The sequence below is a fragment of the Rattus rattus genome, chromosome 6 (assembly GCF_011064425.1).
Source record: "Rattus rattus isolate New Zealand chromosome 6, Rrattus_CSIRO_v1, whole genome shotgun sequence".
In the NCBI taxonomy this organism is placed as follows: Eukaryota; Metazoa; Chordata; class Mammalia; order Rodentia; family Muridae; genus Rattus; species Rattus rattus.
In genome coordinates, this window is record NC_046159.1 from 156,715,711 (window position 1) to 156,787,799 (window position 72,089).

Consider the following 72,089-nt stretch of genomic DNA (forward strand, 5'->3'; position numbering starts at 1 on the left):
GAAAATATTTTATTCTTCGTGTATGTATTTGTTTTTATAAGTTTATGAAGTACTAAACAATAAATTGTTTTATTATATTCAGTTGTCATGGGATTTGATTGATTCCTCCTTTCTGTCCATCTCTGTCCCATCTACCTACTTGAAGCCCTTTTTGCCATTCTTTTCCAACCACAGTATTTTCTGTTATGTCACAGGTGTTCCCTTGCCTTCTCAGCTCTGCTGTAAGTCTATTCTTTTTTTTTTTTTTTTTTTTTTTTTTTTTTTTATTAACTTGAGTATTTTCTTATATACATTTTGAAGTGTTATTCCCTTTCCGGTTTCCGGCAACATCCCCTTCCCCCCCCCTTCCTTATGGGTGTTCCCTCCCCACCCTCCCCCATTGCCGCCCTCCCCTGACAGTCTAGTTCACTGTGGGTTCAGTCTTAGCAGGACCCAGGGCTTCCCTTCCACTGGTGCTCTTACTAGGATATTCATTGCTACCTATGAGGTCAGAGTCCAGGGTCAGTCCATGTATAGTCTTTAGGTAGTGGCTTAGTCCCTGGAAGCTCTGGTTGCTTGGCATTGTTGTACATATGGGGTCTCAAGCCCCTTCAAGCTCTTCCAGTTCTTTTCTCTGATTCCTTCAACGGGGGTCCTTCTCAGTTCAGTGGTTTGCTGCTGGCATTCGCCTCTGTATTTGCTGTATTCTGGCTGTGTCTCTCAGGATCGATCTACATCCGGCTCCTGTTGGTCTGCACTTCTTTGTTTCATCCATCTTGTCTAATTGGGTGGCTCTATATGTATGGGCCACATGTGGGGCAGGCTCTGAATGGGTGTTCCTTCAGTCTCTGTTTTAATCTTTTGCCTCTCTCTTCCCTGCTAAGGGTATTCTTGTTCCCCTTTTAAAGAAGGAGTGAAGCCTTCACATTTTGATCATCCGTCTTGAGTTTCATTTGTTCTAGGCATCTAGGGTAATTCAAGCATTTGGGCTAATAGCCACTTATCGTGAGTGCATACCATGTATGTCTTTCTGTGATTGGGTTAGCTCACTCAGGATGATATTTTCCAGTTCCAACCATTTGCCTACGAATTTCATAAACTCGTTGTTTTTGATAGCTGAGTAATATTCCATTGTGTAGATGTACCACATTTTCTGTATCCATTCCTCTGTTGAAGGGCATCTGGGTTCTTTCCAGCTTCTGGCTATTATAAATAAGGCTGCGATGAACATAGTGGAGCACGTGTCTTTTTTATATGTTGGGGCATCCTTTGGGTATATGCCCAAGAGAGGTATAGCTGGATCCTCAGGCAGTTCAATGTCCAATTTTCTGAGGAACCTCCAGACTGATTTCCAGAATGGTTGTACCAGTCTGCAACCCCACCAACAATGGAGGAGTGTTCCTCTTTCTCCGCATCCTCGCCAGCATTTGCTGTCACCTGAGTTTTTGATCTTAGCCATTCTGACTGGTGTGAGGTGAAATCTCAGGGTTGTTTTGATTTGCATTTCCCTGATAACTAAAGATGTTGAACATTTCTTTAGGTGTTTCTCAGCCATTCGGCATTCCTCAGCTGTGAATTCTTTGTTTAGCTCTGAACCCCATTTTTAATAGGGTTATTTGTCTCCCTGCGGTCTAACTTTTTGAGTTCTTTGTATATTTTGGATATAAGGCCTCTATCTGTTGTAGGATTGGTAAAGATCTTTTCCCAATCTGTTGGTTGCCGTTTTGTCCTAACCACAGTGTCCTTTGCCTTACAGAAGCTTTGTAGTTTTATGAGATCCCATTTGTCGATTCTTGATCTTAGAGCATAAGCCATTGGTGTTTTGTTCAGGAAATTTTTTCCAGTGCCCATGTGTTCCAGATGCTTCCCTAGTTTTTCTTCTATTAGTTTGAGTGATTTGGTTTGATGTGGAGGTCCTTGATCCATTTGGACTTAAGCTTTGTACAGGGTGATAAGCATGGATCGATCTGCATTCTTCTACATGTTGACCTCCAGTTGAACCAGCACCATTTGCTGAAAATGCTATCTTTTTTCCATTGGATGGATTTGGCTCCTTTGTCGTAAAAAAATCAAGTGACCATAGGTGTGTGGGTTCATTTCTGGGTCTTCAATTCTATTCCATTGGTCTATCTGTCTGTCTCTGTACCAATACCATGCAGTTTTTATCACTATTGCTCTGTAATACTGCTTGAGTTCAGGGATAGTGATTCCCCCTGAAGTCCTTTTATTGTTGAGGATAGTTTTAGCTATCCTGGGTTTTTTGTTATTCCAGATGAATTTGCAAATTGTTCTGTCTAACTCTTTGAAGAATTGGATTGGTATTTTGATGGGGATTGCATTGAATCTGTAGATCGCTTTTGGTAGAATGGCCATTTTACTATATTAATCCTGCCAATCCATGAGCATGGGAGATCTTTCCATCTTCTGAGGTCTTCTTCAATTTCTTTCTTCAGAGTCTTGAAGTTCTTGTTGTACAAATCTTTTACTTGCTTGGTTAAAGTCACAACCGAGGTATTTTATATTATTTGGGTCTATTATGAAGGGTGTCGTTTCCCTAATTTCTTTCTCGGCTTGTTTCTCTTTTTTGTAGAGGAAGGCTACTGATTTATTTGAGTTAATTTTATACCCAGCCACTTTGCTGAAGTTGTTTATCAGCTTTAGTAGTTCTCTGGTTGAACTTTTGGGATCACTTAAATATACTATCATATCATCTGCAAATAGTGATATTTTGACTTTTCTTTTTTCCGATCTGTATCCCTTGACCTCCTTTTTTGTTGTCTGATTGCTCTGGCTAGAACTTCAAGAACTATATTGAATAAGTAGGGAGAGAGGCAGCCTTGTCTAGTCCCTGATTTTAGTGGGATTGCTTCAAGTTTCTCTCCATTTAGTTTAATGTTAGCCACTGGTTTGCTGTATATGGCTTTTACTATATTTAGGTATGGGCCTTGGATTCCTATTCTTTCCAGGACTTTTATCATGAAGGGGTGTTGAATTTTGTCAAATGCTTTTCAGCATCTAATGAAATGATCATGTGGTTTTGTTCTTTCAGTTTGTTTATATAATGGATCACGTTGATGGTTTTCCAGATATTAAACCATCCCTGCATGCCTGGGATGAAGCCTACTTGATCATGGTGGATGATTGTTTTGATGTGCTCTTGGATTCGGTTTGCCAGAATTTTGTTGAGTATTTTGTCCGTCGATGTTCATAAGGGAAATTGGTCTGAAGTTCTCTTTCTTTTGTTGGTCTTTGTGTGGTTTAGGTATAAGAGTAATTGTGGCTTCATAGAAGGAGTTCGTAGTGCTCCATCTGTTTCAATTTTGTGGAATAGTTTGGATAATATTGGTATGAGGTCTTCTATGAAGGTCTGATAGAATTCTGCACTAAACCCATCTGGACCTGGGCTCTTTTTGGTTGGGAGACCTTAATGACTGCTTTCTATTTCCTTAGGAGTTATGGGGTTGTTTAACTGGTTTATCTGTTCCTGATTTAACTTCGTATTTGGTATCTGTCTAGGGAAATTGTCCATTTCCTGCAGATTTTCAAGTTTTGTTGAATATAGGCTTTTATAGTAAGATCTGATGATTTTTTGAATTTCCTCTGAATCTGTAGTTATGTCTCCCTTTTCATTTCTGATTTTGTTAATTTGGACACACCTCTGTGTCCTCTCGTTAGTCTGGCTAAGGGTTTATCTATCTTGTTGATTTTCTCAAAGAACCAACTTTTGGTTCTGTTGATTCTTTTCTATGGTCCTTTTTGTTTCTACTTGGTTGATTTCAGCTCTGAGTTTGATTATTTCCTGCCTTCTACTCCTCCTGGGTGTATTTGCTTCTTTTTGTTCTAGAGCTTTTAGGTGTGCTGTCAAGCTGCTGACATATGCTCTTTCCTGTTTCTTTCTGCAGGCACTCAGCGCTATGAGTTTTCCTCTTAGCACAGCTTTCATTGTGTCCCATAAGTTTGGGTATGTTGTACCTTCATTTTCATTAAATTCTAAAAAGTTTTTAATTTCTTTCTTTATTTCTTCCTTGACCAGGTTATCATTGAGTAGAGCATTGTTCAATTTCCACGTATATGTGGGCATTCTTCCTTATTGTTATTGAAGACCAGCTTTTAGGTCGTGGTGGTCCGATAGCACGCATGGGATTATTTCTATCTTTCTGTACCTGTTGAGGCCTTTTTGACCAATTATATGGTCAATTTTGGAGAAAGTACCATGAGGAGCTGAGAAGAAGGTATATCCTTTTTGCATTAGGGTAGAACGTTTCTATAAATATCCGTTAAGTCCATTTGGCTCATGACTTCTCTTAGTCTGTCTACGCCTCTGTTTAATTTCTGTTTCATGATCTGTCCATTGATGAGAGTGGGGTGTTGAAATCTCCTACTATTATTGTGTGAGGTGCAATGTGTTTTGAGCTTTAGTAAGGTTTCTTTTATGTATGTAGGTGCCCTTGTATTTGGGGCATAGATATTTAGGATTGAGAGTTCATCTTGGTGGATTTTTCCTTTGATGAATATGAAGTGTCCTTCCTTATCTTTTTTGATGACTTTTAGTTGAGAAATTGATTTTATTTGATATTAGATGGCTACTCCAGCTTGCTTCTTCCGACCATTTGCTTGGAAAGTTGTTTTCCAGCCTTTCACTCTGAGGTAGTGTCTGTCTTTGTCTCTGAGGTGTGTTTCCTGTAGGCAGCAGAATGCAGGGTCCTCGTTGCATATCCAGTTTGTTAATCTATGACTTTTTATTGGAGAGTTGAGGCCATTGATGTTGAGAGATATTAAGGAATAGTGATTATTGCTTCCTGTTATATTCATATTTGGATGTGAGGTTATGTTTGTGTGCTTTTCTTCTCTTTGTTTTGTTGCCAAGACGATTAGTTTCTTGCCTCTTCTAGGGTATAGCTTGCCTCCTTATGTTGGGCTTTACCATTTATTATCCTTTTGTAGTGCTGGATTTGTAGAAAGATATTTGTAAATTTGGTTTTGTCATGGAATATCTTGGTTTCTCCCATCTATGTTAATTGAGAGTTTTGCAGGATACAGTAGCCTGGGCTGGCATTTGTGTTCTCTTAGGGTCTGTATGACATCAGTCCAGGATCTTCTGGCCTTCATAGTTTCTGCTTAAAAGTCTGGTGTGATTCTGATAGGTCTGCTTTTATATGTTACTTGACCTTTTTCCCTTACTGCTTTTTAATATTCTTTTCTTTATTTTGTGTTTGGTGTTTTGACTATTATGTGATGGGAGGTGTTTTTTTCTGGTCCAATCTATTTGGAGTTCTGTAGGCTTTTTTTTTTTTTTTTTGTATGCCTATGGGCATTCTTTTTTAGGTTAGGGAAGTTTTCTTCTATGATTTTGTTGAAGATATTTACTGGTCCTTTGAGCTGGGAGTCTTCACTCTCTTCTATACCTATTATCCTTTTAGGTTTGATCTTCTCATTGAGTCCTGGATTTCCTGTATGTTTTGGACCAGTAGCTTTTTCCGCTTTTACATTATCTTTGACAGTTGAGTCAATGATTTCTATGGAATCTTCTGCTCCTGAGATCTCTCTTCCATCTCTTTGTATTCTGTTGGTGAAGCTTGTATCTACAGCCCTTGTCTCTTCTTTTGGTTTTCTATATCCAGGTTGTTTCCATGTGTTTTTTCTTGATTGCTTTATTTCCATTTTTAATTCCTTCCACTGTTTGATTGTGTTTTCCTGGAATTCTTTTCAGGGATTTTGTGTCTCCTCTCTATGGGCTTCTACTTGTTTATTTATGTTTTCCTGAATTTTTCAGGCATTTTTTACATTCCTCTCTGTAGGCTTCTACTTGTTCTCTAAGGGAGTCTCATCATGTCTTTCTTGAAGTCCTCCAGCATCATGGTCAAATATGATTTTGAATCTAGATCTTGCTTTTTCTGGTGTGTTTGGATATTCCATGTTTGTTTTGATGGGAGAATTGGGTCTGGATGGTGCCATGTAGTCTTGGTTTCTGTTGCTTGGGTTCCTGCGCTTGCCTCTCGCCATCAAATTATCTCTAGTGTTACTTTGTTCTGCTATTTCTGACAGTGGCTAAACTGTCCTATAGGCCTGTGTGTCAGGAGTGTTGTAGACCTGTTTTCCTCTCTTTCAGTCAGTTATGGGGACAGAGAGTTCTGCTTTCGGGCGTGTAATTTTTCCTCCCTACAGGTCTTCAGCTGTTCCTGTGGACCTGTGCCTTGAGTTCACCAGGCAGGTCACTTGCAGCAGAAAAGTTGGTCTTACCTGTGGTCCCGAGGCTCAAGTTCGCTGGGGTGCTGCCCAGGGGCTCTCCTGTGGTGGCAGCAACCAGGAAGATCTGGCGCCACCCCTTCCGGGAGCCCCGTGCACCAGGGTTCCAGATGGCCTCCGGTGTTTTCCTCTGGAATCAGCAATGTGTGCAGCGAGCAGTCTCTTCTGGTTTCGCAGCCGTGTCTGCCTCTCTGAAGGGTTAGCTCCCCCTCCCACGGGATTTGGGTGCAGAGAACTGTTTATCCGGTCTGTTTCCTTCAGGTTCCGGCGGTGTCTCAGACAGGGCTCCTGCCGCTTCTGGGCCCTCCCCCACAGGAACCCAGAGGCCTTGTACAGTTTCCTCTTGGGCCAGGGATGTGGGCAGGGGTGGGCAGTGTTGGTGGTCTCTTCCGCTCTGCAGCCTCAGGAGTGCCCACCTGACCAGGCGGTAAGGTCTGTCTCCCACGGGCTCTGGGAGCAGAGAGCTGCTGCGGCCGGGAGGAGGGGGGTGGGACTTCCGTAAACACAGGACGGGCCCGGGTCCTAGAGGAATTCTGCCTCTGTTTGTCCCGATTCCACCAGGCAAGTCACTTGCAGCAGATAAGTTAGTCTTACCTGTGGTCCCGAGGCTCAAGTTCGCTCGCGGGGTGCTGCCCATGGGCTCTCCGCGGCGGCAGCGGCCAAGTCTATTCTTTAAATCTCGTGGATTTCGTTGTAATTGTGGTGGATTGAATACAGTTGGCCCATGGGAAGAGGCAGTGTTAGGAAGTGTGACCCTCTTTGAGGAGCCGAAGCCTTATTAGAGGAAGTGGGACACTGTCAAGTTCTCATATATATATGCTCAAGTTTGGCCGCTGTGATCCAGACCCTCTTCCTGGCTGCCAGTAGACGAGTCATCACCTTGCTGTCTTGGATTAAGATGTACAAATCTCAGCTCCTCCAGCACCATGTCTGCCTGTAGGATGTGGTGCTTCCCACCATGATGATAATGGACGGAACCTCTGAAACTGCAAGCCAGCCCCAATTAAATGTTTGTCTTTTTCAGAGTTCCCTTGGTCACTGGGACTCTTCACAGCAATCAGACTCAAACTAAGACCCACCCAGCAGCTCACTCAGTTGCAGACACCCACAGACAAACCATGGATGGAGCTAAGGGACTCTTATGGAAGAATATGAGGAAGGGTTTTGGCTCCTAGGGTGGTAGGAACTCCACAGGAAAACCAACAGAATCAACTAACCTGGACCCTTTGTGTTCTCAAACACTGAACCACCAACCAAAAGAGATACTTGAGGGCACCTCTTAGTACTACCATGTCCTGTGATTAAATTCAATAGGAATCTACAACAGCCTAATCTAAGCAGGATGACAAAAGACATAGACCCATTATGAATAAAGATATGGGTCACTCCTCCAGGAAAGGATCCTGGACCTGCTGACATACAAAATGAACTATAATGAGAAGTAGATATAAATATCATCCTAAGGCCACATGACCAGTTTCAGAAGTGAGGATTATAATTGACATGAGTATTTCAATTTCTTTAGCATCAATTAAAAGAATTTTTATGGTTATCATATTTAAGTTTGAGATACTAAAAGGATATTTTCCAAGAGACACTGACCTATTCAATTTTCAATGCATTTGAGGTTGTATAAATAAGCTTTATCATATTGGATATTATTGTGACCTGATTATTGTTTATGCATTTTTAGTTGTATGAGGGATGATTATATCATGTTTGATGTATGTATAACCTGGGTTTTGTTTTCATTTGCACATGAGATACAATTTGGGTTAAATTGGTAAGGGGTGAGTTCCGATGGCTATTCTTGATTTTCAACTCTATTATATCTAAAATGAACTGCAATCCAGAAAAGGAAGAAACACCTGTGACCCAGATCTTTAGGCTGGAAAAAACAAGCTTTTGATTCACATCTTGACGTGGTATGATGCACACTCTTAATCCAGACTGATATTCAATAAATCCAGATCTTGGGGCACACCCTTAGTCTGGACCATACCTTCTGTTGGAGGTCTATACAAGGACAATGGAAGAATGAGGGCTTTGTTCTTTACCCGCAGCACATTTATAAAAGAAACATTACCAAAGCTTAAATCACACATCCAACCCTATACCTTAATAGTGGGAGACCTCAATACCCCATTCTCACCTAAGGACAGGTCATTGAAAAAGAAACTAGACAGAGAAATAATGAAACTAACAGAGGTTATGGTTCAATTGGATGTTGTTGTAAAAATATAAAAAATAAAATTCTGTCTTTTATCTCCCACTAGGTCCAGCACCATAGTGCCCCAAGAAATCTGACAGATATCTAATCTCAGTCAGCAAAGCGTCTCACCCACTCTGCTCCATCCCATATCACACTGCCGAAGGCCTCTCTCTGAGACTGGCAACAATTTCTCTACCCAACCAGTTCCCAAGGCAGGCTGCCACCATGCCAGACAAGTACATCCTAATTCCATGGTGGCTCGGTGTCCCTAGCCGCCGCACACTTTCTTACACTTAAATCACTACATGAAAGAACACACAACACAATAACCTCTGATCCAATTGATAAGATATAATTGCCCACCTAAACATACAAAGCCCTGCACACATCCATCCCTTAAGAACATTCATAACAACCTGTAAAGATACAGCATGGAATCTTAACATCAGCTTCCGTGCTGTCCCATGGCTACTCTGTTGTCTCTTCCCTTCTCCGTTCCCATCTCCTCCTCTTCCTTCAAACTTTTCTTCCATACATCCTTCCTTCTCATACAATGACAGGCTTCATTCTATCCTGTACCTGCCTCACCTGTGCCATCATCCCACAATTGGACCTAACAGAACATTTCACTCAAACACAAGAGTATACTGTCTTCTCAGCACCTCACAGAATTTCTCCGAAGTAGAACATATAATCGGTCACAAAGCAAGCCTCAACAGATACAAGGTTTAAATAACTCCATGCCTGTCATCATATCACCAAGGATCAGAGTTGGATTTCAACAACAATAGAAGCAACAGGAAGCCTACACACTCATGGAAACTGAACAACTCTATTCAATGATCACTGCATCAGGGAAGAAAGAAAGAAAGACACACACACAGAGAGAGAGAGAGAGAGAGAGAGAGAGAGAGAGAGAAGAAAGGAAGAAATTAAAGACCTTCCAGAATGTCATGAAAATACGGATATAACATATCCAAACTTATGGGAAACTATGAAAACAGTGCTAAGAAGGAAGCTCATAGCACTAAGTACTCTCATAAAGAAATTGGAGAGGTCTCATACTGGCAAATTAAAAACATATCTGAGCAAGCCCCGTGGGAGAGAGACCTCACCGCCTGGTCAGGTTGGCACTCCTGAGGCTGCAGAGCACAAGAGACCACCAACACTGCCCACCCCGCCCACATCCCTGGCCCAAGAGGAAACTGTATAAGGCCTCTGGGCTCCCGTGGGAGAGGGCCCAGGAGCGGCAGGACCCCTGCCTGAGACACCGCCGGAACCTGAAGGAAACAGACCGGATAAACAGTTCTCTGCACCCAAATCCCGTGAGAGGGAGAGCTAAACCTACAGAGACTACATGGCATCATCAGAGCCCAATTCTCCCACCAAAGCAAACACGGAATATCCAAACACACCAGAAAAGCAAGATCTAGTTTCAAAATCATATTTGATCATGATGCTGGAGGACTACAAGAAAGACGTGAAGAACTCCCTTAGAGAACAAGTAGAAGCCTACAGAGAGGAATTGCAAAATCCCTAAAAGAATTCCAGGAAAACATAAATAAACAAGTAGAAGCCCATAGAGAGGAGACACAAAAATCCCTGAAAGAATTCCAGGAAAACACAATCAAACAGTGGAAGGAATTAAAAATGGAAATAGAAGCAATCAAGAAAGAACACATGGAAATAACCCTGGATATAGAAAACCAAAAGAAGAGACAAGGAGCTGTAGATACAAGCTTCACCAACAGAATACAAGAGATGGAAGAGAGAATCTCAGGAGCAGAAGATTCCATAGAAATCATTGACTCAACTGTCAAAGATAATGTAAAGCGGAAGAAGCTACTGGTCCAAAACATACAGGAAATCCAGGACTCAATGAGAAGATCAAACCTAAGGATAATAGGTATAGAAGAGAGTGAAGACTCCCAGCTCAAAGGACCAGTACATATCTTCAACAAAATCATAGAAGAAAACTTCCCTAACCTAAAAAAAGAGATACCCATAGGCATACAAGAAGCCTACAGAACTCCAAATAGATTGGACCAGAAAAGAAACACCTCCCGTCACATAATAGTCAAAACACCAAACGCACAAAACAAAGAAAGAATATTAAAAGCAGTAAGGGAAAAAGGTCAAGTAATATATAAAGGCAGACCTATCAGAATCACACCAGACTTTTCGCCAGAAACTATGAAAGCCAGAAGATCCTGGACAGATGTCATACAGACCCTAAGAGAACACAAATGCCAGCCCAGGTTACTGTTTCCTGCAAAACTCTCAATTAACATAGATGGAGAAACCAAGATATTCCATGACAAAACCAAATTTACACAATATCTTTCTACAAATCCAGCACTACAAAGGATGACAGATGGGAAACTACAACACAAAGATGGAAACTATACCCTAGAAGAAGCAAGAAACTGATCGTCTTGGCAACAAAACAAAGAGAAGAAAAGCACAAAAACATAACCTCACATCCAAATATGAATATAACAGGAAGCAATAATCACTATTCCTTAATATCTCTCAACATCAATGGCCTCAACTCCCCAATAAAAAGACATAGATTAACAAACTGGATATGCAACGAGGACCCTGCATTCTGCTGCCTACAGGAAACACACCTCAGAGACAAAGACAGACACTGCCTCAGAGTGAAAGGCTGGAAAACAACTTTCCAAGCAAATGGTCGGAAGAAGCAAGCTGGAGTAGCCATTCTAATATCAAATAAAATCAATTTCTAACTAAAAGTCATCAAAAACATAAGGAAGGACACTTCATATTCATCAAAGGAAAAATCCACCAAGATGAACTCTCAATCCTAAATATCTATGCCCCAAATACAAGGGCACCTACATACATAAAAGAAACCTTACTAAAGCTCAAAACACACATTGCACCTCACACAATAATAGTAGGAGACTTCAACACCCCACTCTCATCAATGGACAGATCATGGAAACAGAAATTAAACAGAGACGAGACAGCAAACACAGAGGCGATGCCAGCAGCAAACCACTGATTTGAGAATAGCAGGGAAGAGAGAGGCAAAAGATTAAAACAGAGACTGAAGGAACACCCATTCAGAGCCTGCCCCACATGTGGCCCATACATATAGAGCCACCCAATTAGACAAGATGGATGAAGCAAAGAAGTGCAGACCGACAGGAGCCGGATGTAGATCGATCCTGAGAGACACAGCCAGAATACAGCAAATACAGAGGCTAATGCCAGCAGCAAACCACTGAACTGAGAACGGGACCCCCTGAAGGAATCAGAGAAAGAACTGAAGAGCTTGAAGGGGCTTGAGACCCCATATGTACAACAATGCCAAGCAACCAGAGCTTCCAGGGACTAAGCCACTACCTAAAGACTATACATGGACTGACCCTGGACTCTGAACTCATAGGTAGCAATGAATATCCTAGTAAGAGCACCAGTGGAAGGGGAAGCCCTGGGTCCTGCTAAGACTGAACCCCAGTGAACTAGATTGTTGGGGGAGGGGCAAGGGGGGAGGATGGGGAGGGAATACCCATAAAGAAGGGGAGGGGGGGGATGTTTGCCTGGAAACCGGGAAAGGGAATAACACTCGAAATGTATATAAGAAATACTCCAGTTAATAAAAAAAAAAAAAAAACATATCTGAGGGTTCCAGGGGAAAAAAGAAGTAAATGCATGCAGTAGGAGTAGATGACGGACAAGAAATAGTCTCGGGACTGAAATCAATCAATTAGAACAAAGCGAGCTATACAAAGAGTCAATGAAACCAAGTCTTTGAAAAAGTCAACAAGATAAACAAACCCTTGGCCAAGCCAACTAAAAGGCAGAGAGACGGTACCGAAATGAACAAAATCAGAAATGAAAGGGAGACATAACAGACACTGAGGAAATTCAAAGAAATCTTAGGTCTTGTTTCTAAAGCCTGTACTCCACAAAAGTGGAAATTCTAAATGAAATGGAGATTTTCTAGAAAGACAACAATTAACAAACCTAATCAAGATCAGGTAAACTATCTGAATAGTCCTGTGTGGACTGCTGTCTATATGCAGGTGAGGGCGGGCACGAGGTAAGGTGAGAGCCTGTGATTGGGCAGTGGAAAAGGAAGGTGGGCACAGAGAGACAGAGAAGGAAGGAAGATGGAGGAAGAGAAAGAGATGGATAATTACAGGACAATTTGTCTTATGTCGGTGAGCAGTTTGTATCAATTGGCTCTGAGTTCATTGTATGGACATTTTGTGGGGTGAAAATTTAGTGATATAAATCTGATTGATAAATTACAAGCCTCTTGAGTTTTGGGTTTTACCGGATTACAGGAATTTGTGACCGCTAACCACAGGGGGCAGATGGCTGGGGATGTGAGCAGAATCTGCAGCAGGAGAGTCTCGAGATGGGCGGTTGCTGCACGGGGCTAGCCATGGGGCTAGCCATGGAGGCAGTGAGACTGCCAGTGCCACAGAGTAGCCGATGGTAGTGTGGGATGGTGCTTTTTCAATATTTCATGCAGCAAATGGTGCCTAATGTGGGGCAAGAATCCACTAGAAATGGATTTCTTAGCCTAGAGTTAGAAATTTAGTTACAAATTTGGAGGTTTGGTGAGCAGGGCAGAGCCGAGTCACATGATGATTAAGCAAGGGAACCTCGAAACAAAGAAAGATGGCTCTGAGGTCCCCTGCTGTGAAAAGAGACAAGATGGCCGCTCTGAGCCACCGAGCCAGAGAATGGAAGCTGCCTTCTTCTTGGGGCAGATATCGATTGAACTGTGAATTTTGTAAAATTAGGATTATTTGCTTTTACGATAGATTTATATATAGATTTTGTCCAAATCACATGGGGGATTTTGCCTGCAGTTCAGAACTAGGATAGGGAAAATTACTGGTTTCTAAGTAGAGAACAGTGATAATATCGTGCTGTGAACAGGTATTGACGAATGTCTGTGGCTCGAGGAAGAGAGCGTAACAGATAGATGGTATAACAGATATTAATAAAATAGACGTCTGTGGCTCTAGGCAGAGAGCGCAACAAATGGATAGTATGATACAGTCTGCAGGAAACTCATGTTCTTTGTTCGTGGGCTCCACGGGAATTTTGGGTTAATTTCCTGGCGTGACAAATTGGAAGAGGCCTAACGTAGGCTCATACAGTACTTGTTCAGTTTACTTCATTTGTTGTGCATTGTTTTTATAATCAAAATGAGTAGGATTATGAGTTCTTGGTTGTTTTATTATTCCTCTGGAAGAGAAGACAGGATACAAGCTTTCCTGGTTGCCAACTGAAGGATATGCAGATGTGGGAGAAAGGTTTCATCTTTGCATGTTTAGAAAAGGAGATTAGTGTCTACGTATCTTCCAGAGTTATACGGATCAGTTTGGTAGAGGCAGACTGCCTGAATATAAATTCAGTTGAATCAAACAAAAATATTCTTTGTGCCATCCCTCACATGGCACAAATGAAGACATGATTGGAGCAGAATTTCATCCTAACTAGTCTGAACGTCTTACACAGGCTAACACAATCCATATAGATATCTTGATGGGACTAAAATTTTGTTTTGAGATTTGAATATTACCGACTACTCAGTCTTTGTGAGTCTCATCATCAGACATGCTGAACTGACCTGTTTGAACACCTGATCTCGGAGACTTTCAGCCAGATCCAGCAGGACACAGACATCAGAGACTATAACAATTGTTTGTGTGGCCTTCTTAAGGCCAACCAACTCCCCATTTTCCCCATCCTCCAACCCCTTCCATGATATCTCAATGCCCATATACAGCTGGAGGAAGTTATGAAGAGTCATTGTCCCAGTTCCCTGTGCTTGGGGTCTAGAGGTGGTTATTCTAGGATTGTCTTTCTGGGGAGTTTGGAAATGGTCATAATTTGAACAGGGAGGAAAAAGCTAGAATTGATCATGCATAACCTCACTTGGTAGAAATCTGTATAATAGCTACTGAGTTGAAGTCATAATTTCTTACTTTGGTACAGAATTTATTTTGATACAAATTTAAGGTTTTCATTGGTATGAATTTTTTATTTATATAAAGTTGGGATTAATATTCTTACTCTCATATAGGCATTGTGCCTACCCAACACACTTAAGAATACAAGGCTTAGACCCAGTCCTGTCTTATAAACTGATCTGAGATGATTAAGCCTTTGAGTTAAAGGCCAGATAGCAAATTCTTGCTCTGAGTTAATTGCTAGGATGCTTGCAAGATATTTTATTTAGAAACACCTGAGTAGTTAATGGAAAACAGTCCAGATTACTTTACATAGATGGTTTTCCAAAATGTCAGAAATCCATGAACTATGACATTTAATGTTATTTATTCATTATTCGTCTGTTGTTGAGACAGACATGCTCCTAACAGCTCCCCACTTGTGGAATCGAAGAAGAAACTGAGTGTTAACACCTGCAGGTGAGGTTGTCCTTTGTGGCTAGGTAGTCACTGGGCAGAAATTGTGAGACCATGGGGTCAGAGAGTGGCCATCCCGCAGTAGTGTGGGATGGTGCTTTTTAAGTATTTCATGCAATAGTCCTGTAACCTCTAAAGCTGCCATTCTCTGCCTGTCTATTTACTATATCCTAAAACCATAGCTTTTTGTGGGACTTAAAGGCATGAATCTATTTCTATTGTTATACAGATACCTGTTAACTGACTTCCCTACCATATGGATTTCAATACAATGGTAACACTAATATATCTCTTTTTATATACCAAAAATTCATATAAATGTCTGGGAATCAAAGAAACCATAAAGCTTGGATCCATCTGTCCCAGGCCAAATGGACTCCTGATAAGTACAGTGCATGTTGTAAGTTTCTGCACCCATTCATTCCTGAGGATGGGATTTCCCTCTGGGTTTGGTATTCCTCCCCCTTTCTCAATTACTATGAGAGTTTAACTCCCATCTTCAGTCTTTATTTGTCTGAACAGATTCCAGGGAACATTCTTCAACTGCAACCTGCTAAGTCAATCTGCTGAGTTCTGGACCTGCTGAAATCTGATGAAAACCAGTCCAGCTGATATAATTGTTCCCTGTCCCTTCAGCTGGAACAACTAATCAGATGCTTCTGAAAGTGCCCCATTGCCCAGCTTTTGACCAGCAGGTTGAGGCTCCCTGACAACTGACACCACAATCTCAGCTGGAAGTAGTTAGAGAAAACAGTACAGTTGTCCCTGCCTCCTTAACAGGCTAGAGTGCTTAGGTCAAAAGTAAATTTCCTTTGAGAGAAACTTGTTTTTGTGCATCTGGGATAGTCCAAGAAACCTTACCAAAATAAAACAAAACCTGTTGGATAGGGAAGAACACGGAAGATGTACTGATAACTTTTCCAATTGGTCCTCTTGGCTAAATGCCTTACTCACTGCTTTAGCGGAACCGCTGGTCCCCCTTTTCCTCCTGCTTTTCATAGGGGCTTGCATTCTCAATGTTTTAATTAAATTTATTGAGTCTATTAACTCCATTAAGCTCAATGTTTTAAGAGCCCATTACAACTTATTTTTCCAAGAACCCTGAGACAAAGTCTCTTTAGGCACGAAACAAGGGTAGAAGGTGCCACACCCTGGGACCCACATCCCGGTGAGAGGAGATAACAGACGCCTTGAAGTTGTTCTTGACCTCCACTGGGATGCATGACCCCTCCCTCCCTGCCACACACATCACACACTGGGCATAGCACCACGTACTTTTAACCCCAGCACTCTGGAGGCAGAAGCAGGCAATTGGCAATTTAAGGCCAACCTAATCTACATAGTGAGCTCCAGGCCAAGCAGTGTGACCCTGTCAGAAATCAATCAATAAATCAATCAATCAATCAATAAATAAATAAATAACAAAAAACGAAATAAAGAAAAAAGCGTGTTTGCAGAAAATGCTATAAATTTCAAAACATGGGAGATAGAAACTGATTTGGGCATTAAGTGATTTTAAAATTCAGAATCTGAGGGAGTATTTTTGATATATATATATATATATATATATATATATATAAATTAAAACCAGGGTGGGTCTGAAAATGTATCTCCTAGGTTCAGTGTTTGCCTAGCATGTGAAGGTTCCTGGGTTTGGTTCCCATCATTGACACAAACAAACGAACGAATGTATTTTAAAAAGATTTCAGGACAAGCATTTCGGTCTTGGAAGTATGGTCAGTAGAGGGCTGCAGCCATATCACCTGGGCAGAGTGACTCACCTGAAATCAGCACTTCGAAGGGCAGTTGGATGAGCTGCTGGCCCTTTGAAAGTGAGACTCAGAGTGAGCAGGTCAGATGGCTGATCCTCCTCAATAAAGTCACTACAGGGATGAAAGGTGAGAGCCAAGGGGCTCTCAGATTAAAAAGAATAAAGAGACACACCAACCAGGCGTACATTGTGAACTTACCTGCATCCTGTATCATCCAAAGGAGCAGAGGTGAGGATTTCAGTAAAACAACTATAAAATGGATGGGATTGGACTGGGATGAATTGATAAACCTTTCAGGTATGGTTGTTTCTGTTTTGTTGTTTGTTTTGTTTTTTGAGACAGGGTTTCTTTGTGTAGCCCTGGCTGTTGTAGTTCCATAGACCGGGCTGGTCTGGAATTCACAGAGATCCACCTGGCTCTGCCTGCTGAGTATTGGGTTTAAAGTCTTTCTTTTTTCCATTTCCTTTCTTTTTTTCTTACTATTGTTTTGGTGGTTATGTGTTTTTAAGAGTTCTCATTTTGAACGTCTTTACAGTTTGCACATGTAGTACCCCCCTCCCACCACTGGCTTATGTTCTGCACATGGGTCCTGAGCTGCTGGTGGTTCTGCTTGAAAGACTGTGGACCCCTTAGGAAGTGGGACTGGCCAGTAGAAGTGGGCACAATAGCACACGTGTATCCGGCTCCACACTGTTTCTACTATGAGAAATTGCCGTGGTACAAATAACTCAATGGTTATAGATAGGGTTTATTTTAGCTAACAATTCCAGGTTACAGTCCATCAGAGTAGAGAGATCAAGGCAGCAGGAAGTTAAAATAGCTGGCCACATCTCACCCAGAGTCCAGAATGGTGAGAGTGGTAGCTTGAATATGCTGGTCATGCATAGTGCACTTTATGGAGGTGTGTCCTTGTTGGAGGAAGTGTGCCACTGTGTAGCTGGGCTTTGAGGTCTCCTATGTTCAAGCTCTGCTCAGTGTAGAACAGAGCCTCCTTCTGGCTGCCTGAAGAAGACAGTTTCCTTCTGGCTGCCTTTAGTTCAAGATGCAGTACATCTGTTTCTTCTCCAGCAGTATGCCTCCATACTTCCCACCTGATGCAAATGGACTGAACCTCTAAAACTGTAAGCCAACCCCAATTAAATGTTTGCCTTTATAAGAGTTGTCATGGTCATGGCATCGCTTCATGGCAATAAAAAACCCTGACTAAAACAGTCAATAACTCAGTAAAATAATGCCCATCTGCTGCCCAGCTTGCCCTTTTCACTTGTATTTCATCAAGGACCACCTGCCTAGGGAATGGTGCAACCCACATTGATGGGGTCCTCTCACATCACTTAATGTAATCAAGACAACCACCCTGAAATATGTCTGATGGGCCAACTATATCTAGGCAATCTCTAGTTGAGTTTCTCTTCCAAAGGTGATTTAAGATTGTATCAAATTAACAATTAAAACTAACCATCACGGGGCTGGGGATTTAGCTCAGTGGTAGAGCATTTGCCTAGCAAGCGCAAAGCCCTGAGTTCAGTCCCAAGCTCCGGAAAAACAAACAAACGAACAAACAAACAAACAAACAAACAAACCCAACAAAACTAACCATCACTCGTTGGTTTATTTACTTTAGTTTCTCTTTTGTTTGTTTATTTGTTTGTTGTGGTGGTCGTTGGTTTGTCTTTCAAGACAGGTTTCCTTTATAACAGCCCTGGGTGACCTGTAACTTGCTTTGTGAAACAGCTGGCCATGAACTTACAGAGATTCCCCTGCCTCTGCCTCCTAAATGCTGGAACTAATGGTGTGTGCCACCACATCTGGCTTCCTTTGGATTCTTGAGTATTTTTGTTTCATTTTTGTTTTTGTTACAGGTCTACTTATTGTAGCCCGGACTGGCATAGAATTATGTAGCCCAGTCTGGACTTGAACAGTAGGCAATCTTCTTACTTCTGCCTCCTAATTTCTGATATTATAGAACTGTACAATAAAGGGGGCTTTCTGTTGGGAAAAGAGGCTGAGAGAAAAGAAAACAATAAACAGAATCAGACCACCACCTCCACCACCACCACCACCCCTGGAGCTGAAATCATGCCTAGATAGAATGTACCTGTCAGACAAAAAATAAAATCCGTGTAACAGATCACTGGGGAAGAGAGATCTAAGAGACCCTTTAACCACAAGGTGCCAGATTGTCACAGGAACAAAATATGGAGCTACCCTGATGCAGGTGTCCTTTGACAGGATGCATGGTAGATGTGTGTGGAACTAGATATCAACTCACACTGCCATAGTGGTGTTTCAAAGCCTGCCCAACTTCCTGGACCTCCACACGTGCCTTTGGACCAAGGTTCAGTACTTTGTAAGAGATCCCCTGAAATGTGGTTACACATGTACCCTACATATACATCTCCCTACAGGCAGGCATGGTGGTGTATGCTTGAACACTTTGAATGATGAGGCCAGAGCATTTCCAAAAGTTCGAGGCCATTCTGAGTTAAATAACAAGTACTGGGATAGCTAGGACGACATAGGAGAATTGTTTTAAAACTCACTACCAAAATAAAACAAATGCCATCTTTCTCAGCCTTCATCCAGAGAGGCTACGACCCTTTGCCCATGTCTTAGTAATTTTTCTGTCTCTATGATAAAATACTGTGACAAAAGCAAATTATGAGAAGGTTATTTGGTGGTTTGAATAGCCTTGACCCATGGGAAATGACCCTGTTAGGAGGTGTGGCCTTGTTGGAGGGGCCGTCTCACTGTGGGAGTAGGTTTTGAGGTCCTATGCTCAAGCTTCACTCAGTGCACAGCAAATCCTCCTCTTGGCTGCCTTCGGATGAAGATGTAGAACTCTTGGCTCCTCCAGAACCAATGCCGTGCTTCCTGCCATGACGTGGTTATGGTCAAATTTGCAAGTGATGGATTGTGATGACTATTTTTGGTTGTCAGCTTGACAATATCTGGAATGAACCAAAATCCAAAGCTTGTAAAGATATTGTGAAAAGGTTAAAAAAAAAAGACTTAGGTGCAGGTGTGGCGGTACATTCCTTTAATGCTAACATTCAGGAGACATGCAGATCTCTGAGTTCACAGTTAGTCTACAGAGCAAGTTCCAGAGCAAGCTTACACAGTGAGAGTTGGAAAACAGAAAGCTGGTGGGATATGATTGAACAAGGAGGCCATGTTCCAGCCCCAGCAAGCAGGGGAACTTGGCAGCTTCAGCAATGTGCCTCTGGCGTTAGAGTCAAGAATAGAAGGGACTACTGGGGCAATTGATGCTGGTTATCTGGGGCTAAGAAATTAGCAGGGATTAAGAAGAAACCAACATCACGGAAGTAAAATCTTCTGGGAAGCATTTTCTGAGAAAACAGAGAAGCTGTGTTCCAGAGCTAACCAAGGTTGTACCCTGTGCTGCATCTGGAATGTGTAAGAATCACCCAGGTGGGCCGGTTTTGAAAGCATGAAGGGGTCATGAAGAGCAGCTGAGCCTTGGCACTGTGAGAGGCCAGGAAAGGCAATTTATGAAGGTGTATCTGCAGCTGCAGTTGACAGCCCAGGACTGAGGGGTGATTCAAAAATGTTGAGGCTTGGCACCATGGAGAGCGCCTATGAGAGGCTATTGGTGAATCCTAGTTGCCGCAGTGTATTGGAGATGCCAGTCTCATGGGACGGCCATCAAGAACAGCAGCAGCAGTGCAGTGGAGTAGAGTCAACCAGAGCCTAGAGTGCTAAGGGCAGAGTGAAGAAGTGATCCAAGCCCTTCAGGGGAGCCCAGAAGACCATGTGTGGATCCCAGACATTGGAACAAGACTCTGTGGACTTAAAGTTGCCTTAGAAACCCCAAGATGTTAAAGACTCAGAGCTGTGGGATATTCACTGAGGAAAGCTGCTTTCAAGGAGTGGAACCAGCCCAGGAAAAAAGTGTGTTGCAGTCATCAAAGGTGAAAAGAGTTGGACATCAGATGGTTTGGTGTTGATTTGGTCCAGTTACTTCCTCTCTATGATATTGTAGAATGGTAATGTGCTATGTTGAAAGTATGAGATATGCTTTTTGACTTTATAGGGGATTATAGTTTAGAGATTGCAGGAATTTCAACAAAAGTTTGAACTTTGAACTTTTAACATTGTTGAGACTTTATAGGCTATGAAGACTTTTGAACTTGGACTAAATATTTTTTTTCACTGTGCTGTGGCTAGGTGTTTCCCCCATAGACTCATGAGTTTGAACAAGGCTATGTGTGTCAGGGAGTAGAATGTGGTAGTTTGAATATGCTTGGCCATTGGGAAGTCACACTATTAGGTGGTATGGCCATGTTGGAGTAGATGTGGCATTGTTGGAGAGGGTGTGTTGCTGTGAGGATCCTAGGTTTAAGCTCTACCCAAAGCCTCCTCCTGGATACCTCTGGGATACAGTCCCCTTTGGAATAAACTCTCAGCTCTTCCAACCTCATGTCAGCCTGGGTGCTTTCAATAATGATAATAATGGACTATGAAACTGTAAGCCAACCTTTATAAGAGTTGCCTGGTCATAGTGTCTCTTACAGCAATGAAACCCTAACTAAGGCAGGTTTATTTTAGCTCATAGTTCAACGGTAGAGTCCATCGCAACAGAGAAATCAAGGAGGCAGGAATCTGAGGCAGTTGAATGTGTATAGTCATAAAGCAAGGAGAGATGAATGTTGGCTTTTCTATTTACTCTCACCCCACCCATTTTGTTCAAGTAAGAGTGTGTGTGTGTGTGTGTGTGTGTGTTTATTGATGGAGGAGTGGTGCACAGACACAGTGCACTGTGGAAGTTAGAGGACAAACTGCAGGAATTGTTACCATCCACTATCTGGGGTCTAAGTTTTGGCATTCTTACCCACTGAGCAACCCCCAGGCCTTGTCACTTCTCCCTTTCACGCAGCTCAGGACATCAATCCAGGGATGTGGTTGCCTGCACTTAGAGTGGGTCTTCCACCTCAGTTATCCTAATCAGTACAATTCCTTGGGAGTGTTTGGAAGCAAACTTAATCTACACAGTCCTTTATAGGTGTGCCTGGAGGCTTGTCGCCTAGGTTATTCTAGATCCAATCAAGTCAACCATCAATATCATCCACCACGGGGGCGGGGCAAAGGAAAGCATTTGACCTCATGAGAACCTCAGGTTTGGAGTGTCTGGAAGTTCTCCTTGGGATTGACTATAGCATTTAGTCTTGGCTTCTGCGGCAGCTGGGCTGGACAGCTCCCTGCAGTTTTGGAGGCTGCATGCACACTGTGGTTTCTGCACCCTTTTGTTCCTAGGTTCCCATTGACCACCCAGATATCACCTGTCTCTCCAAGGAAGATACTCTCTGGGTCTGAAATGCCCTCTGAATTCTCTAGCTTGAGGCACTGCACATCGGTCTTAGTATCTTCTCTGTTGTTATAACAAAACATCCAAGACTGATAATCTATGAAGAGAAGAGGGATGGTGGGCCAGCGCTTTCTTGCACAATACTTGGAGGGTAGCAGTTAATGAGAAAGAGCTGGGAAGTTCTTGTTTGTTGTGCTGGGGATTGAACCTAGGGCACTTGAACATTAGAGGCAAACTGCCGCTGTTGAGCGACATCCCCAAGTCGTCATCCTCCTCTTTAAAGAAGATTTCTTTTTAACGCATATGTCGTGTGTTTGCATGAGGGTTTGTACTCATAAGTGGAGGTTCCAGTGGGGGCCAAATGAGTGCATCAGATCCCCTGGAGCTGAAGCTATGTACAGTTTTGAGCCACCTGATATGGGTACTGAGAACCAAACTTGGGTCTTCTGTGAGAGCATCAAATGGCTTTAACCACTGAGCATCCAGCCCCTTTCTTCTCTGACACCTTTGCTCTCTAGAAGACCTCACCTTCATGAGCTCAGCTAAACCTAGTCATTTCCCATCGACCCCACATCCATGTGTCCTTAGCACAGAGTTAAGAGAACAAGTTTTCACCACGTCAACTTTTGGGACACAGTCAATCCACACACCACCCACCCCTCACTCTGTCTCTGGAGTCCTTCCTCTACCATCTGCAAAGATGGTGCAGGCTTTCCCCAGACTGCTTTACCAACACTTTCCATCGAGCTGGCCTCACTCGGGTCCTCTGGCTCCTTTGCCAAGGAGGTGAGTCCTGTGACCCGAGAGTGCCCAAGATCAATGGGCCATCCTTGTCTAGTTGTGTCTTCTAGAATCCTGCATTCATCTCATGAAAATCAAACCTTCAGAGTCCTCCCTCTACTCCTGCTGACATCTACTAGATAAACCATGTAGCGCTCCAGTTCATGGTTGGGTTTCCTCCTTTCCTTCAGCTAAGTGAGGCTGGGATCTGAGACTTTGCTGGGGGGTGGTGCAGGGACCCAAGAGCCTCACACACTAGGAGAACACTCCACCTATAGCTGCCTCTTCAGCCTCAAACTCTGGAGAGAAGCAACAGCAATGAAGGGATATTGGCAAGAGAACTCTGAGTCAGCTGCCATCCCGGAGGGAAATGCTGTGACCTCTGCTGCTGTTGGCTTCTGGGGCTCCTTGGGGCCCCATGTCTTGGCTATATTGAAGACCATGCTTCCATGGATGGTGACAGGAGAACAACACATTTGGACACTTGAGTTTAAGCTGTCCTCCAAAAACCACATGATTTAGTATCTGGAAACAGGTTTGAGGCTAGAGAAGGTCATGCTCACTATAGTCACACAAGAAACGTGCTATTTAAAAGCAGCCTTCTAGCAAGCCATGGGTATACAAACCTGTAATTCAACACTTGGATGGTGGAGGCCAGGAGAGCAAGGGTTCAATGGCAGTTTAGTTATAAACAAAGGGCCTGCCTGTCTTGATTCTCTCCCCCTGTACTGCCCTGAGCAGATGAAGTAGGGATGTCAGGAAATAGAAGAAAGTAAGGCTAATAGAAGCTCCTGTACCTGTTCTGGGAGGGAAAGACATTCGCACATTGGGGGACATAGTCCTTGTCCTTCATTAGCAGCCTTCCTTCCAAAATGATAATGTAATATTACAGATGCCACAACCATTTGAGGATTCATGTTTGTTCCCCCACACTCCAGAAAAATCCTCAAACCCAAACCAAAACCCATGAGAACTGCCCCGTACTTCTAACATGTCTGTGGAACAGTCTTTCCCCAGAATTCTATTGGAGTGACTTTGTCCAATAGAAGGTAACCTCGTGTTGGGATTGTTCTTTAGAAAATTAGCTACCGCCTGGGTTTTACACGTATTCCCACCCTAGTATGAGCATTCACCACATACTCTGGAGAAGGTTAGGCAGGATTTTAGTCCCCATCTTAATTTTTTACTGTAACATGTATTTTCATTTTGTTCAGGGAGCACAGTACATGCCATGGAGTGTGTGTATGTGTGTAGATCAGAGGACAACTTGGAGAAGTTAGTCCTCGAAGGTGGCCCAGGGTACTGAACTCAGGTCCATTAGCCTTGCTGGCAAGTGTCTTTACCCACCGAGCCATCTCAGCAACCTCTTTTTGTCATTTTGCAATACTGAACATTGAATGCAGGGCCTCGCATGTGAAAGCTGTAACCCAAGCCAGACCCACCTTCTAATAGCACCTTTTCCATAGAGGGGCTTTACTTGCTGCCTTAGATTGCATTCTCTGGGGCAGAGAAGCTTGTTGGAGCTATCCCACATTCAGGCAAAGGGGTTGGGGCACTGCAGAAGCTGGGCAGGCCACCCACTGGGGCAGCATACAGTTTGCTAGGGGGAAGCTCACGTCTCAAGAAAGAAGCCTGTGAATTCTCACCAGCTAAAGTCCTGTGTCTTCATTACTCTTTGTGTTGCTGTGATAAAACACTCTGAAAGAAAAAAAAAAAAAACTCAAGGAAGGAGAGATTTATTCTGCTCCACAGCTCAATAAACAGGGAGGTCCAGAGCCCAGCTCAAGGCAGGGAGGTCCAGAGCCCAGCTCAAGGCAGGGAGGTCCAGAGCACAGCTCAAGGCAGGGAGGTCCAGAGCCCAGCTCAAGGCAGGGAGGTCCAGAGCACAGCTCAAGGCAGGGAGGTCCAGAGCACAGCTCAAGGCAGGGAGGTCCAGAGCACAGCTCAAGGCAGGGAGGTCCAGAGCACAGCTCAAGGCAGGGAGGTCCAGAGCCCAGCTCAAGGCAGGGAGGCCAGAACAGCACGAGCTTGAAGCCAGTCGTGTCTCATCCTCAGCTTGGAAGAAGAGAGCCAGCGCTTACCTCGGACAATTCCGGCCCTTCATACAGTCCCTGCTCAGGAAATGGTCCCACCCACAATCAAGGCATCTCTCTACACCATTGGCAGAATCAGGGTAATCCTTCACCATTCTCAGCGTCTAACCTCGATGTAGATCGTCCTTTATGGGTGTGCCTCGAGGCCCGCCTCCTAAGTGCTTTGACCATTCATACTAACCCCCACACCTATCCTCTAGGAGAGGCCAGACGAGGCAGACAAAGGGGTCTGGAAGCTCCTCCATACACCCCAAACATACTGAAGCTTACAAGTGTTCTGCCCATCGAGGAGTATTGCCCCTCTGCCAGGAACACCCACTAGCATTACCCTGGCACCCACTGCCTACAAAGCATTCTCAAGTCAAAGCTGCTGCTCTGTTGTGCACTTAACTCTGGAGAGCCCAAAGAGCCCAGTGGATTATCTGGCCTTGAGCTCCTGATTCCCCCTGCCTCTGCCTCCTGAGTCTACAGGTCTACAGGTGTGTACTAGGCCTCAAGTGGGGGAATTCAGGACATATTTGCCTATTAATTTTTAAAAATAAAACAGCAACTCCATCAACATTTACATAAATGATGTGACTTTGTAAAAATTTTCTAAAACTTGAGATTGCATTGTTCAACATTTTTGTTGAATCCATCTGGTGTGAGGTGTAACTTTATTTAAAATTGAGGGAAGCCAATGCACCCTCATGCACAGATAAAAGCTGGAGGAGGAACTTAAGTAGTCTTTTCAGATAATTATGGGTGTTTTCTGTGATGCTATATCAAAGGTCAGCATGTGTTAATCTCTGAGCCGTTTGTGCATGGTGGACTCTGAAGTCTTACTGTGTACCTTTTTATACTGTTAGATAAAAACCCATCATTGGGCCAGAGAGAGGACTCAGCAGGAAAAGGTCCTAGCTGCAGACTTATCCTAGAAACCAAAAGGGGAAAGAAGAAACACAATTCCCAAAAGTTGTCCTCTGACCTTGACATCTGTGCTCACACACACACACACACACACACACACACACACACACACACACACACAAACCCTATTGTGTAGTTTGCCTTTTGAACTGGACCAAATCCCATTCAGGAATGTGTCATACCATGCCATAGTCATTTGGGTTTTGAATTGTTCAGACTTTCCAGATGGTGACACATTTATGACACAGTCTCATGGGACTGGGGTGATGGTTAAATGGCATTGCTCTTCTTAAGGACTGGACTGCAGTTCCCAGCACCTACATCAGGCATCTCGCAGACACCTGTAATCTCAGATCCAGGGCATCTGACGCCTTTACACATATGTGACCCTCGCCATATGTGTGTAATCTATAACAATTATGTCACGTGCCTTGGTCTGCATGTATTTCTGTGTGAGGGAGTCAGAGCCTCTGGAAGATGCAGACGGTTGTGAGCTGCCATGTGGGCGCTAGGAATTGAATCTGAGTCCTCTGGAAGAGCAGCCAGTGCTCTTAACCCCGGGCCATCTCTCCAGCCCCACATATACATAATTTAGAACAATCAAATCATTTATAAAGAGAATTGCATTCATTAACTTTAGCATCAATCCCAGCTCACAGGTCTCTAAGGACTTGTAAACTGCCAGATTCCCAAAGGTGGGTTTGAATGTTCTCAAATATTGGCAATTATTTTCCTTCAAGGCTTACCTCACTCCTTTGAAAGAAAATGCCTGCTATACATAAAAATGTGAGGCACGGTAGTTTATCCATCCATAATTCTTTCAAGAAAAACACTGTTACTCATTAAAAGTTACTTCCGGCCCAGCCAACACATATGTAAGTATGTAAATAGCATTTCTTAACGTAAACGTGGTCCTTCCTTACTAGAAAGGCCATGCAAATGCCCTGCATTTGCACCACCAACATCCGTATTAATGTCGTAAAAAGCAAATGCTACTTTAGTATTGTTGCAGAAAAATTTGACCCAAGGAAATCCAGTGAAAGGTGCTGGGGTTACTAAGGATCAATGCTAATTGTGCGTGTGTTCTTGTGTGTGAGAGAGAGGGGGGGAGGGGAGGGAGAGAGAGAGCAGGAGGGGCACAGACAACTTCTGTGATCATTTTGCTGGCCCTGTCTGTCCACCTTATTTTATGGGACAAGGTCTGTCGTTAGCCTGGAACTCTCCAGGTAGGCCAGGATAGACAGTACATCCGAGACCTGTCCACCTCGCCACAGTGCTGGGATGGAAATGTGCACTACTCTGTCTTCTTATTTATGTATCACTATTACTATCACACACACACACACACAAGCACCTGTATGGACTATGTATACTTGGATGTCATAAGCCATGGTGCACATGCAGGGGGAGAGCTTTCTGGAGCTGCTTCTTGACGGCCGGGGCTGTAGCTCAGTGGTAGTGTGCACAAAGCCCTGAACCTCAACCCTTATACTGAAAATGAAACAAAGAAAACTCCTAGGTCAGACCTCAGACCTTTTGATACTTTTACGTGTGTGTGTGTGTGTGTGTGTGTGTGTGTGTGCATGCACCACCTTGTTTATATGTGTATTGAGTTGAGGAGTTAATGTCCCTGTGAGTTTTAATTTTTTTTTTTTTGTATTTTATTTTTTGAGTCTCACTATGGAGCCCTGACTGGCCTTGAACTCACAGAGCTTCACCTGCCTGGAGCCCAAGTGCTGGCTGGGATTAAGGGCTGAACCATCATGCCTGGCTCAATTCCCCTGCTTTTCAAGTGCCATGGAGATTTTTCTCTTTCTCTCTTAGGGGTTTATTTGTTTTTGTTGTTTGTGTGTTTATTTGCTTGTATGTGTGTATCATTCTGTGGAAGCCAGAATGAGGTGTCATATCCCCCAGCAGTGGAGTTACAGCCGGCTGTGAGCCACCGTGTGAGTCCAGGGAACCAAAGCATGTTCTCTGCAAGGGCAGCCAGTGATCTTAATGGCTGGGCCATCGGTCCGGCTACTTTTCTGTAGAAACTTCAGTAGAGTCACTAGAGAGGCTCCTGCAAGCCTCTTTCTAAGTGTCAGGAAACAGACACCCGAGCTCCAACAGCCATCAATTTTTTCTTCTTTAAGGCAAACAATCCTTTAAGCGAAGCCGCTGAGCTCACTGGGTGAGGAGGCAACCACATACGGAAACCTGGAAGGGAACAACAGTAGGCTGTTAGTTAGTTGTTTGGTTAATCAGCTTAACTCAGGACACTTGTACTTCAAACACAGTACCTCCTGGAAACCTAGATGTGGCTCAGGGGTCTCAAAATCACCTTTAGAGGGAACGTAGGTGCTGGAGGAAGCGTTTAGGAAAGTTTACTAGTTAATTAATTCCCGGCCACTGACCCAGGGGTAAAAAGCAACTGGACCGTGGATAGCCACCAAGCTCAGTGCTGGCATACGCAGCAGCACCGTGGACAGCGCCGAGCACCGCTGTAAGCAGAGCGAAGGCTGAATGCTGAAGCCCCATGCAGAGAGCCGGGGTGGGGAGAGGCGGCTTCATCAGCTGATGCTTTACGTAGTGCGGGAGCCCCACTTTGCTAAGGCAGGTCTGGGTGGGCACGGCAGCGTGCACTCTCGAAGCAGCAGCCCCAGGCACGGTGGAGAGGGACCAGGGCAGGGCAGAAGGCTGCCTTCAGAAAACAGGTATCTACGTAGCTTCCAGTCCCCCAACCCCCACCCCTCGGAGCCACTGCCGGGAGAGGGGGGAGGTGGGCAAAGAGCAACCCTGGACCAACGACTGTTCTGACGCACTAGCTGGGTTCTAGGCATCTACCCTACACTGGCCCGGGCCGACCCCAAGGATGCTCTGCTGCGAGCGACCAGACAGCAGTCTCCGCCAAGGTGAGGAACCGCAGGCATGTGATAGCAAAGGCTGGCCCTGACTTCTAGACTCAGCCCCTTGAGTCCGCTTTCCAAATCTCTAAGGATACCTGGGTTGGGCGGCTTGTAGCCCAGCACCCTCCTCTCTGCCACAATTTTCTCGGGACTCTCACTGGGTGGAGACTGAGGTCAGGTTCTTGGCTCTTGGCAGAATCCTCTGCACTGGCCAGCGGCTGCAAACATCTAAATTGACTTCAGTGGACTCGGTGACTGCATTGAGTCTAAACGCAGGTGTGCTGGGCCAGCAATGGATCTGCCTATAAACTTGACCTCCTTTTCTCTCTCTACTCCCTCCACTTTGGAACCTAACCGCAGCTTGGACACGGAAGCCCTGCGCACTAGTCGATCTTTTCTCTCAGCTTTCCGAGTGCTAGTCCTGACTTTGCTGGGCTTTCTAGCTGCCGCCACGTTCACTTGGAACCTGCTGGTGCTGGCCACCATCCTCAGGGTACGCACCTTCCACCGAGTACCACACAACCTGGTAGCATCCATGGCTATCTCGGATGTGCTAGTAGCTGTGCTGGTTATGCCTCTGAGCCTGGTACATGAACTGTCTGGGCGCCGCTGGCAGCTGGGCCGGCGTCTATGCCAGCTGTGGATTGCGTGTGACGTGCTCTGCTGTACTGCCAGCATCTGGAATGTGACAGCAATAGCTTTGGACCGCTACTGGTCAATAACGCGCCACCTGGAGTACACACTCCGTGCCCGCAAGCGTGTCTCCAACGTGATGATCCTGCTCACTTGGGCACTCTCCGCGGTCATCTCTCTGGCCCCGCTGCTCTTTGGCTGGGGAGAGACTTACTCTGAGCTCAGTGAAGAATGCCAGGTCAGTCGCGAGCCTTCCTACACCGTGTTCTCCACTGTGGGCGCCTTCTACCTGCCGCTGTGTGTGGTGCTCTTTGTATACTGGAAGATTTACAAGGCTGCGAAGTTCCGCATGGGCTCCAGGAAGACCAACAGCGTCTCCCCCATACCTGCAGCTGTGGAGGTGGGTGCTACAAGGATTGTTAAAAAATACTTCACTTGTATCTCAAAGGCTTTCTTCACAGCACACCTTCCCTGATGTCTGTGGAAAATGAATTAATTATTTTAAACTCTGAATTACAGAGCCTCTCCCATACTGAATGTCTGGTGGGTTGTTTTCCTTCTTGAAAAAACGAGGGGTTTGCCATCCATGTTCTACCTGGTTCATTTTGGTACTAAAGCCCTGTAGATGGACAACATCAAGAGACTCTGGTGTCTTGGGGATACTGTCTCAGTGCCCCGGGGTGGGGGTTGGAGGTGGCATGCTATTTTCTGTTTTGGTAGTGAGAATGTCTGGAGGAGGAGGGAAGAATTGAATACCACACAGCAGGCAGGCTGGTTGTGTTGTGTTCTAGGCTGGTTTGCAAACTGTAATTTCTAGGTTGCTATCCTTATTCTTCAGTGCCCTAACACCACCCCATAAGATTAAAGCCAACTGTTTACTGTCTCTTGGTGACTGCATGTGCTGTCCTCTTCCCTGTGGGTGGTACCATTGCTTTCTGGATCTATTTACTGCTTGCAGCCCTGTCAGGCTATGGGCACCACTAAGGACCACTTGGCCTGTCTGCCTTCCTTTGAGTAATATGCAGGAGGAAATTGAAGTTCTAAGACAGACGGCTCCCCAGCTCCCTACACCCATCGTACGAAGCAGACAATCTCTAAATGGAAGTCCTGCTTTCTTCCACCCTGTCCCGCCCACGCTTTCTCTGCCTGCCTCTCCTTAACTCCTGCAGAGCTGAGCTGTGATTCAGTATTCTCAAGCTCCATGGAAAGGAGCCAGCCCCTCACTTGTGTGCTGAGGTCAGACCAGACAAGGACGCTGTCTCCGATTCCTGTTGTTGCGCTGTGGGGCAGCAGACTATTTTAAATGAATGTGTGTGTGTGTTGTGCTGGCTCGATATAAAAACAAGCCTGAGAAGGGTGGTTATTTGTGAAGACCGTGTCAGTGTGCTGCATTTCCACTCGTTCAAGCTTAGGTGCAGGCAGGGAAGGAAAAGGGCATCGCTCTTGTTTCTAGAATACAGGTGTCCGGGGTTACCTGTTCCTCTATCTACAGCAGTGGTCCTCCAGCAAGCATGGCACTTGGACTGCCTGATGATTTCTAATAGCACAGGATGGCTCCAAAGAATTTTGAGAACCAGAATTCATAGAAATGAATTTTGGGAACTGCTGTATCCACCAAGAAGCCAGGAAATGGGTTCTAAGTAGCCTTAAGCCACTGAAGCTTGGTGTCCACCTCTGCTTTCCCTGGCAACAGAAACCATGCACTTTCCTTTTCTGAGTCCTCTTCTCTTTTCTGAATTGACCCACTGTGGCATTCCCTATTTTCCTCTTTTTATCTATTTTTCTTTCTTTCTTTTTTTTTTTTTCCCCGGAGCTGGGGACCGAACCCAGGGCCTTGCGCTTCCTAGGCAAGCGCTCTACCACTGAGCTAAATCCCCAACCCTCTATTTTTCTTTCTTTCAGACACTGACTGAAGGCCATGCATGCTTTCTCTGGTACTCCGGGCTCTTTCACTTCTTCTCTGAAGCCCCTTCTCCTTTTGTCCATGGCTGCTTGCTTGATTGCAAACAGCATGCATGGCTTTCTCTTTCCTTCTCCTCTATCTCCCAGCTATCGACAATTGGCAAGAGTCACAGTCTGCCTGCTCTGTTATTTTTCAGTTTGTTTGTGTGTGTGTGTGTGTGTGTGTGTGTGTGTGTGTGTGTGTGTAAGTCAGAGGACAACTGGCAGGAATTGGTTCTCTGTTTCCAACCAGTGGGTTTCAGGGATCAAACTTAGGTCATCAATGTTAGCAGCAAATGCTTTTACCACTGAGCTATCTTGATATTCTCAGATAATTTCTATTTTTAAAATTATTTTATCTTATGTGGTTTTTGTATCAGGTGTTTTGCGTGCATGTATGTATGTACACCATGTGTGTGCCTGGTACCTGCAAAGGCCAAAAGAGAGTGTTGTCTGGATCATCTGGAATCGGAGTTACAGACAGTTGTGGTCCCACATGAGTGCTGGCATCAAATATGGGTCTTTTGGTTAAGTAGTGTGTATTTTTATTTAGTTTTTATTTTATTTTATTTCATTTTTTTTGGAGACACCGTCTCACTATATATAGCTCTGGCTGTCCTGGAACTCACTTTGTGGACCAGGTTGGCCTCAAACTCAGAGACCCACTTGCCTCTGTCTCCGAGGGCTGGGGTTAAAGGCTTGAGCCACCACATCCAGCTGAGCAGCTGCACTCCTAACTCAGAGCCATCGCTCCAGCCCAGCCCAGATACATTTTCAATGTTTATCAACTGAGTTGATCTTTACAGTGTGAGGACTAGAGGAGGCTTCAACTTGGTGCAAACGAGAAAGTCGGCCACAGTACAGGCAAATGTCCTCTCAAGTTAGAAGGACGGGAACTTGGTAGGTGACTACATTCCCTTTGGAATAACTCCATTGAGTAGATTTTGAATAGTGACTTTAAGCTAATAGAGATACTGATTTTTTTTAAAGGAGCCTTCTGCTAATAGATTATGATAGATATAGATGGGTGACAGATGTCAGTGATAGATAACATATAATTGATACATGGCATCTATAAAAAGAGGAAAGACAGAAAATAGATAATCTATTGATATATCTAGGCTCCCATATTTCTGGGTACAGAGGCTTATTTAGGGGTATCCAGAGAACCATGTCTTGCATAGATCTCTGGCCTTTACTTTTTAAGGCTATTTGGAAATGTCTAGCCTCATGTTGGTGATTTTCTAAGTTGGTAGGTTCGTGGGTCCATTTACTTCTTATTTTTGAGTCCATTTATTTAAAGAAAACACTGAACCAGGCATGGTGCACACTTTTAATTCCAGTGCCCTAGAGGCAGAGGCAGAGACAGGAAGATCTCTATGAGCTTGAAACCAGTATAGTGAGTTCCAAGAAAGACAGCCAGCGCTATATAAAAAGGCCCTGGAGAGCAAGTGAGCAAGTGAGAGAGACAGAGAGACAGACAAAGACAGAGACACAGAGACACAGACAGAGAGACAGAGAGGCAGACAGAGACAGAGAAACAGAGACAGACAGAGAGATTGAGACAGACAGACACAGAGACAGACAGACAGAGAGACAGAGAGCTCTAAGCCTCAGCTTCAATGCCCGTTGGCTTCCATTCCGCACAAATGCTGTGTAGATTTTCTGTTAAATCTATCTTCTGTCTTTATTTGCAATTTTGCGCCATTTTTTCCGTCATCCTGTGCAAGGGAAGTCTCTGAAGTCACCTTTGTAAGCCATCTTCTGTCTTTAGGGTTGCGTTTCCATGGTTGGATAAAGCTTTCTCTTCTCCATCCTGCTTTTAAATATCTCTGAATCTGAAGAGGTTTCACTTTAGTCTGTGACAGATCCAGAGACCATGGTTTGTTTTCTGCTCTAATGAAATTCTAAATTCTACAATGCCTGTCCTTTCTCTGAAGCTTAGGGAAGTTTTCCCTTAGTCCCCTGGCTCTGGCATAGGCTTTGAATTTACAGTTTATAGATCTGACTTTATACCTGTGAGTTTACAGAATGCTTGTACTTTCCCTGAACAAAAACGTCTTGAAGAAAGGACAGTACATTTAGGATGTGTAACAAAGCTTCAGGAACATGCCAGAGAAAGACCGGTGAGGGGAGTGCAATATTGTAAAGCCGGTAGATATAAATTAAACAAGCTGACTCCCGCTAGACAGAGACTGCTCAGTGGTTAAGAGTTCATGCTTGTCCCGCAGACGACCCAAGTTTAATTCCAGAACTCATGATGTCTGGCAGCTCATAACTCCGGCTGCACATGACCCACTACCCTGCACTCCGAGGGTAGCTACACACACACACACACACACACACACACACACACACACACACACACACACACTGTAAAATAAATCTTTAAAACAAAAAAACCAAGCAGCTGTAGGCCCTGCAGGTTGTTTGCACAGCACAGTGGTGTTGATGGTGTGGCCTCTGACGCACGGCCCACACCTTAAGCAAAGATCCAATCCAAGGCCTAACTGCAGACCGCTAGGTGAAGCTTTAGTTACGTGAAGCAAACAGCTCAACATGATGGCCTGGCACATGGCTGTTCTTGTTTGCAAATTCTGGAATAGCAAAACACCACCCAGCAGTAAGAGCTCAGGGACCAGCCAGAAGCCAAGGAACCAGTAGTTCCTGGACAAAGCATGAGCCAGCAGGCGCCTGGAGTTGGGGTCCAGTGAACGCCTTCTGGTGAGATGTTTTGGTGGGTCCTGGAAATGTGCTCAGCTCTACCTTTAGAACTGGCCGAGTGGGGTGGGGTTGGGGACAGCTGTGACCTAGAGGCTGAGGTGAAAAGAGCACTAGGAGAAAGCCTGCTGTCCTAAACTGTCCCTAGGACAGAGGAGATCGTGATTATCTCTGAATTCAAGAGTGGTCAGGCTCAGTGGGAGGTCATTCAGTAAGGCAATGTCCTCTGTAGAGTGTGGTCACTCAGACTGATTGATTGGCTCTCAGAGTCAGATTTTCAGGGTGACTCTGATTTGATTGGCTGGCTCCCTGGTAAGGGTTAATGATGACAGGCTCCTTCACAAGCTGTGCTCAGGGAAACTGCATTGTCCTTGATCCGGAAGGGGTTTACACAAGCCTCCTTGTTACCATAGCTACAGAACAATCAGTGTGCCCCGGAGTCAGAACATTTTTATCACCACCATGCCGAGCCTTCTAATCCGTGCATCTGTCTCTTCAGTGTCCTGGCAGGTGACCTGTCTTACAAGTCAACCTCACCCACACTCGGGAGCTGAGAGTCTGTCCCCAAGTGTAGCACCACAGAGCAGGGTGGTATTAATTGGCAGTAGTAAGAACATGGCAGATTTGTAGTAAAGCTGTAAACGGTTGTTTAGCATATCACCATTTTGGAAAAAGACAAGAACTTTAGCCAGCAGTGCCTGCCCCCAAATAAGAGTTATTGAAAGAGAAAGGGCGGCTAAAGCTGGAACATCTCAGTGAGTGTGAAACGGTGAAGCACCTGTCCTGAATGGATGTCGGAGGAGATGGAGATGTAACTTGCTCTGCCTGCTCACGCCATGTTAGTCTCTCTAAGACCTGCTAACGAGTGAGCGTTTTAAACTCTTAAAGGTTACTCTATAGACTCTGTTAAGTTCTTCATTGTAACCATTGATTAGCAGAAAGCCAAGGCCCGGAAGCCAGAGTGAGCACACACACCTGAAAACAAGAGAAAGTGGAAACTTTTCAAGCAGCCAGAATCTCCCAACAGCTCACAGACAGTGACTTCAATCACTGGCCTCTTCCAGGGGAGTCGGGGATCGGTGTTAAACACACCACCAGAACATGGCCTGGGGGAGGGGCCTAAATTACATATGGAAGTGTGTTAGTTGACCCGACCTGGAGTGTTTTCTGGGAAGAGCCAACTTCAACTGAGAAACTGCTCAGGTCAGATTGGTCTGCGGCCACCTCTGTGTGAGAGACTGTCTGGACTGACGAAAGAGGCAGGAGGGCCCAATCCACATCACGCCGCGCAATGCCTAGGCAACTGAGCATGCGCTGTGAAGTAGTAGCGGACCACGAAGCTGTGAGTCGGTAATCAGCATTCTCTGAGGTTTCCGCTTAGGTTCCTGCCCCGATTCCCTCACTGATGAAGACTGACCTGGAAGTATAGGCTGAAATAAAGTCTTTCCTCCCCAAGTTTTTGGTCACTTTTTTTTTTTTAAATCATAGCAACAGAAGAAAACCAGGACAACAGGGGGCATGCTTTTCTGTGGAACATTACTAATGTTACTGAACATTACTAACATTACTAGAACATTACTAACATTACTAACATTACTAATGTTCTGTGGAACATTACTAAACTCTGAAGAACTGCTGATACAAAACCATGTCCCAGAGTCCCCACATCTTCAGTGCCCCTAGTATCACAGCGCCCCCATGTCTTCCGTAGTCTCAGTGTTGATAGTACCCTCATGTTGTCAGGATCCCTACTGCCACCAGCAATGACCAGTTTGGCCAGAGAAAAAAGGCCAAGCGTGGTGCAGACTTCCTGAGGGAAAAAGAGTCAGAGAACTCCTGGGAGTCCTAGGGGAGTTGGTTCTCCCCTTTTATCATGTGGTCTCTGGTGATCGAACTCAAGTCATCAGGCTTAGTGGCAAGCACCCTTTACCCACTGAGCTACCTCCGCCTGCCCTTTGGGAATCTCATATCAGAAGAAAAGTTCTAGAATATTCTAATGTTTTAGAGCAGACTCGCATGAACATTCTAGAAATCTGGCCCTAAGCTTACCCCCCGACCTCTACGGTTTGATTACTGATGGAGTGAGGAGACTGATCATTTGGTTGATGCTATGCTTTGAGTTTTGATTTTCCTCTTTAGGCTACTGATATGCAGTAGGTCCACTTTGATGCTGGGTGGCAGCAGTAAGCCACAGCCAGTCAGTCCCCAGATGGCAAAAGAAAATCACGAAACCCTACAGGGTGTTACGTAGCTGGCTGGGTTGGGGTACCTCGTGTGAGAGGTATGGCAAGTGAATTTTCAATTTCCACTATTCTGTTTATAATGCGTTTGTTAGGATATATATTAATTACTTTCCTTATTGCTGTGATCAAATGTCTGACAGAAGAAACTTAAGGGGGAAAAGATTTACTTTGGTTCGTGGTTTGGGGATGCGATCTCTCAGGGCAGGAAGGCACAGTGGCAGGAGCCTGAGGGTCACACTGTGTGCATCTGGGAGCACATGGTGCTGAGACTCTGCTCCCCTTTCCTTCAGTGTGGGAGTCCAGCCTACGGAATGGTGCCAACCTAGAGACTCCCTCACAAACGGGCTCAGAAGTTCACCTCCTGGGTGACTGTAGATCCCCTGACTGCCATCTGTAACTTACCATCATGGAGTGAGTCTGTCTCCTATGCCTTTGCCATCAAATACACGTGCCTCATATTCTGGTTTTGTTCATTTCACTGTGATAAAACACTCTGGCCAAGAGCAACGTAGAAGAGGAGTTTTAGCCTGGAATGCCAGACCATCTTTGAGGGAAGTCGAGGCAGGCCTTACTTCACAGAATTACTACACACATTACTTATTCATTACGTGCATAGCATTACCTCAGCTGAAGAAGTACAGCAGGAAACATGAAGGGTGCTTTCTGCTAGCTGGCTTGTAAGATGGCTTAAACCAGTGGTTTTCAGCCTTCCTAATGAGGTGATCTTTAATACAGTTCTTCATGTTGTGGTGACCCCAACTATAAAATTATTTTCATTGCTACTTCATAACTGTAATTTTGCAGTTGAAAATTATAATGTGAATATTTTTGGAGATACAGATTTGCCCATGGGATCACAACCCACAGGTTAAGAGCCACTGGCTTAAATACAACTAGTTTTCTCATACAATTCAGGGTGACTTGCTAGTGACGACTGTCTTAGTGGGCTGGACACCACACCCATACACACACACACACACACACACACACACACACACACACACACACACACACTGCCCACAGGCAATTCCTCAATTAAGGCTTTCTTCTCAGATGATTTTGCCCTACATCGAGTTGACAGTTACAGCTAACCATGACACCGCCACATTCTATTTGTTTTTGCTGTGCCTTTAACAGAGCGGATAGCCACAGGAACTCACTTTCATCGCACTCTGTGTGCTGTAGCTTCCTCTCTTTCCTAGGATGCAGAGTCCAGCCTTGTCATTCACTGCTATGCCCTCTAGTTTGCAGGATTCCCCAACTGAGCCCCAACACTTCTGTTGGAATGGTTTGTGGCGCCCAGGCCCATCCGTGCCTGGTTCTGTCTGGCCCCAACCTGGCAGGTGTGAGCGGCATCTCCTTACAACATGTCTGTTTATACCTTGCAGGTGAAGGACGCTTCACAACATCCCCAGATGGTGTTCACTGTCCGTCACGCCACCGTCACCTTCCAGACAGAAGGGGACACGTGGAGGGAACAGAAGGAGCAAAGGGCAGCCCTCATGGTGGGCATCCTCATTGGGGTGTTTGTCCTCTGCTGGTTCCCTTTCTTTGTTACGGAGCTCATCAGTCCACTGTGCTCCTGGGACATCCCTGCCCTCTGGAAGAGCATCTTCCTGTGGCTGGGCTATTCCAACTCCTTCTTCAACCCGCTCATCTACACGGCGTTCAACAGGAGCTACAGCAGTGCTTTTAAGGTCTTCTTCTCCAAGCAGCAGTGAGAGGCCACATGGGAGTGCCTTCTTCCCGTAGCTCGTAGCTCGGTGGACTGTCCTGCCTCACAAACCCCGTAGTCTGCCCAGCTGTCCAGAGGAACAAGATCCATCTGCCGAGGGCACCAGGGTCACACCAGAGCTCAGCTCACTTCAGTTCTGTGTCCGTGTGCTGGAAGGTGTCTCCTATAGGCTCTGGTAGCTTGTGTCCCCAGTCTGGGCACTCTTCCTCACTCTGTACCAGCAGCCACAGGCCTGGCCCACAACGTGCCCATTTCTCCTCCAACTCCACTCCAGCGGGAACATGAGAAGTTTGATCAGAACGAACAGGAGGAAGGAAGTGAGACAACTAAGGCAGGCAGAGAGAGGCAGAAAGAACAAGGCTAAGCCAGTGGGATCACACACCTGGAACCCTAGCACCAAGGAAACTTAGGCAGGTAGAACAGGAATTTGGAGCCAGCCTGGGCTACGTAGTAAGTTCATAAATCAGTCTGAGCTGTCTGACACAGACTTAGCAACAGCAATGCACTGGAGAGGCTATTTGAAAAGCAGAGACCATAAGGGCAAACTTCCCAGAACAGCCCTCACTTCAGAGTTCTGCTCTGGGTCCTGGAGTGTATGGCCCAATTCTGGGTCCTTCTGAATATCTGATCACAAAATTCTGTCCCCAAACATATCAAAGCACCATCCCATTTGTGATAACAGTGATTCCTGTCTTTACCATTTGTTCATTGTGAACCCAAAGTCTCCCTCTGTCTGTCTATCTCTGTCTATGCCTGTCTCCCCCCCACCTCTAGTTTCCAGTTAAAATCAACTCAGTCTATCAACTGGAAAAGCAAAATATTTCCTTCCATTTTGAAACCACTCTTCACGAAAAATCTATCAATTTCACAGAAGCTGTCAAATTTATTTACTAAGGGTTTTTACTGGTAGAATTTCTTTAAATGTTTCTGGGTTTAGTGTTTCTTCCCTAAATAGTAAAATTTGAGGCTAACTACAGCCATGAGCTACTGATTTTTTAAAATTTATTTATTAAGTATAAATGTAGAAGAGGGCACCGGATCCCGTTACAGATGGTTGTGATCCACCATGTGGTTGCTGGGAATTGAACTCAGGTCCTCTGGAAGACCAGTCAGTGCTCTTAACCACTGAGCCATCTCTCCAGCCCCAAGCTATTGATTTTTTTAATGCAGTTTCACGGTTGGTGACTATCAGACACGTGTGGTAGACAGGAGTGCTGGCCATTTTGCAGTGCTGGTTTTGTTGGTATATGAACCTGACCAGAGAGCCAGACAAGGGTCAAGTGATGTCACTATCAAGTTGGCAGTGGAATTAGTGAGTCAAGACAGTCTAGTAGACACGGTGTTTACATAGTCACAGAAAGCCTTAGGCATACCTCCAAAGGTTTTCCGGGGGAACTTTGAGAACACTATCAAAAGAACCAAGGAGAGAAAGAAGTCACCCTTCCAGTCTGTGCTGACTTCTCCCAGAAACTGTCGATAGAGCCATCAGAACCCACAGAGCTGTGGACAACTCTTAGCACGTGGCTCTTAGCAAAATCCCGAGGGAGCAAGAGCACCCACACTTCAGATCCCAGCAGCGAGGAACACTGGGTTGCTTTTACAGTCATACAGGCTGTTTGCTGAAGACTCCTCATCCAGGAAGTGGTCTCTCAGAGACACCCAGATGATGGTGCCACTGTGGAGGATTGGTATGTTTCTTCAGTTGGCCGGAAGTGTGACAACTTCATCCTCATGAGGCTTTAACTATCTGTTCATTTATGTTGACACAGGGCCACACTAAGTATCCTTGGTTGTCCTGGAACCTACTGTGTAGACCAGGCTGATCTCAACCTCACAGAGATCTTCTTGCCTCTACCTCTGCCTCTGTCCCCTGAACGCTGGAAAAGTATGTGTTACCACACCCGGACTAAGAGATTTATAAGTAAAAGGTCTCCAGTACTCTGAGGCCCTTTTCCTTGGAGCAGTGGCCTAGACTAGACACTCACCCTGCACTGGGACCGGCCTGAACCAGGCTGGAAAGTGAACAGAAGAAACACCTCACACGTCCGTGACTGTCATGACTGTTCTCATAATAAGGTTTCACTAGTGGTTTTTTTTTTTTTTTTTTTGGCATTGGCCACGACTGAGGGGAGATAAGAAGGTGCTTTGTTGAGTCTGAGTCCTAGGAGAGTGGCACACATAGAATGTTCTAACTGCAAACTCTGCACTGTGTCTGCCCTTACCATTCACACTCAGCCTGGAGTCCGCAGCACGGTGAGCCTTTAGATCAAGGGACAGTAAGAGTGGCCCTCTCTGGAAACACGGGTAAAGGGGTGGCCACCCCGGCATGGTGGGCACTCAGAGCAGGTATTTAGTCCATCCTCGCCACCTGAAGTGTTCTGACCACTTTATCATCACACAGGGAGGTCCGCCCATGTCACCTCGACTTAAAACAAACAGCTTACCCATCATTCAAAGCATCTACAAACTCTTGGGCAATAAAACTGCATTATACTCCACGTCCCTGATTTCACAAACGCACAGATCAAAGCTATGTATATACTACGAAGGCACAGACATATTATAATGTATATAATAAATCCTATCCACCAACATTCCAAAGTAGAACGTGTGTGATGATTTCTTTGTGGGCTTGACATGAGGTTATCTTGAATTCCCTGCAAAGACAACCATTGTACAAAAGTGTGAACGGATGTAGGGCGTTAGACAGGCAGCTTCGTGACCGTGAATGAGTTTATTGTGGACTCCTGTCTGTACGGCAATGCGAAGGAGAACTTACTTCGGATCTCCTTAGATGTTTTTCTTGCTTTCGTGTATTTCTTATTTACATTCTAGATTCAAATACTTTAAAAGACAGAGTTGCTGACTTCCTGATTTTTCCCTGTCCCCAGGATCACTGGGACCCACGGGGATCACTGGGCTTTTCGGTGTTATAACGGGGGATGCGTTTGTTGAGTGCCCACAAGGGAAGGAATGGGTACCACACGTAGAGTCTTGTGTAAATTGTACGTCTGTCTAAAACTTCCGGCGGGGTTTCCCATCCAGTCCCACACTTCAGTATTTATCTTTCTGGGTTTTTCCTTAAAGGTTTGTTGGAAGCTGGAAGGACAGCTCGGTGGTTATGGGCACACACTGCTTTTGCAGATGGCCTGGACTCTATTCCCAGCACCCACACTAGGCAACTTGTAACCACAAGTAACTCCATCTCTAGGGGATCTGATATCTCTGGCCTGAGCAGGTGCCCACATGCATGCACACATGTGCAAACCGACACACAGGTGCACATAATTTAAAAATAACAAACTGAGTTTTTACCTCTAGTTTTTATTTCTAAGATTGTCTACACGGACATGTGCATTATGTGCTTGCAGTAATTGAGTCGTCCAGAAGAGGGCACCAAATCCCCTGAAACTGGAGTTACAGCTCATTGTGAGCCACCGCATAGTTGCTGGGAACTGAACTCAGGTCCTCTGGAAGAGCAGCCAGAGCTCTTAGACACAGACATCTCTCCAGACCCAGAAACATCTTCTTAAAGGTCCATTTCCTTTGAACTTTTCACTAAGGCTAAGGGAGAAATGGAAGTTCTTGCTCCTCCATGCCCCATGATTCTGCACACTCTAGTCAGAGAAAGATACTATAATAAAATTGACTGCATCTCTGTTATATAGTATATATTAGCTATATATAAGAATACTAACTAAATGGAATATATTCATATTATTCATGTGAATATATGAATTATTCATATTTTATAAGATGAGCTCATATATTATCATTTATATGTATTTAGCATCTCCCGGACAACATTTAAATCATACACTGTGCAAATGTTGCCTAGGGCACGGAACACCTGATGCACGAAGAGTAAACAGCAATTCTTGCACTTCTATCTCAATGCAAAGATAATTGATTAAAAAAAAATGTTACAAGGTGCAAATGTGAATTTGGGTCTCTAGTATGCAACTCGAATATTTGTGGGATGTTTTCCATTATTCTTTTTGAAATATTTTCTAACTATGCGAATGTGTGTGAACTTGCGCGTATGAGTGTGGGTGCCTGCGGTGTGCAGAGGCCACAGATGCCTTGGGGCTGGAGTGAGAGACAATCATGAGCTTCCCGATGTAGCGCTGAGAGCTGGCCACGGTCCTTCGAGAGAGCAGCAAGTGCTCTTAGCATCCCTCCAGCTCCCTTCCCACTGCTCCTGAATGACTGTGGGGGAGGGGGTTACCGGAACATGGAATTCATAGCAGAAGTCGGTCACTGGAAACACCGGCGCCCATTACTTGTGCCCATTCTGCCAAGTCCACTTTATCAGACAGGCTTTGAGGAGGCCCAGATACCCATGCAAACTCTCAAGGGTGACTAGAAATATGCTTACAGAAACAAGAAAGAAACCAGCTCTGCTGTCCCACTAAGAGAAGGCTCTGCTCTGTTCGGGGATCCCAGACTCTCCGGGCCTTGTATTTTCCCAGTACAATAGTGACAGCTGAGCCAGTATTTCGGGCTCTATAGGCCAATGATGGGAAGAGGCACAGTGCCATCATTTCTGAAGCCTCGCCCTAAGTTTTGCCCCTGGCCTTCTGCTCTGCTCTACAGATGCAGAGTCAAGCAGAATGCTTGATGCTCTTCCAGGGGTGGCTCAGGTATGGCTGCAGCTCAGACCCAGACACACTTCTCTGCCTGAGAGGCCCCAAGGAAGAGGAATGGAACAGCTGCACTCCCCACCCGACTGTGTTCCCCACACCCTGCGCTCCTCTGAACTACTACACTTTCTGGTTTCCTTCCATCAGGAGGTGGTGGCTGCTTCCTCAGCTGCCATTGCCATGCCAGGGCCGGGTTCTTCCTCTGGGAGCTGATCCCAGGAAGCAAACAGAGGAGTGAGGCCGGCCAGATGGTGGCAAGCCTCCGGCAGGCACCAGGAAAGCAGCTTCAGGCCTCTCTGGGGACCTGGGAGGAACTGAACAGAACGGGCCCCAGCAGTGACTCATCAGGGACAAGGGAGTTGAGACAGATGTACTGGACCCTGATGATAGCCTCAGGAATGTTTAACTTCTGACATGTCCAGAACAGGCCAAAAGTTCATCAGTCAGTCTGTCTGCCACTGTGGTGTGAGATTCAGACCTCACATTCAGAAACCACCGCGTGGAAATGGCTACTTTCTCAGAGTCTCACCACTGCTTCCGGGAGGCTGATGGACAATCTGTGTCCATCCAAACAAGCTCGTGCAGGACTTCTGCCTACTCCTAGGATGGCACATTAAACATCCAGGCAGCCGTGGTAGACATCCCAGCTTTCTGGTGTAAATCCCATCGAGAGCAGTCTCGAAATGAGGCGGGAATTTTGTTTTTTCTTTTTTTCTGGTGGGACCTGACTCTTTAAAGAAGTGTGCTGGCTAATTTTAGCAGTTAATTGACAGAATCTAGAACCACTTAAGAAGAGAGTTTCTCCTTATTTTTTTCTTTTCATTTTTAAACAAGGTCTCACTGTGTAGCCCTCCCTGGCCTGGAACTTGCTATGTAGACCAGACTGGCCTCGAACTCAGAGAGACACATCCACCTACCCCTCCTCCTGAGTGCAGGAACTAAAGCCATTGCCACTGTACCCCGGCAACTGAGGAGTTATCAGGGTGACCCGTGGGCAAGCCTGTGAGGGCCTGTTCTGACTGGTCATGGGGGTGAGAAGACCACCCTGAATGCAGGAGGCTCCAGCTTATGTCCTGGGTCCTGCTACTCCATGAGGGTAAAGAAAGCCAGCTGAGCATGGCACAGGCAAACAGGGGCCGTGTTTGTTCTCTCTCTGCTCCTGACTGGGGATGTGGTGCCTGAGGTTCCTGCCTTGACCTCCCTGAAATCATGGACTACAGTCTGGGACTGGAAGTCCAATAGACATGGCTGTTGTCAGGACATATTATCCCTCAGAAATGAAACCTGAACAGGAAGTCATCTGCGTCTTCCATCCCACTCCACTATGGCTCTGCCTCCACTATGGCTGACTTGGAAATGGTTGAGGTTCCTCCTGGGGAGGAGGAGCTGATACGTGTGGGGAGTCACTCTTCTTGTTGCCCAAGACAGTTTGGCTCTGGTCTTGGGAGGCATGGAAGTCTTGTGTGAAGAGAGAACTTTCTGGAAGGTGTGGCCTGGACCAGAAGACCCAGGTCTACTTGTTCACTCAGATGGCAAGACCCCACACTGCTGCCCTGAGTAGAGCTACCGCAGGCCTCAAGAGGATAGGTGGAGGATAGCGGACCCACAGCCCCAACTCGGGCTCCTCCCACATCCCCCCACCCACCCACAGTCTGTCTGTCCTCCATCTTTCCAGGGTAGGAGCTTGCTAGTCTGGAATAGCTGCTGGCTGCTGGCTGAAGTCTTCCAGTAAGCAGCAGACCCTTCCTGGAGGCTGCTTTCTGTTCTCTGCAGACTTGAGGAACAGCAGCCCACTGGTTCAAGAACAGGGATAACAGGAAATCCGGAAATAGCCTTCCTTGGTTACCACCTTGTGAATATTCACTGTTTTCTGCTGGAGCATCCAGTCTCCAAGTGAGGAGGCTCTGAAAACCAGGTTCCCCCTTCTCCGTGTACATAAATGCTGGGCGAAGAACGAATTATCCAGAATGGGCTCTGCCCCATGTGTGACTTGGCTGCTTGAGGAAATGATGTCTCTGTGGCTTGAACTCCACACTGGTTACTCCCCACCATTGCTGTGACCACTTCTCACCCACATCAATGTTCCCCTTCCTGCCTTAGCAGAACAGCAGACAGTATCATTGCTGTAGTGGGACCCTGGGGTGCTTCAGAGAGCTCATGCGAAGTCACTGCTTCTCTGACCACAACAGCCACTTCTCCTCTTGGGCTCTAGAGAGCCCCACAACTCTTCCCTATGTTTGCAAACACCCAGAGGGTAGAACTGGAGGCAGGAGGACAGATCCTAGAGGCCGCCCTTAGGCCACACCGTCTGGAAAGTTGCTGTTGCTGCTGCTGCAGTTCTGGTACTGAGTCTGAACCAACAGCGGCATGGTGGCCTTGTAACTCCACTCTGCTCCCAGAGAACTTCGGCTTTGTACGTCTTTTGGTACAGCTGTTCCCAAGTCCTTGGCATCTTGTTCTGAGAATTAAAGAATCACACACAAATAGCAAAGTAGCTGGGGGTTAGGGAGGTTCAGAAGCAAAATGAAGGTCTAGGCCAGCCAGATACGCTGCAGGAGAGCATAGGCTACCTGAGGTAGAAGGGCCTCCTTTTATGGGTAGCAGGAGAAAGAGGAGCTGGGTGCTAAGGGTGAGATAGGAGAGGTTTTCAGTTTTGATCGACAGACTTGTAGTTTGTAAGCCTTTATTGAATAAGTTCCTTCCCATGATACATCTGGATTTAATCATATGCATACCAAATCATGCATGGGATAAGATGGCGAATAGGGTTCTTTGTTTTTTTGCCCTAAATATCCATTTAAAGGACACAGTTTACCTTATTGTGCATGGACCTCAAGTCAGTTTAGGCTGGGTTGACCCTTGCTTTTAGCTGCTGGATATGTTCTGGGACATGTGAAAACTAACCACAAAGCCGAGTTACCACAGGGTTGTAGGCAGGAGCAATTCACTCTAGCACTTGATGTGGGGCATTCAAGCAGCTTGGTGTAGATGGGGGTTCTGGGTTGCCAGGCACGTTGTTAGGAGGGGTGTGTGTGTAGCCCAATCCAAAGGTGGGTCCCAGGCTGCTCAGTCATTCTGATGCTCACCTGCCTCACTGTGAGGTGGGAACCAGTCTTCTCTCAGGTAATGACAGAATCCCCAAGCCCCACTTCCTGATTGCTGTTTCTTCTTGCTGAGTTCCCTCCTCCATGCCAAGGCATCAGCCAGCATGGTAGGGTCATGTCTATGCCCAAGTCACAGACCTTAGACTTTTTCTTTTCCAAACTGAGCACATGCCTTTTAGCTGAAGTCCCAAACCGAGAAAGGTCCACTCACATCTGCTAGAATTCTTAACACTAGCCAAAGGCTTAGTAAATTTAAGATATTTGTTTGTTTGTCTGTTTGTTTGCACAGGGCCTCACCATGTCCTCCTGGCAGCTGTGGAATTATATAGACCAGCTTGGCTTTGAACTCACACACAGCCACCTGCTTCTGCCTCCTAAGCACCATGTTTTGTGTTTTGTTTGTTTTTGTTTTCTTATGAATCTCTGACTTTAAAAAGTGTTATAAAAGATCTTTGATCTTTAAGATTCGGTGACTAATTGAAAAACACTTCCAGCCAGGTGTAGTGATGCACACCTTTAATCCCAGAACTAGGGAGGTAGAAGCAGGTGGATCTCTTTTAAGAGCAGTCTAGTCTATAAAGTGAGTTTTAGGACAGTCAGGACTATACAGAGAAAATCTGCAACTCCTGGGCATACACCCAAAAACTGCTCCACCATCCCACAAGGACACTTGCTCAACTATGTTCATAGCAGCTTTATTCATAATTGCCAGAAACTGGAAACAACCTAGATGCCCCTCAACTGAAGAATGGATAAAGGAAATGTGGTACATTTACACAATGGAATATTATTCAGCTATTAAACATAAAGACATCATGAATTTTGGAGGCAAATGGGTGGAACTTAGAATAGCATTCTGAGTGAAGTAATCCAGCCCCAAAAGGACATGCATGCTATGCACTCACTTGTAAGTGGGTATTAGTCATAAATCGACGTACCGTGTTATACTCCACAGACCCAAAGAAGCTAAACAAGAAGGAAGGCCTAAGAGAGGAAGCTTGACTCTCATTTAGGAGGGCTAATAAAATAGTCAGATGGAGGGTGGGAACTGGGAGGAAGGAAGAGGATGGGGAGGGGAGTGGGGAGTTCAGGGACAGGTGTGGGGGAGGACAGGAGAGATGGCCGGATGGCCGTGAAATGAGTGGAAATCTACAACTGACTGGGGTGAGGGGGAGAAGGGGGCATCTCTAGGAAGAGACAGGCACTTGGGATAAGGGAGGCACCCAAGAATCAATGGGGGATGACCTTAGCTATGGCTCACTACATTGGGGAAATGGAACCTGGAGAGGCCACCTCCTGTAGTCAGGCAGGGACCCCAGTGGAGTGATAGAGACACCAACCCACCCACAAAACTTTGAACCCAAAATTTATCCTGTCTACAAGATATGCAGGAGTGGGGCAGGGAGCAGAGACTGAGGGAATGGCCAACCAATAACCATCTCCCAACTTGAGACCCACCCACGGGCAAGCACCGATCCCTAACACTGTTAATGATACTCTGTTATGCTGCAGACAGGGGCAAGTTGTGCTCTGAGAGGCTCCACTCAGCAGCTCACTCGGACAGATACAGACACCCACAGTCAAACAGCACATGGAGCTTGGGGATTCTTATGGATGAATAGGAGGAAGGATTTCAATCCTGAAAGGGATTGGAACTCCACAGGAAGACCCGCAGAGTCAACTAACATGGACCCTTGGAGCTCTCAGAGACTGAACCACCAACCAAAGAACATACATGGGCTGGCCCTAGGCTTCCCTGCACATATGTAGCAGGCATGCAGCTTGGCCTTCATGTGGGTTCTGAACAACTGGAATGGGCGCTGTCCCAAAAGCTGTTGCCTATATGTAGGATATGTTCTACTAGCTGACTGGCCTCAGTGGAAGAGAAAGTGACTAGCCTCCAGAGACTTGAAGTGCCAAAGTGGGGGGTACTCAAGGGGTGGCCCACCTTCTCAGAGGAGAGGGGGAAGGGAAATGGGGGAAGGATTGTGGGAGGGGGTGACTGGGAGGAGGGCAGTGAGCAAGATGTAAAGTATCTAAGTAAAAAATTAAATTTAAAACAGAGAGCGACAGAAAGACAGAGAGACAGAGAGACAGAGACAGAGAAACAGACAGAGAAATGCTTCCTGCAGGGATCGAAGGAGGGAGAACATCGACCCTGGCACCTTTGACTTGCTTGGTGTTTATGTCCTCCAGACTGTGCATACTTTGTCCCCATACCATTTTTCCTGAAGTACACATTTATTAATCCAAGCACTAATGGAGTCAAAGGCAGGAGGATCAAAATTTCAATGCCAGCCTAGTCTACACACACCTGATAATTCTGTCTAGAAATGGCCTTAGTGGCATCTCTCATGAATACGCTAGGCCTTCCTTAATCCAGCCCTAGTGGTGAGTTGGCCAAGCAGTGCTCAGCCAGATCTCTTGACCTCCCCAAACTTAGTTGCTTCACTTGTCCTCTCCATGGTGCTGACCATGGTCACCTAAACAAACCATGGCCTCCCGTGCTGACCGACAACAGCACTACTTACCCACAACATCACACATACTTCAAAGAAAATGTTGTCTGGCAACACAGTCCAGCACCCAAAACGTACTGCTTCTTCCCTAGTTACCAAGGCATCTGTCTATCAAGCGGAATTCCAGAGAGATGTCCCAGGAATGAACATATCCAATTGGCATGGCAACCATGGCAGGGGTTTTGAGAGATCTGATCCAGAAAGACTTCCTCAACTCGTCTGCCCTCTGCACTCCACCTTGCTCCTTCTCTCTCAGGTCTCACTAAATCCAGACTGGCCTCAAACCCCCTGTGAAATCAATTCAAGTTGCCTTGAACTCAATCTTCCTGCCTCTACCCCCAAAGTGCTAGATGCCATGGCCAATTACTTGATTCCACTTAAATAGAGACTTGAATGAGTGCATTGCATGAGAAGCTTCTGCTGATAACTCCTTGCTCCACAGCGGGGAGCCCCCAGACTCTCTGAAGTGCCTGGGCTGTATTTGTCAAGAAGTGACACAGTTGTGTTTGAAGACTTTGCTCACATCCCTGCTAAGAAACCAACCTGAAATGATTGACATCTCTGGGAAGTCGTTTCCTGGTTCTCATGTTTGATTTTTGTACTACTGGAAGTGAAGACTGGATGTCACACCGAGGAAAGGGAGCTTTTCTTTCAAAAGACACTCAGGATGTGCAGCAAAAAGCAAGACCACATTCTGAAGTAAAGCTAGTTCTGAGAGTCTGTGTCCTACTTTATCGTAGTAAGAGATGGCCTGAGAAGCAGAGAAAGATGCTGATTCGTGTGTGTGTGTGTGTGTGTGTGTGTGTGTGTGTGTGTGTGTGCGTGCGCGCGCGTGATGTGATGTGATGTGTGGGTAACATTTGTGTATGATGTGTGATATGTGTGTATCTGATGTGTGTGGTGTGTTATGATTGTGTGTTGCATATGTGTGTGGTGCGTACAAGTACATCGATGTGTACACATGAAGACACCCATGGGTAACACTGGGCATCATCCTCTATCTCTCAGCCTTGTTGCCTTGACATATTGCTTTTCCCTGCCCTGGAAGTTCACTATTTTGGCTAAACTGACTGTCCAGCAAGCTCTAGGATTCATCTATGTCTGCCTCTAAAGGCTGGGGTTACAGTTACACACACCAGTCTTTAGCTTTTTACTTGGTTTCTGGGGATTTGAACTTGGGTCTTTATACATGCACAGGAAGCACCCTTACTGACTAGGCTCTCTCCCAGTCCTAAGATAATTGTTTCAGTTTAGAGAAGAACGAGAATAGAAGAAGCAGGGGTGTCTCAGGGACAGGGCACCCACATTACAAAGATAGGGTCAAGCTCCCATCAGAGAAGCTAGTGGGCTTTGTCTTGGCAGGAGTTGTATGTGGAGAGTGTGGCTAATGGTCTCTGCCCAGAGAGAGAGAAAGAATCCCATTTGAAAGGAAGAGAAAGTTTTCCAAAAGTGTTGGTGAGCCCAAGTTAGTTATAGCCCAAGATTGCAGGTGTTGCATAGTGTCCCCAAGGGGAGCAGCTGGGCACACAGCATCCTGAACAGACAGCAGATGGCCACAGAGATGCTGGTGGGCAGAGTGGCCTGGAGGACAGCAGACAGCCACAGAGACACTGGTGGGCAGAGTGGCCTGGAGGACCCAGGGCAGTGGTAAGGCAGCAGGCAGGCTGAGAAGGTGCTGCGGTACTCCCCCTGGTTTACATCCGAGAAAGTCTTCCTGGATCACTTCCTGATTCAGGCAAATGTTGTTTCTTTGATTACAACACCCAGATGGGCAGAGCTCTCCAGAGAGGCTCTCTAACCCCCTCACAGAAGCTTTCCGTATGCCCTGCAGGAGCAGGACCATGATCAGGTTTTTTAGATCATGGGAGTAGGTCTAGTCATAGCCATCCTGATACCCGTTCTTGCTGCTTCTGCTCTGGAGCTTAACAGAGAAGGACAAACCAGACCTACGGGAAGGATGTTCAAGGTCATGACCACAGGTCTCTCTCTTCACACTGACCAGAATGAGAACAGGTCAGGGCACAGATGCTGCTGCCAGGATGGGGGACACAGACAGAGTGGAGCAGATGTTGGTCACTTGCAAGCTTGTCTAACAGGTCAGTGGCTTCCTTTTTACCTTTCTCCTTCCTTTCACAGGGCCTGGCAGAGTCTAGGTGGCCTTGAACTCACTCTGGAGCAGAAGGTGACCCTGAAGTTCTAATCCTCCTCCTTGTATCACCAGAGTGCTGGGATCACAGGCGTGCGCCATACACCTGGCTTACACGATGCTGGGGTTGAGTCTGTGTGCTTTCTGCATGCCAGGTTTGTGCTGTACCAGATGAGCCACATCCCAAAGCTGGGATGTGTTTTCACCTTTTTCAGTAAAGGAAAAATGGAGACACAACTTTAGTATCAACCAGGAGAGAACGTGGAGTATCAACCACTAAGCCCAGGTGCTTGTGTAAACTACTAGGAAGGGGATTATAAAACATCTCCTGCGAAGGAATTTATGAAAGAAGGGAAGGCGGCTTGGTGTCAACCTCATGATGTCACCCCCATGATGTCACCACATGATGTCACCCCATGATGTCACCACATGATGTCAACTTCACGACACCACACTCACACTACCACTCAGGATGTGTGCCCCTCATGGTGCCACCATCACAAAGCCACCCCACAATGTCACCCTCACACTATCACACTAGAGATGCCACTCTCACAATGTCCCCCTCACAGTACCACGCTGGAGATGACATCCTCACAATGCCATCCCACGATGCCACATGACCGAAGCTTTCCCCTCTATTTTACGTTCCAGGTGATTTTCCAGTTTCAGTTGAAAAATTTCTGACGAGACTGTCAAGAATCAAATTTCAATCAGAAACAAAAGCGTCCGTAACCTTGAAGGCTACCTGAACTGGAGACCAGGCTTTGAGAGCAAAGGGCCCTTTTTAATGTATTTCAAATAGACTAGTTTAGCAACAATTTTTTTTTTTGGCTCAATAAATGACAAAAGCAGCCAAATGTTTCTCTTTGTAGCCTGACTGGGTAAGCGCGGTGTGCATCCTGACGAGTCCCCCTGTGGTTTATTAAAGTAATCAAGGCTTGTTATAGAAAATTCCAGCAAAGTGTGTTTTATTATCTTTCGCAGGGTGAACCAAACAAGGCATGCGGTGCCCATCTGTCTGCTCCGGCTGCAGGGACTTCCAGGGCGAGGGGAGGAGGGGATGCTCTCTGTCCCTTCTTGCTATGTAACCCTGTTGATGGGCAGACATGAGTGTGCACCATGAATTATTAATGGAAGAAGCTGTGAGGCCATAAATATTCAAAGGGGTACATCTGGTTTCCCCAATGCCTTATGTAAGGCAGAAAACACGCATTTTTATTGAGGCAAACAACTTGTCAACCCCAGATCTCTCGCTTGCCTGTACCCAAACACTACAAGGAGAAAAGAGAGTCTTCTGACACAGCCTATAAATGTCCAGCGGAGACGGCCCAGTGTGGGAGGGAAAGCAGTCTGCAGAGACATATGAACTAGCAATGTCACTGCGTCCCCCAGGGGATGGGAAGCTGTCTGCAGGGGGTAGACAGGGGGCAATCTTTCCACCCCTGTGAACAGCTTGTTCACACAGGTGCGGTATGACATTTAAGAACAATGTGTGAAACCGCTGAAGAGACAGAGAAGGGCAGCCCCCGGGGGAGTTTCCGTCTGAGGAATGGGCAGGGTTTGGGGGTCCTCCAGCACACTGGCAGAGTCATGTTGTGCACACAGCTCTGTGTTTCTGCCTGCCACGCTCTACCAGGACCAAAGATGGAGATGCAGCATATCTTCTGGTACTCAAGAGCTCGTTGGCAACTGTAGGTCTTGAAAACGATTTGTTTATGTGTGTGCCTGTCTGTGTGCAGGTGCCTCGTGGGTAAAAAGAGGGCGCCAAATCCTTGGAACTGGAATGACAGTTGTGAGTCAAATGGTTTTGGTTCTGGGCACTGAAGTTGAGTCCCCTGCAAGAGAACTTAGTGCTCTCAACCACCAGGCCATCTCCCCCAGTCCAACAGACAGTTTTAAGAAAAGATTTAGTTATCTTTATTTATATGTATGACTGTTTTGCCTGTTTATATGTATATATATGTACTGAATGTATGCAGTGGCTGGAGAAGCCAGAAGTGTGTATTGGATTCCTTTGGGTCTTTTTTATCACTGACAGGCACAGAACTGTACATATTTGGGATTACAATGTGTTCTTTCAATGTGTATAAATACACATAGCTATATATAAGATGTGTGGTGATGACGTCAGGGTAATTAGCATAACTATCTCCTCAAAGATTGACTCTGTGTTAAGAACATTCGATCTTTGAAAATCCACGAGTGGGAACCCCAAGTATCCCACCCATTTGCCACAGACACAGGGGCTTACACTTTGAGCCTGAGGAGAGAGATATGTGCTGTCTATGGTTCTGAGTCTGAGTTCTATTTGGTTGGTTGGTTTAGGCAGCTTTCTCTATACAACCCTGGCTGTCCTGGAACTCACTATGTAACCCAGGCTGGTCTTGATCTCACAAAGTTCTGCCTTCCTCTGCCTTCGGAGTGCTGCAATTAAAGGCGGGCTAGGCCACACCCAGCTCTGTGTCTAGCCTCTCATACTGAACACAATGCCCTGTAGTTCTACTTGTGCTGCTGACAATGACCGGCTTTCTTTCACTCTTTACACCTGAGTACCACCTCCCTTTGTGCCTGTATGTCTTGGTTTCCTTATCCACTTGTCTCCCAGGGAGTTATGGGTTCACTCCACAGCTTACCTATTGCAGGCAATCTTGACATGAGCCTTCAAGTGCAGATGACGTTCCTGGGCCTTTTTCCTTTGGACTGACGTTGAGCAGCAGGCTTGCTAACTCACAGGCCATTTTGGTGGGTATTGCAAACCATGGTGGCTTACACAGGCACCATGACACCACTGAATGGTGACACTATGACACACAGACTCACAGTGGCTTTCCACTTCTGTGTGTCCTTGTTAATGTCTTTCCTCAAAAGGGAATGGGTTCCTTTGTTCCTTCTCTCTTTGCTTTATTTCTATGACAAATCTGTGTGAGTTTCTAAACTAGGTTTGCACAATACTTCTTAAACCAGCCATTTCACCCTGTGTGGTATTAGCCCCTGGTCCCTGGAAGATGGCATGTTACTGTAATGGTTCGACAGTCAAGCTTCAAGGGATGACCATGGAGGTGAGCAGGGAGGTTGGGTGAAGAGAGGATCCTGCACTGTGGATTCAGCCACACAAGGAGGGTGAGCTAAGCAGGACCACCCTGCTGGGAATGGCACAGTTCCCAGGGAACCGTTGCATGTGAAACCCAACCGCCATTTAGCTGTAGTTGTTTACAAATTGTGTTTGGCTAAAGCTCAGTCGAACACTGCAATGCTCTTAAGAAAACAAAAAAGTGGGCACTGTGGAGATGAGTGGGTTTGGCCTAATGCATAGTTGGGACAGGTAAGCCCTACAGGGCAGTACTGGTTTTATTATTATATAATCCTGGCAGTGGGTTTGCTACTCACCGAATGGCTTGTGTTCCGAATGAAACACACACACACACACACACACACACACACACACAGCCTTTATATTTTAATATGCCTTAAGCATGGCTAGGCCACTGCCTAACCTCCATGCAGTTAATCCTGAGGTATTACTTACTAATTCTATGTCTTATCTTGGCTTCTCTGGAGACAGAGAGCTGCCAACTGGGCTGCGCTCTGGACCATGCTCTCCCAGCTCCTTCACAGGGTGGCCATGCCTCTCTGTCCTGCACTCTTTTCTCAGGCATGGTGTCTCTCCTCTCCTCTCCTCTCCTGGCATGGAGGCTCTCCCTTGCCCTCCTTCCCTTCTCAGCCCCAAGCCTGGAGTCCTAAAATCCCACCTCTGTGTGCCCTTCCCAGCTATTAGCTGTTGGCATCTTTATTTACCAATCGGAATCAACTGGGGACACGGTCCCCGGAAGCTACATGCAGAGTTGTGCAAACAATTTTGGGGACCTAAATTAACATCAGAATACAAGCAGCATTAGGACCAACCCACTACAGGGCAGCAGCTGGAATCCATTACAGTAAGTGACTCTTAATGTATACCTGGCCTTCGTTAAGAAAGCAGAGAGGCATGCGGCTCCCATCTGCTCTGTTTGTCCTGGGGTCACTGTGAGCTTTGGACCCATATCCTAGTTCTTCACCCAGCACTGAGTTTCAGGGCCATAGCTGGGTTTATATCTGCTGCCAGGCTTGCCCCCTGAGACCAGGCTATCTTTTCACCTCCCCTAAAGAATAAAGGACTTATCTCACCCACAATATTAAGTGACAATATCAGTTAGTCCTTTGCCAGTCCAGGACTCTGTGACATTTCTAGGAGCTACTGCTCAATCCTGAGGGAGCGATTAAAACTCCAGCAGGGATCCCCTGGGGCTGAACAAGGGGAGGGTCCTGTCCTCCTCCTACACGGGTGTGGGGCTGTGAGGGGTCTGGGAGAGGCTTGATTCGGTAGCCTCCCTGCTTCTGGTCTTCAGGAGTGTGGCTCCTGGATGAAGAGGATAAGGGATTCAGGGTAGGGGCATTTCCAATATTGTCACAGTGAAGACTGTCCATCAATGTAGGGGACACTAGGACCACCTTTAGAATGACAGTCCCTTAGGACTGCCTGGGAACCCCTAGCTTGCTCAGTCTGGGGAGGGGGGAGCCTGGTATAGTGGGAAGGTTTCACCCCCATCTTTATATAATTTTGAAGCTCATATCCGGACGCTCAGGCTCACCATCAAGAGCGGCCGAGAGACAGAAAAGAGCCATCTTCAGTTCTACTCAGTAAGGCCAAGGCAGCGTCTCCAGAAACCTCTCGATCCCTCATGCCTCAGAGCTTCAGAGCCCACTCAGGGTCTGGCTGGTTGATACAAAGGCACACACCAGTGTGCGTCTAAGGGGAAAGGGGCTGGTTTCCTGAGGCTCCCACACAAAGCCTTGCAGAAGCTAACCCCTGGACCTCAAAGCTGCATAGTTCCCAGCCTAGTACTTCTGCCTGATTCACCTCATGCTCGCTGATCAGAACTGCCTGGCCAAGCCTCACTTGGCCCATCCTTGACTCTAATGACGAAATTTGACCAAGATCAGATTAAACGTAAGACCTTCTGGCTCCTAAGAGGTTAGAGTGTAGACACCGCTGTCTCCTTTGTCCTGTTTTTATTTATTATGTGCTTGCATGTGCACACGTGTGTGTAGATATGTGTGCTGGTACACTTGCCCACGGGGATGTGCAAGGAGGCCAGAACTTTTGGGTAAATTCTTCACGTAGCCATCTGACTCATTTTTTAAAAATTGTGCCTTTTATATACACACAGGGGCATTTTGTGTGTGTGTGTGTGTGTGTGTGTGTGTGTAATGCACATGAGCACACACACATGTGCATGCACATGCATGTGCCATGGCCTGCAGAGAACGACTTACAGGAGTCAGTTTTCTCCTACCCTGTGAGACCCAGGGTTCAAGTCTATGCCTTCAAGTTTGATAGCCAGCACCTTTACCCCCTGGGCCACCTCACGAGCTCTCACCGGACCTGGAGCCCACCCGCTGTTTTGACTAGGCTTGCTAACAAGCCCCAAGATCTCCCTGCAAGCCCGCAGCGCAAGAGTTAACACCTAGCTCTATGTGGGTGCTGGGAATCCAAACTCAGATCCACACGCTTTACTCACTGAGCCTCTCCCAGCCTCTTTTATTCTAAACATTTTTTAATACAAAGCAGATTTGAAAAAGGTTGCAGAGATAGTACAGAGCCTCAGATGCCTTGCCCGCCATTCCTCCTATCTTAACACCCCATGCCCATGTGGTCTAACCCGGCTACTGAATGCATGTGGCTTGTTACCGACTGTATTGGTCAGGGTTCTCTAAGTCACAGAACTTAAGGAATAAGTTATCTATCTACACATCTATCCATCTATCTATCTATCTATCTATCTATCTATCTATCTATTATCTATCTATCTAAGAGTCCCAGTACTAGTAAATGCCAGAGTGTCTGTCTGTCTGTCTGTCTATCTGTCTATCTATCTATCTATCTATCTATCTATCTATCTATCTATCTATCTATCTACTGCTATATCATATATATGTATGGAATTTATTGCAATGACTTACAGGCTGAAGTCCAACTAAGCCAACAATGGTCAGATATGAATGGGAAGTCCAAGAATCCAGTAGCTGCTCAGTCCCATGAGGCTGGGTGGTTCAGCTGGGCTTCGGTACAAGCTGGAATCCTGGAGAAGTGCCCTCTAACAGATGTGCTGGCAGGTAAGTGTGAGCAAAGAAGAAGCCTTCCTTCTTCCGCTGTCCTTAGTTGTGCCTCCAGCGGAAAGTGCAGCGCGGATTAAAGGTGCGCCTCGAGATCTGATTTAAAGGCGTGTGCCTCAAGACAGATCAAAAGCTTGTGTTTTCTAGCTTCGAGATCTGGTCACAAGTGTGCCCTCCATTTTTGGGTTGTAGTTTATTTCAGATATCGTCAGGTTGACAACTGGGAATAGCTATCACAATCTACCCCTTGTCAACTTGACACAAATCATATCTTATGTACAAATGAATACATGACCAGGTCATAAATACACTTAAGATGATATGGCTATCCATTGTACAATCACAATGCATTGTAAATTTAGAATAGGTCAATGTCCCTGTAAAAGGATAGTAATAAAATGGAAACACTCATGTCACTTGTAAACTTCATTTCTGCAACTGGTCACATGACCTTAGATGGTATTTATAACTACCTTCCTCTACTACTATTTCCTCCACCCTCTGCAAGCCCCTCAGCAGGTCTTGGCTCTTCCTGGAGGAGTGACCCATACCTTCATTCCTGCTGGGTCTGCATCCTTTGTCATCCTGCTTGGATTAGGCTGTTGCAGTTTCCCATTGGCTTTAATCACAGGACATGGTAGTACTAAGAGATGCCCTAAGGGATCTCCTACACTCTAGACATGATCCTTCTTACCTCCATCGTGAAGAAGCCATCCAATTTCCCAGGGTAATCTTGATCTCTCACCCCTCCTAATACTGTTATTCCTTTCTTAGCCTGTTGGTTTAAGAGCATTAGAAAATGATCAGTGGAGGTCTGAGTTTCCAGTTCAGTGGAATGTTTGTCATGGCTGTGTCTCCTGGCAGAAGCACTCCGCTCTCTGGAACCAACACTTCTAGGTCAGCAGGACTTAGTGTTACAGAAATAGGAAGCAAAAAAGTTCCTAGTGGGTCACTAGGAGTGATAGTAAGTGAAACTATTCCCTTTTCCACCCCTTGACTCCTGGACCTATAGATCCTGGCTATGAGAGAAAGTGTACCATACATCGGACACTGATTCAAAGCATCTAGAACTCTGCCCCAGCCCTCTATGCTGCTGTCACTGAATTGGTGCTGTAACTACATCTTTAGAAGGCCATTCCATCTTTCTATCAGGCCAGCTGCTTCTGAACGGTAGGGAGCATGGCGTGACCAGTGGATTTCATGATTGGGGACCTGCTGTCACACTTCTCTGGCTGTGAAATGAGTTCCTTGGTCAGAAACAATACTGTGTGGAATACCATGTCAGTGGATAAAGCATTTTGTAACTCCGAAGATGGTGTTTTTGGCAGAAGCATTACATGCAGGGAAGGCAAATCCATAACCAGAATAAGTGTCTACTCCAGTAAGAACACAACATTGTCTTTTCCATGAAGAACGTGGTCCAATATAGTCAACCTGCCATCAGGCTGCTGGCTGGTCACCCTGGGGAATGATGCCATATCTGGGAAGTGTTGGTCTCTGCTGTTGGCACATCCAGCATTCAGCAGCAGCTATAGTCAGGTCAGCCTTGGGACACAAATATCTTCCCATTCTTTGCCCATTTGAAGGCATCTCTCCACATACTTCTTCCCCAGAGACCTTTCTCACCATTTTTCTATCCATGATTTTTCAAGTCCCTGGCCATCCAGCTAATCCATTGGCCACAGCCCTTGAGTCAGTGAACAATCGTACATCTGGCCATTTCTTCTCCTAAGCAAACTGTAATACCCTGTGTGCTGCCTGAAGTTCTGTCCGCTGTGAAGGTTTTCCTTCACCTATATCTTTCAGGGTTGTCCTGGACAGGGGTTGTAACGCTGCAGCTGTCCACTTCTGGGTGGTGCCTGCATAACATGCAGGACCTTCAGTAAACCAGGTCCTAGTCTTCTCTTCTTCGGTCAGCCGACCATAGGGAACACCCCATGAGGCTAGAGGCGCATGCTTGGCAGCAGATGGCATTGTAACAGGAATAGAAACCACAGGCATTTAAACAACTTCTTCATGTAATTTGCTGTGCCTTCAGGACCCCCTCGAGCCTGATCATATGTATACCACTTCCATTTGACAATGGATTGCTGCTATGTATGTCCTACTTTATGACTTGGTCTGATAACACCCAGCACATGATGGGCAGTTCAGGTCACATGGTAACTTGGTGTCCTATGGTCAAACATTCAGTTTCCACTTAGGTCCAATAGCAAGCCAAGAACTGTTTTTCAAAGGGAGAATAGTTTTCAGAAGATAATGGTAGAGCCTTGCTCCAAAATCCCAAAGGTCTCTTCTGCGATTTATCTACAGGGGCCTCCAGAGGCTCCCAACAGCATCTCTATCTGCCACCGACACCTCAAGTACCATGGGGTCGGCTGGGTCATGTGGTCCAAGTGGTAGAGCAGCCTGCACAGCAGCCTGGACTGGTTGAAGAGTCACTTGGTAAATGGGCCTGAGTAACACACCCAAGTGAGGAATGTGCTGTCTCCAGAATCCAAATAGACTTACTAAACAATGTACTTCGTTTTTAGTGGTGGGAGGGGCCATGCACAATAACTTCACCTTAGAAGGTTAGCTTTACCTTAGAGGGAATATCTCTGCACGCCCCACAACACTGGACTTTTAAGAGTTTCACAGAGGTCCTTGAATTTTGATTGGTTTTAATTCCCATCCTCTGAGGAGCGTATGTGTTACCATGAGTCCAAAAACGGTTGCTACTTCCTGATCACTTGGTCCAATCGGCATGATGTCATCAATATAATGTCTCTTTTGTGGAAGAGACAGATGATCAAGGTCCTGTCTAACTTAGTTATGACATAGGGCAGGAGAGTTAATATATCCTTGAGGTAAAACTGTAAAGTTATACTGCTGGCCTTTCCCTTTGCAAGCAGATTGCTACTGGTGGCCCTTACCGACACGGACTGAGAAGAAGGCTTTTGCTAAATCAATAGCTACAAACCGGGTACCGGGAGATGCGATCATTTGCTCAAGTAGGGACACCACATATGGTACAGCAGCTGTAAATGGAGTTACTACCTGATTTAGTTTTTAATAGTCAACTGTCATTCTCTACAATCCCTCTGTCTTCTGCACTCTCCAAATAGAAGAGTTAAAGGAAGATGTGGGAACCACCACCCCTGCATCTTTCAAGTCCTTGATGGTGGCCCTGATTTCTGCAATTCCTCCAGGGATATGATAATGTTTCAATTTACTATTTTCTTTGGCAGAGGCAACTCTAAAGGGTTCTACTTAGCCTTTCCAACCATAAAAGCCCTCACTCCACTGGTCAGGGAACCAATGTGAGAATTCTGCCAACTTCTAAGTATGAAATGGTATCTATCCAGACTGTGCATTCTGCAACTGGGGCAATAACCACAGTTATTCATTCCAAAACCTCATTAGTCACCTGGTTTCCCTAAGCCCCTCCTTTATCTGTAAGGACACAATGATTTCTGTGGATCTCCTGGAACTAGTGTCAGTCCAGAACTAGTATCCAATAGACCCTGGAAAGTCTGACATTTCTTTTACCCCAGTGTACAGTTACCCTTGTAAAAGGCCTCTCATCCTCTGGAGAAGAACTGGAGAAAGGCTAACAGCAAAGCTTTGAGGTGTCTTACTGAGGTCCTTCCTCGGGGGACATGTCCACTCCTTCATTTAAGGGGTCCTGGGTCTGTCTGAAGTCTGGAAATTCATTCACTGGCCAAGATTGCCTTTTGCCATGATCCAATGCAACCTTTCTTCCATTTGAGAATTTTCCTGGTTGTACAGCTCAAACAGAAATGCAGTAAGTAGGCTTCTTCTCTATTCCACGCCTGGAAACCCCATGACTGATTAGCCAGTACCAAACATCCAGATTCACCTCTCCCATGCTGACTATTAGGGGCCAGATCATTATGAACATTGTTTTGTCTATGCTGCATTATAACCACGATCACCTTGTCTCTGGAGATTCAATGCTGCCACTTGGCCCTTGTTACCTCTGGGCCCAATTAAACCCATTGCATTTAATTCATCCAATTGAGCAGCAGCATCTCCAACCCCAAGGTCTGGCAGAAGGAAAATGGCAAGAACAAAACCCTTCAAATGTGCTGGTGCCCCTCTCACCAGTTTGCATCTTCCAGGATTCGTGAAGGGCATGTCTTCTGGCCTTCCCATTGTGGAGGATTAGGTTTTACACAACATATTCACTCTAGCATTGCAATTTCCCTAAGCCTTAAAATCCCTTAGTCAACACTAAGCCAAGGGATATCAGGCATCTCCAACTCCTTTTCAGTAGGCCATCATTTGATAAACGCTTCAGCCAGCCATTCAAACAAACTTCTGACACTTTTTCTAAACTGTGTGAGTTTCCATATTAAACCTAGAATCTTCAGAGGGCCCATGTCAATAAACTCAGCCTGATCTGTTTTATGTTCCTTCCACCATTATCCCACACCCTTAAAATCCATTCCCACACACATTCCCCAGACTTCTGCTTGAATGAATTAGCAAACTCATTAAGCTCCTTAGTAGTATAGCGAATTTCCTCATGGACTACACTTCCTATCTCCCCTCTAGGGTCCTGCTTTGCCTTCAGTCTGGTTATGGGTCTAGAGGCAACTATTGGTGGGCCTTGAGGAGCATCAGTATTGTCTTGCCTGGCATTTTCTTCAGAGAAAATCACTGCTGGTTTATCAGGTTCTGAGGGATTAATTTCCTCATTCCAAGGGGTGGGGCTGAGGGCACTACTTCCTCAAGTGGGGAAAACCCTTGAGAATCTAAAGATTCAAAACTCTCATCTTCAACAGAGTCCTCCCACACATCCCATCCTAAGTTACAGGATCCCATTCTTTGTCAGTTATTGTCCTAATTTAACCATCGACTCCCTATGAGGCTGAGACTTGAATTTTCGCTGTAATTCATCATAATGAGGGCTTCAGTTTGATTTCTGCAACACAAGCTCTCTGGCTACTGGAGAGAAGATTTTCTCCCAAGGCACACTTAGAAACCTTTGGATTGTTTATTGGGATCCAGAGCCAGTCAATTTTTATCATGGAGCTCATTCCTTGCCTCTATCAACTTATCCAGAGACGTTAAGAGCAACCAACCAGCAAAATCATTTTCCTTATTTTCCCCCAAAGTGTAGAAAGTTTCATATACTGAGTCACTTAATCCATTGCCAGTCAAAGTTGATGGATCAAGATGATCCAAGGCATTTGTTTCTTTAAATTTGAAGTATAGTTTCCAGCATGACCTTTCAATATTCTTTAAGCTCCCAGGCGAGTAACTGGAGAGGTTTCAGTTGCTGGTAAATTATGACTCTTCTGGATACTTAAAAGATTCATCCTCATACTTCTGTTCCTCTAGAGGCATGCCAGGTACCAACTCCCATATTAGTCAGGATTCTCTAGAGTCACATAATCTATGGAGGATAAATATGGGATTTATCGGAATGACTTACAGGCTGCAGTCCGACTAACCCAGCAGTGGGCAGCTGTGAATGGGAAGTCCAAGGTCTGGCGGTTGCTCAGGCTGGGTGGTTTAGCTGGTCTTCTGTATAAGCTGCGATGCTGAAGAAGTGAGCTCCAGTAGGTGTGCAAGTAAGTGCAAGCAGGCAAAGAAGATTAAACCCGCTCTTCTTCCATTGTCTTTATATAGGCCTCCAGCAAAAGATACGTCCAGATTAAAAGGTGTGCCTCAAGATCCGGATTGAGGGTGTGTGTCTTCCAGCCTCAAGATCTGGGTCACAGGTGAGCCCTCCATTTCTGGATTATAACTTATTCCAGATTTAGTCAAGTTGATAACCAGGGATAGCCATCATAGCAACTAACTCCCACACTTCACTCTTTATTTAACTAACCAATTTTATGTAATGGGTATTTTGCCTGCGTGTATACCTGCACACAATTGTGTGCCTAGTGCATTTGAAGAACAGAAGAGGGTGTCAGATCCTCTGGAACTGTAGTTGCAGAGAGTTATGAGCTGGTATGGGAGTGATGGGATTCAAACCCGGATTCTCTGGAAAATCAGCCTTAACTGCTGAACCATCTCTCCAGACCCATATGTGTCATTCTTGTTCCTTGCTTTCCTCTAATATACTTTCTGCATCCGAGGATCCCCCCTAGGACACCACATTGAATTTACTTGCCCTGTCTTCTTGGCTGTCACTATTTTCCTGTTTCTTTGACCCTGGCTTTGAAGGGAGTGTCCTGGTTAATAACTCTGTGGGACACCCTTCAGCTGAGACTGTCTGCTATACTTTCCATGCCTAGGACAGGTTGTGACTTTCAGGGAGAACACAGAAAAGTGTCATTTCATCATCCACATGAAGGTCCCAGTCATCAATGCTGATGCTAATCTTGGTCATCTGACTGACACTGTACTCAGGCTTCTTTCTCTTATTTATTTATTACATTGGAAAAAAAGAAATAGAAGAGGACACTTAAATCAGGAAAGCTCCTCCATACTTATGACAGGTAGGATTAATAATACGAAAATGGTCATTCTGCCGAAAGCAATCTACAGATTTGAAGTCCCTATCAAATCCCAATGCAATTCTTTAAAGAAACTGAAAAAAAAATCTTAGATTTTATATGGTGTCTTAGTTAAGTTTTCACTGCTGTAAAGAGACACTATGACCAAGGCAAGTCTTGTAAAGGACAACATCTAATTAGCACTGGCTTACAGCTTCAGAGGTTCAGCCCATTATCATCATGGTGGAAAGCATAGCAGCATTCAGGAAGTCTCGGAGCCGAAAGAGCCAAGAGTTTTATATCTTGATCTGCAGTCAGCAGGAGACTCTCTTCTGCACTGGGCAGTGCGTGGGTGGTAGGCATCCTAGAAGCCCACATACACAGTGACACGCCTCCTCTAACAAGGCCACACCTATTCCAACATGGCTACACCTTTTAATAGTGCCACTTCTCATGGACCAAGCATAGTGAAACACATGAGTGAAACCACAACATATGGAAATACAAAAGACCCAGCATAGCCAAAACAATCCTGAATTTTTTTTAAAGAATGTTACCATCCCAGCTTCTAAGTTCTACACAGAGCTGTAGCTATGATAAAAACAACCATCACACAGACATGTTGATTAATGGACTAGAACTGAGGGCCCACACGTCAACCCACACCCCTTCAAACATCTGACTTAACAAAGAGGCCAACAACTGTAGAAAAGACAGAACCTTCAGCAAATGGTGAAACAGGATCTTTGCATATAGAAGAATAAAACTGGATCCTTACCTCTCACTCTTTTTAACAATAAACTCCAAGTAACTCAACATCAAAATAAGGCCTGATGACCCGAATCTGATAGGAGAGAAAGTAGGGAACAGGCCTGAACTCATTGGCACAGGAAAACACTTTCTGAATAGGACCCCAGCGGTGCAGGCACTAAGATCAACAATTAATAAATGTGTCTTCATGAAACAGAAACACTTCTATATAGCAAAGGACACCCCACTCTAGTAGAGACATCCTGCAAGTGACAATTGCTCATCTGTGTTTTTTGTTGATCTATTTTCAGCATTCAGGAAATGGAAAAACAGCCTAGATGTACACCCACCGATGGATGAATAATGGAGCAGTGGTACATTACACAACAGTTAAAAAAAAGAAATCCACAGGTAAATGGATGACGTTGGAAACAACCCTTCTTTCTGGGTTAGGTAATCCAGATCCAGAGATGTTTTCTCTCATCTTTTGGTGCCGGCTTTGAATCTTTAGATCTGTGTGTTTTATTTGAGATACCCACAGAGTTCAGGAAATTAGGAAGGGGCCATGGGAAAACTCTAAGGGATGAAGATAGAACACAGTAGCATAAAGGGGTTAAAAAGGAAGAGTGAAACAGGAAGGGTTAAATAGGGTGGGAATCGGAGGGTAGAATAGAGGAAGGAATGTAAAGAGGAATAAATAACACCATTCCGAAGGTCTACGGAAACCTATTACTGTAGGCATATGAAGAGTCAAAATGGAGCTGGCCTGTAAGAGAGTGGCATCGCCCTACTACCACAGCCTAAGAAACTAACAACTATAAGTCCCACTGACCAGTTGGGTTACCTCTTTCGGAGTTGGTAGCTAGTGTGGGCCTATAGACAAACATTACTGGCTATCGCCAATGTTCTTGATTACCTTCTAGAACTTGAGAGAAGCTTCATCCCTACCGATAGACTTTCACAGTACTAGCTAGCAGCCTACAACTGGTCAAAAGACAGAGACTAAACAACTGGGTATGCTCAACCCTAAACAGAATGTCTAGATCACACATACCCCTCCCGTGGCTCAGGGATCTCTTCAGAAGAGAAGGCAGAAACACTGGAAGAGCCAGAGACCATGGATGACCACCAGGAAACAAAATTTGTTAGACAGGGCACTGGTACATATGAACTCACATCAGCATCCCAGGACTGTGCAAGCACAAGCCAGACTAAGTCCCAGCATGGAGAAGAGCGGGATCAGGAAATCCAACCCCTAGCTGAGAAGCTATGGCTTATCGATAGCTGCTGGGGTGTTGGGGGAGACGGAGAGACAGAAAGAGAGAGAGACAGAGAGAGAGAGAGACAGAGAGAGACAGAGAGAGAGAGAGAGACAGAGAGACAGAGACAGAGACAGAAACAGACAGAGACAGAAACAGAGACAGAGACAGACAGAGAGATACAGAGACAGAGAGACAGAGAGACAGAGACAAAGACCACTGCATAGTTCATGCATGTTGAAATGATTTCAAGTGAGTTACAGGGTCCCAGGAATCCCAGGCACCTTTGAGAACACTGACACATACATATTACCTGGACTTACCTGTGACATTTCCCGTATAGTGACACTCATGCCCCAGTGTTACCATGTGTATCCAGAGTACCCCAAAGACACATGTATACACACATGTGCATATACCATATATCACTCATTTATTGATATATAGCGCATGTATTGTGTGCACTAGTGCACATAAACTAGCATGTATTGTAAGCATCACTTGTGGCTCCCAAATTTCCTCTGACTAGAGCTAAGCATTATCTCTCTGGTGGACCAGTAGGAGGGACTCCAGGTGAAGGGGACTCTGAGGCTGGCTCTATCTGCATGCCCCACCTTTTCTGGTAGCAAGAGAGAATTGGTGAGCGTAAGGTCCAGGAATAGTCCACAAGGCCCCCTCCCTATCCCCACCCCAGAACCATCCTCAAGTTCATAACTGACCAGAGGACTCAAGAATCTGAGAGTAGTTTTATTCAGGTTATGGTTTATTAAAGTGCAAAGACACTGATTAAAATCTGCAGAGGGGAAAAGCTCGAGGCGGAACCCAGAGAGTGCCAAGCATGTGGCTCCTGGTGTCAGTTCCTGGAGACAGCAAGCCAATAGTAATCTTGCTTCCCAAAGATGTTCACAGGAAATCTGGTGTCTGGAACCTTAACTGGGGCTCTGTATGGCTGACCTTCAGTCTCTAGTCTCTAGGATGTCATGAGATCCATGCCCCTCCCCTGAATCATGGTGTTGACATATGCTCTCTAACGTGGGCCCAGGCTCCAAGTAAAGAGCGTCATCCTGCTGGGTGGGGCAACCCAAGGCTTAAAGACCTCCTTGACTCTTAGGCAAAAGTAGCGCCTTCATTGGGTGAGGATAAATTCTGTACTTCCCTGTGGGCTCTCGGATCCAGGTATTGTCAAGGCATTGTTAAGACTACCTTGAAGCTTTCTTCCTCTTCTTACCTGCTTCCTTACCGCCCCCTACACACACACACACACACACACACACACACACACACACACACACACACACCTTTCTCCAAGGGGAAAGCTCAGTAAACATATAACCAGTAAACTGCCAGCCTGGTGCCTGTTCCCCAAGCATTCGCTGTGTGACCATAGCACACATAACACAGAAACTCTCTGGTGTACAAGAACGCACGTGTGCATGCCTCTGGCAGGTAAGAATTACTTCACTTAGTAATCATGGAAAAACTGCAAAAGTCTAACTGTCACAGGGTGATAGAGCAGGAGGTGTTGAGACTTCAGACCTAAGAGGAGTGGCCTTGCCTGGCTGTCAGCAGCAGCATATCTTAAACAAACCACAGAAGTTAGTGTCACAGTACCAAGTATAGCAGTCAGATACATGTCACACTCCTGGGACACATGTATTTATGAACACCCTAAAATAGACATGCCTCACACAGACACTTGGCAAGACTGAATGGCCATAGCCCCTTTGTGGGCCATGGATGGATATCTCATGATTTCCATAACTATCACTATTGTTTCTTATGAGCCATTTTGGCCTAGGGGTTAGGAATTTGGTGAGATGCTCTTCAGTCTGTAAGAATCCCTTACCCCCCACAAGCATCACATCTTTGGATGGGCACTGCTCTGTGACTGCACCTTGCCCGAGATGCAGGATTCTCTGGCCAGTCCTACCTCCCTGCCCCCACAGCCTAACGCCCAGATAGTCCCTGGGAGGCCATAGGCACCCACAAACTCCTTCCTTTCTGGGTATGGTAGTTTGAATGATAAGTGCCACCCTGAGTCTTGGGCATGTGAAAACTTACTTTCTGGTTGGTGGTGCTGTTTTGGTAACTTTAGCCTCACTACAGAAAGAATGTCACCGGGACAGAGCTTTGTGAGCGTCAGGCCTCGTTCTCCCAGGCTTTCCAGTTCTTTCTCTGGTTGTGAGCTCTCGGCTGTCGATCCTGCCATTATGCCTGCCTCCTTACTTTGACAGTGGTGAGTTTTCAGCTTATTGGTATCATAAACCCAAAGTTTTCTTTTTACCATAGGTTATGTTGGTCATGGCACTGCGGGAGAGTCTTCTCACTGTGCTTCCCCAGAATCTGTCACCTAGACGACCAGCTTGTGCTCACTAGAAAGAACTACAGCCACACTGGTTAACCACAAGACATTCTGAGAGGGGACCTGTCAGGCAATGAAAGAGTATGCTTACCCACACTAAAATGGCCGTAGCAGCACAACACACTGTAATCATCTGGCACTGGGCTACATACTCAGTCTGTTCCGGACCAAAGCATCATGGTGCATCGTGGGATTCAAGGAATCCCACTGATTGTGACAGAGTATGTCCTCCTGGGCCAACCTCAGGCTCCATCACAAGTTCTAGTGAGCAAGTCCTCCTTCCTCAGACAGGCCTGCACACTACACTTCTCTACACTATAGCTCTGACCTAGAGCCTATTTAAGGACTTATTTGAAGAACGTTTTGCTTTGGTGTAGGGGTTGTGGAAACTGTAGGTACAAAGGGCAGGAGTTGGGTCTGTCCCTATGGTCCAAGGTCCAGCTCTGTGCGATGTTCACCCCATCTCCCAGGCTAAGATACAGGCAGGCCAGCGTGTAGCAAAGCCTCCTTTGGGTGGAAGACAGCAGCTTCAAGAGCACAATCCCAGAGCCTTCTGGTTCTACAGTTTCTTACCCTTTCCACTATTAGAGACGTCTTTCCTTCTTGCCTCTTTCTGTTACACTGCAGCATTTGGAGCTGCAAGCCAGACATCAGTGGAGACACAGACACACACAGTTAGCAACCCTTCATTCTAGAGAAAGCTATGTGGGTCTCATAGGAATAGTGTTATGCCAATTTAACTAATTCCGTGATAGTGACTAGTCTAGAAATACATGTGACATAGGACATGAATTACACTCATGGAGGCCCAAAGGGAAATGGGTTGTTCTTGGACAGTTAAGTGAACTTTGTAATGGATGGACTTGAGGTTCCACGGCTTCTATGCCAGTGGCTACCTGCTAGACAAGGGACCTCTCCAGGGGACAAAGGCGAGGTAACTCACCAGGGTCAGAAAGTACTGGCTCCAGCAAAGAAAGGATATGCTCACCTCCCAGGTCATCCCTAGTGGGGTGACCTAAGAACACCACTTCCAGGAATTGCAAATGATTTATTCTATTAGTTGTAACTTCCCAGGATTAGAAATAACTAATCCTGCAGATAACTCAAGGACCAACACATATTCACACTAAAAAACAGAATTATCATATATCCTGTGAAAATATAATGAAGTCAAGGTCCACACCCATGCATGTTGCTCACGGTGTCTTTCTGCTTAGGGATGGCACAAAGTGTACAAAACAATGACTGAATACAATGTGAATGGTGGCTGTCTGGGGACCATGCCATTCTGCCCAGCTCAGGGAGGGGACATTCTTAAGGGCCTGGCTGAACCTCACAAGAGACACAGCCACCTGTGTAAGTCACCTGACCCCAAGAAGCTGTGTGAGCTGGGTCCTCAAGACCCTGACTATGTGTTTTGGTCTGTGGTGAACATGAATGCATTTGACAAACCATCCACTGGGCTGCCAACCTCCTGCTGGCTTGAGACACTACCCTTCCAACTGAGCATATAAGAAGTCAGTCTCTCTAGATTTGCTATAATGTTGTCTCCCACTGGTCTGAATGAAGCATGCAGTCTTGCTTTAAGTTTCTAATGCCTAACCCTGTATAATACTTATGCCACTGTAAGTACTAGGGTCGTCTTAACATTATATATTATAGTCAATGAATGATGACCAGGTTCCCCAGGAAACAGATGTTATGATGAAGATATGCATGTGGAAATGTATTAGGGTACACCCTTGGGACCAGCGCCTTTGCAGGCAGATCAGGAGCAAACCGCACTGCAGTGTGGAGAGGCCAGTGTTCGGTGCCATGCCCAATTGACAGCGTAAACAGTATCTTCTTTTTTGCACTCCTACTAGCAATGGATGAGTGGACATCCTTGCCAGTATGTGCTGTCACTTTGGGTTTTGAACTTCGTAGACAGCATCTTTGTATCTGCTGTTGACCAGACGTAGGTGAGAGACTGTCCTCAGGGTTAGACTCAGGGATGGAGAGTCATCCTGGAGAAACAGCTCTGCAGGCTCTCCTGAGAAGAGGAGCATCTGTGAGCTCTGCCCTGTCCTAGAGAGGGTCTCAGCTGCTCCCACATGATAGCATGTGTTCACACGCACACCTACTCAGGACCGTCCTGCGTCTCTGTCCTCTCCTCAGTCTTTGCCTTTCTGCTGCGTTACAGTCCCCTTGCTCCTGGACACCTCAGCTTCCACAATTGTGAGAAACACAAGTTTGCTCATCTCTACTTATCTCATTGCTTAAGCAACACAATACAGCCTAAGAACACACACGGTGCCAAGATGGCTGCATACACCTGCAGCAGCAGCTGGCTTCCTTGTCCGTGTCCTGCAAAGGAAATAACCCAGCTTTTATTGTTAAACACGGTGCATAGTCTGTTGTCTCAGTTAGGGTTACTAGTGCTGTGGTGAAACATCATGACCAAAGGCCCAAAGACAACTTGTGAGGGAAATGGGTTTATTTCACTCTCAGTTCCATATAACCGTTTGCTATCAAAAGCAGTAAAGACAGGAACTCACACAGGGCAGGAACCTGGAGGCTGGAGCTGATGCAGAGGCCACAGAAGGGTGCTGCTTACTGACTTTATCCACATGGCTTGTTCAGCTGGCTTTCTTATAAAATTGAGGATCACCAGCCCAGGGCTAGCACCACCCACAGTGGGCTAGACCCTCCCCCACAGCTACTGATTAAGACAGTGTCCTACCAGCTGGGCATGGAGGCACTTCAATCCCCGCACTCAGGAGGCAGAGGCAGACAGAGTTCTGAGCTTGAGACCAGCCTAGTCTACAGAGAAAGTCCCAAGAAAGCCAGGGTGACACAGAGAAACCCTGTCCCAGAAAACAAACATAAAAACAACCAAGAGGAGGCTCTACAGGCCTGCCTGTGGCCTGGTTCATGGGGACATTTTCTCATTGAGGCTCACTCCTCTCAGAGGACTTAGCTGGTATCAGGCTGACGGGAAACCTAGCCAGCACATCTGCTAACCAATTGTAAAGCTTTCTCTTTCCATGCCACTGTGGAGTGTGCGCATATGGTCGCAGGAGCTCATGGAGATCAGAGGGGCTGGATCTTCTGGAGCTGAAGTGACTGTTGGTTGTGAGTCACCTGATGTGAGGGTTGGGAACCAAACTTGAGTCCTGTGCTAGAGCAGTACAAGTCCTTACCACTGAGTCACCTTTCCAACCTCAAAGTCTGCTAAGTGAAAGTAATATTCTTGACAAATTAGAGCTCAGTGATAGAGTGCTTCCCCAGCATGCTCGAGGGTCTAGGGTTGACTTCTAGAACCAACCCCCTTCCAAAAAAAATTATATCAGGGCTGGAGAGATTCCTCACAAGTTAAGAACACTGACTGTTCTTGAAGAGGACCCAGGCTAAGTAACTGGCATCTACCTGGTGGCTCCCAACAGCCTGTAACTCCAGTTCTAGGTCTGTGTGTGCTGCACAGACAGGCAAACCACTCATACACATTAAATAAAATAAATAAACCTAAAAAGTAAAATTAAAAACGAAATGTGGACTAAGAAGAGGATGAGCCCAAAGCTGTGTTGTGTTCCTTTCTCGACTTTGCCCCAAGCATCTCAAAAATAAAATCTTAAAAGCCCACAGCTCAGGACTTCTGATTGGCTGCAGGAACTTCACCGTGATGACCTTGGAACAGCCCTGCACAGATAGGGAATATGAGTGGTTGCTAGGCACTGCATCTGATGGCCTAACCCCAAGTGGGTCCCTCACCTTGCTGTGCCTTACAGGCTTTTATCTGGTGAAGGAGAGAACATAGCTCAATACCTCACCAGATCCTGCCTGGTTCCCATATGATCTATAGAAATAACAGTCCCTAAACACCCCTAAAATGTTCATGTCACTTGTCTTGGTAGCCACTGCCACTCTGATGGCTTATTTAATGACTTCTGAAAGCACATAAAGATGATATATACTTCTAATTTGAGTGAAACAACATCAGAGAAGGGAGCACTCACAGCAGGGATCTCTGAGGGGTGATTTGTGTTTTAATATCACAAGGCCATGATGTCACTGGGTTGGTCTATGGATATTGAGAAGACAGGTTGGAGAAAGGAAAAAGACCATGGTCACAGAACAGGGACAGTCTCTGGATTCTGACTTAGGACCTATCACTTCCTCCATTCTTTCCGATGCCCAGATACTCAACCCCACAGGTAGTGGGGATTTGGACAGGACAGAGCTTGACTCTTACTCTGTGTCTTTTACTAATGCTTGTGGAAAATGGGAGGGTCTGGTATGGCCCCTGATGCTCTCATCACAGAGAATGGGGGATGGAAGAGTGGTTATCTCTCACTGTTTCAAACACTGTAAGAGGGCACAGATCTCTAGCAGATCTGAGCTCCAGCATCCCTCTTTCCAATCCTCACTAAGATAGTTTCGCCAAGCTCCAGCCTCCCTGAGCTCTAGAATCCCTGAGTCCCAGTCTCCCTGAGCTCCAGCATCCCTGAGCCTCAGCATCCCTAGGTCCCAGCATCCCTGAGTCCCAGCATCCCTGAGCCCCAGCCTCCCTGAGCCCTAGAACCCCTGAGTCCCAGCATCCCTGAGCCCCAGCCTCCCTGAGCCCTAGAATCCCTGAGCTCCAGCATCCCTGAGCCCCAGCCTCCCTGGGGCCCAGCTTCCCTGAGCTCCAGCCTCCCTGAGTCCCAGCTTCCCTGAGTCCCAGCCTCCCTGGGTCCCAGCATCCCTGAGCCCCAGCATCCCTGGGTCCCAGCTTCCCTGAGTCCCAGCCTCCCTGACCCCAGCATTCCTGAGCCCCGGC

The 72,089-nt window shown here is 45.8% G+C and overlaps 1 protein-coding gene and 1 pseudogene across 2 annotated transcripts; both read left to right on the forward strand.

The window, feature by feature from the left end:
• LOC116904496 overlaps window positions 1-15,566 on the forward strand; it is a 20,084-nt pseudogene extending 4,518 nt beyond the window's left edge.
• Window positions 15,567-28,336: 12,770 nt separating this feature from the next.
• On the forward strand, window positions 28,337-38,660 carry Htr5a (5-hydroxytryptamine receptor 5A). 2 transcript variants are annotated; one of them, XM_032907175.1, is made up of 3 exons: window positions 28,344-28,432; window positions 28,544-29,657; window positions 37,551-38,660. In XM_032907175.1, exons 2-3 carry the CDS (start codon window positions 28,917-28,919, stop codon window positions 37,881-37,883), a joined length of 1,074 nt encoding a protein of 357 aa, XP_032763066.1. In that variant the 5' UTR covers window positions 28,344-28,432; window positions 28,544-28,916; the 3' UTR covers window positions 37,884-38,660. The 2 variants fall into 2 exon arrangements, with proteins under 2 accessions (XP_032763065.1, XP_032763066.1); XM_032907174.1 differs by having other exon boundaries at window positions 28,337-29,657.
• The last annotated feature ends 33,429 nt before the right edge of the window (window positions 38,661-72,089 follow it).

Bases quoted from the DNA above. Each gene is read 5' to 3' on its own strand.
- Htr5a (XM_032907174.1), top strand. From the start codon at position 28,917: ATGGATCTGCCTATAAACTTGACCTCCTTTTCTCTCTCTACTCCCTCC. The intron at 29,658-37,550 runs GTGGGTGCTACA...TATACCTTGCAG, and splicing joins CCATACCTGCAGCTGTGGAG to GTGAAGGACGCTTCACAACA.